At 45.4% G+C, this 72,089-nt stretch overlaps 1 pseudogene; it reads left to right on the forward strand.

Annotated features, from left to right (window-relative positions):
• The first annotated feature begins 13,199 nt into the window (after window positions 1-13,199).
• LOC112972888 lies at window positions 13,200-60,602 on the forward strand (annotated as a pseudogene).
• Window positions 60,603-72,089: the final 11,487 nt, after the last annotated feature.

Consider the following 72,089-nt stretch of genomic DNA (forward strand, 5'->3'; position numbering starts at 1 on the left):
AATAAGAGCTCTCAAATCAGTAGCTGTCTGTATACCTACATGTCTATACAACGTCTAATCACTGCATACTCTTATCGCCACAGTCCCCCAAGCTCAAGTAACCATACACGTGATTCCAGAACAGTATAAACGGGGGAAATGAAACAGCAGTCTCTAGAGCGTGGAAGGTATCACGGAACGGGATACACTTACGTATTCCAGGTTATACAGCGAGGCTTTTTGGTTTGAAAGGGTGGGACTCGCAGAACACTGAAACCCAGTATCCGATTTCACATCAGACCTGGGCTGCTCTGACAGCCAGAAATCCATGGCTTCCTCCAGCAAGGGCCACATGCCGCTGGCGTATGCACCAAACACTTGTTCTCCTAAAATTCAAGTCCAGTGCCTGATACCTGGCTTTCTGGTAGCACCGGGAGGGCACCCAAGGCTCTCCACAAGACCTGTGGGGACCTAAAACGGAGCTAGGAGGCGAATTCTGTAGAAGAGCCTCTCCGAATCACGCCTTGCCGGTGTGCGCACCAGGAAAGCTGGGCAGAGCCGGCCTTCGGCTGCTCCCGCGAGGAGCCTTGGCCAGCTGCTCGCGGCCCGCTGAGGCAAGGGAAATGCTCGCTACGAGCACGGTTTCACATCACTTCACCCTGCCAGCTGCACGGACGGTTCTCCTAAGAGCTCTTGCTTTAAATACGCTTCACATCGCTTCCCGTTTACCCAGCAGGAAGCTTTATCCACAGTGCACTGCAGAGACAGACGGGAAGGATTTAATGCATTAATCTGCTCCTGAGAGGGGATTAAAGCACAACAAGACATCTGTTTCAGACACTGATTCGTGCTGCTTGATTCAAGACATCCAGCTCAATCCCTTAAAGGTGTGTCTGGTAGACGTTCCCACTGATACCATAAATGTCAGAGGTGAATAACACTAGACCCTGGGGAAATTAACACTTTTATTTCTATTTATTTCAGCTGGTCATTTATCAGAGCAGCAAATGTCAYGTCTTGAAAACGAGGCTCATCTTCTACAAGTGATAAGAGACGCACTCAGATCAGCAGGAGAAGGTGTGAAATTGTGTCATTTAACTGTAAGAAAAATACCTAATCCAAAACAGGAAATGGAGAGGAAGAGCTATATATATAGTTTTAATGTGTATGATGCCCATTTTACAAATATTTCCTAGCCTGCAGTACTTGCAGCAATATTACTGATTTCTAGTAAAGTGTATTATCCACTAGACATTTTACAGTTATAAGACCTTAAATGGACTTTGTCTGACAGAGACTTATAGATGATAACACACACAACCTTCCTCAATGTCCATAGACTTGTACCTTGTAAATGCAATAGGCTAAGCTCAGTGTACGGTTCCTATTTACTCAGAAGTGTTTTCCCTCAAAGAATTGGCACAGGGGACCATTTGGAATAAATACAAACCATGCACAATAATATTAGGAAAACAAATAGCCCTATTTCTCTCTCTTGACATACAGTAACTTTCTATACAACTTAGATAGATTGCGAGGAGTGACAGATGATTGACAGCCCGGAAGAGCTGAGGAGCAGACTTGGATCCTTAAGCATAGGGTTTCATCATGTCACGTCCTGTCCTACAGAGCTGACTGGGCTCTTAAAGCCTCTGACAAACTTATACGTATCTTCTGACCCCGCAGCCCCAGAGTGGCAGGATCCACACGGGGAACTTGCAGCTCAGCCCTTCCTGACTCCTGCCTCTTCTGCAGGATCTCCCACCGAACCAGGCCACTACGTGGTTCGACAAAGCTCCGAGGCCAGGCAGCACCACAGAAACACGCATCTTCAGAGCAAGCACCACTTACTAAGGAGGGCGAGGAGCTCAGAGAGGACTAAGGAGATCCCTAGGACCGTTCCCCATTGGAGCTCCTAATCCTGACACCCCTTGAATCCCGTAACGAGGAGCACAGTTCTGGCAAGTGAGCACTCACAGGGTCTTTCCTAAACATGACGCAGACTTTCCCCATTTTGCCGCAGTGGGAAATCCAGCACGTCATTCAGAAGCCCAGGGCAAGTGTTTGCGAAGGGGGAACAGCCTCACATCAGATGTTTGCAACTAGTGCCACAACCTTGGCCACATCTCCAAGGTGCCTTTCATGCCAGGCAAAAGAGAACAACAACCATATTGCCTGTCTCTGTGATCAGCTGAAAATGCAATGGCAAAACAGCCTTCTAGGCTTGTAGGTACAACACACTAGTTACAGAGCTGTGGGAGACAAATCACCAGTCCTTACTAATTTCCTTTCCTAGCTCTAGTGTTACTCCTGAGAATATCTATATATCTAGCCCCATAATTTCAGGAAATACAATCACATGGAGCTACATGCAGTCACACTAGTGTGTTTCCAGAGACTCATCTCTACCGGGCCATCTCTAATACCCTGATGATTTCTGAGCCCCCGGGAAACTCAGTCCTACAGAAATCAGGTCAGGAGTTGCACACTTTCCAAGCAAGCCTTGCTGGAAAACCCGCAATGTGACACTGAGGCCAGCTGTGCAAGGGCAAGGTCCTACGATCCTGCAGCAAAGCGTAGCAAAGTGTCTAAGGAGAACAAGATAGAACCACTGGTGATATTTTAAAATAGAGAGAAAGGAGCTAGAGGGAAGACTCTTCAGCTTTTATATGGATTAGCTTGGGAATAAAACTCATACTTGATAACAACAAACAGCACATTTTCTAGTGTCTGCCTTCCTTTCCATTTTCTTTGCTTCGGTGTTTCTGACCTCTCAGGCCACTGTCGTCCTACCTTCTCACCCCCTTCAGGCAACAGAGTTCCTCAGACTCGCACAGCTCTGCCTGTACCCTGCTTTTCAGAAGAGTAATTTTTTTTCACTGCCTGTTTTTTGCCGAAGGAACAATGCGAAGCGGCTGAGCTTGTGCGGAGGGGTGCCCTGGGTGGGTGCTTGCTGAAGAAGGCTGAGGAACCTGCTCAGAGAAGAAGSATCTAATCCAGTTTCCAGAAGGGGCTGAGAATGAAAACTCCTGAGGCTACAAATTGCAATTCTCTCCCTCACGTCCCTCGAATTACAGTGGCTGGTCTGGCCCCCTCCTCCCCACCGGCATTGCTCTCACACCACGGCCTCCTCTAAGGGGCTGCACATCTCCCTTGTTCTCCTCACTCCAGACTTGCGAGAGAAAGCTCTGCTTCCCCCCGAGCAGCAGATACGATGAATACTGTTTCCGATCCCATTCTCAAAGAAAACCATGCGCCTTCAGCGTGCACTCAGTAAATGCTTTGGGAACCTGCTGTTGCYTTCCCAGCACTTGCAGCATCCCCTCCTGCTTGACAGCAGCCGATCGAGCCTTACTCTAACGATGGCATTAGTGTCACCACGCAGATAATATTGATGCGTGGCTAGGACAGACCATTGCTCAGCTGCTAACCTGCGCCGTGTTGACTTCGTACAACTACTTTTTACAACCTAGTGACTGCTGCTAAGTTTTGAAGCTCAGGTCAAGAATTATTTTGGGGTCCTGCTGTGTGCAGTTAAACTGCCCTAACAAGCCCTGCAYCTTGGCCACCTACACCCCTGAAGCTTCACTTAGGGCAGTGTCCCTGGCATGTGTGCATCCTCTGTAAGCAGACAGAGACAGCCCTGCCTACCTCTCCGGTGGGAGTTTTTGAGCCAGTCCCATCCACAGTCACTGCTTCCTAGAGCGCATAGCAACACCCTGCAGGGACCCAGTAAAAAAGGGTCTGGACATTCGACACTGAGGATGCCCGCAGACTAGGGAGCTGGGTGGCTTCGTGTGTAAGTGTCAGCATCAAACAGCCAAGAGGGAGACACTCCCTKTTTGCACTTTCCCAGTTCCAAATAAAATGATTTCTGTAAAGGTCTGTAATATTCTGAGTGCACAGGCTTCTTTGGCTTTTAGCACACTTAGAGAAGCCTTAATAGGCTTTCAAAGAAAGGGAGAAGAAAAATCCATTAAGCTTTTTCTTTGTTTTTCTGCAGCCTATTATCTACCCTGTTCTTTGATGCTCTATTCAGTGACCTGTCATAGAGCAACTAATGCAATAAACTACCTTAAATGACAATAATCTTCTGGCACTGCCTGATGCTGTGCTGCTCTGCTACTACCCCAGTGGGGCTGCCTGTGAATCCAATTTAGCAAGCTAATTAAGGTGGTGACTCTCATCCCTCCAACGAGGAAGTATTGATGCCTTCTGCATCCTGAAACAGATGCAACTGCCATTGTGAAGACCAGATTTGTGACTCAAAGGCAAGCAAATACTTTGTTACGTGGAGTCCTACTGGAGCAATGTGGGAGAGGACAGAAAGGGGGGGTCTCTCTGGGGACCTCATGGCATGAAGGCTGGTGGCAGATCTGAATTTTTCTTTTCGGAGCATGACTTTTCTACTACTGCGTAAAAAGACAGGCATATAAAAACCAAAACAAGAGAATCTGGGAGAAAGCAGGATTTAACGCTTTGTACATTTGAGACTAACATTCGTGAAATCTATGCATCACTGACAAATTTTGCAGGATACAATTTTTGCAACAGTGCATCTTAGGGATCTCTTGTGCCTCAAGGGCTCTGCTCTGGCCTTTGAGCAGTGCAGGGAAAGGCTCCCCCTGATGTGAACCCATCTACTTGGGCCAAAGATCACAGGAAAAGGTGAGTTCAGTTAGTCAAAGCACTTCACTGATTTCACATCAAGGTTTCTGCATGGGGAACATTTTGTTACTGTACTAGGTTCTCTTTCAGACAGATGATACTGGCTTAAAGATCTCAAGCAATGAACAATTTATTTTGCCTTTTCTTAGTCTTTTTGGTGTCTAAATACCCTCAGTGTTAAATTAACACCTTCCAGTTTGATTGATATCAGTTTTAATTTCCAGTCTCCCTTGCACATGCCCTTCCCAAATCCTTGCCCCTCCACAGCGTGTTATCTATAGGTTCTGCTGGCTCCATAAAGATGATAGCTCTGTGCTCACTAGATAAACTGCAAACTAGACAACCTCTGCATGTGTGTGTGTGTGTACATGCATGCACATATGCTCCTGGGGCAATAGGATGGCTGCGACAGGGCTTGGTGCAAGACATGGTTAGCTGGGGACCTTCAGGGCAGGAACAGATGCTTGYTCCTGCCCTCCCACATCTTCATCTGCCAGTACTGAAACCTCTCCACAGACACACGTGGTAGTAGCATCCACCACAGCAGCATCCTAGAACAGCACTACTGCAAGCAAAGCGTGTCCTGAGAGCCTAATTACATCTCCGCTGTCTATAAATGTTTTCAGTTACACTGCAAACCATTCTGGATAACTTGGGGGGAATTGGCTGCTAGTTAATATGGTTCCTAAAGATGTCATTACTATTTATGGCTACTGCTGCTTGTGTTTTAGTGAAAATCACTCTAATTCAATAACTATTCATTACTGGCTGCAAAAAGGTGACTAGACCAAAGCTCCTACACTCACAGTAGCCACCAGGTTGGGGACAAAGTTCTCTTGAGAGGATCAGCAAAACACATTTGGAGAAGGCCGATAGTTGATCCAACAACTGGAGGGGATCCCATGGGAAGCATTCTGGCGCTTACAGAGAACGGGTCATTCTAGGCACTCAGCACCTAACTAAAATCCCACCAAAAGTCTAGTAGAGCTGTCACTGAAGAGTGCTCCCTAATAGCAATCGCTAATATTTACCACAATCTATACCAAAATAAAGAGATGACACTAACCCATTGCAGGCCTAACTGCTGTTCAAACATACCAAGTCCCATTAAGACATTCTGGGGCTAACAGCCTTAAAAGTAGATAGTGATCTATAAAGAATAAAAAAAAGGTTCTTAAGAAGATCTATCTAAACAAAAAATCCAAATCCAAAATTCAAAATGAGAATAATAAGGACCAACCAGGAAAGCTAGTGCAAAGTCTGCTCATTTATAGCACATAGCAGCAATTATTCACACAGGAATTTTTCACACAATCATTAGGAAACTCATTAGCTGACGTTCTTTCTTTCAGGGAATACAGATGAGATATCATCAGGGACTGCTATTACAAAAGGACAGATAATATCCTTCAGAGATCATTCATACACATAACAAATGCTTAACTACAAGCGATTAGAGGGAGTGGCTTTTGGACGAACTTAGAGGGGCTGATCAACCAGCAAAAACATGTATTCATTACCATCTGTGACCATACTCAAAGGACGGAGGGCAGGAAATGCTGGATTTGGGCACAGTATTTGGAATTGCAGAGTCCTGGCATCCAGGACTGGGCAAATTCATGGTAAGAGGAGTTCATCATGACACATCACTGGTAGCCAACCACATGCAGTTCTCAGCAAGTGAAATACTGGCTGGTGCTATTATTACTGACCGCAGCACACACAGCAGCGATAATCTTCTAGGAGATACCTCAGCCCAACTTCCACCCGCTTGGTTGAACCTCACCAACATTTCCCAAGTAAGGAGGAACAGGGAGAGCCCCTCTGCCTTCCCCATTGTTCCCAACATTTGTCCCAAAGAACTGGGGTGCAATCTGCAAATCCACACTGCACCCAGCTAAGCAATGCCATGGAGACACCCAGAAAACAGTCAGACTGATAAACCTTTGGGGAAATTACATTAATTTCCAATAGCAGCAGGAAAGCTAGAGGATCAATTGCCACAGGTCTGGTTTTCAGCTGTAAAGATGAGCACCCAAATGCTGTCAAGAATCTGCATGCAGATTCCTAGGGAATTCTGAGAGACTTTTTAGGCACCTATTGCATCTTTTGCTTCTTGACTATCTGAAGAACACACCTGGGTCCTTCACAGTCATTATCATTCGGGAGGAGATCTCCACCGGTCTGAGGAGACTGTTCTGTTCTTCACTATCTGCACATTTCTCATGCAAATGAGTCCAATGTCCAATCAGACAGATTTATTAGGTAGGAAGCAGACTAGGCAATGTGCTCTTTGAGATAGATAGCCCAGGTTTATTTAAAGTCAAAACCAACCAGTTTTGCTTTTGCATAATTTCCCATTCCTTTCCCTGCAGCATTTAATCTTCTATGATTAATTACAGTGAGATTTTCTGAGATCACAATCGATGGGACAAGAGAGGGCCATGTACAAAATAATAATCGCTATTCACATAAGTCTCTTTTTTTTGTAAACTGTGACTCTCCAAACATTGGCAATCAGAGTTGATTTTCATTACCATATTTTCATTGGCTGTAATTAGTGCTATAGGGGGATTATTACCTCTCTTATTATTAACAAGAGAGAAAAGATAATTGCCACAATGTTCCTGTGTTTGGTGCCCTTGGGAATTACTGGGATTAAAACTGTCTCTCTTCGCCTTAGGCTCTGAAAGCCGTGAGCAGTGGAAGGGAAAGTGAAGATGACACTGGAATAAAAAGTACCACCAAGAACAGGTATCGGAGCTTCCCCAGTTAATACCTGGCCCAACGGCTGCTGCATCCAGGAGTTATTTCAGCCTGGAAGAGTGAACACTAGCGGGAAGTATAAACTGTGCCGTGGTGAAATGCGGTAGGAACTCGCTGAATCCCTTTCCTGCCCCTTTCCAGACACTGTATCACAATCTTTGTGTAGGAAATGCATCTGCAGATACTAGTTGGACTTTGATATTCAATATTCAACATAGCGGCATGACAACACAGTTGCCTGTGGTGACAACAACCCAACACCCTTATACATGATGCCTGCACAAAATGAAGCTGTTAATGCCTCATTTTCAGAAGCAGTGCATTCAGCTGCGCATTCATCGACAAAAATGTGAACTTCCTGCTTCAGTCTGCGGAATGCTACCCTTGAGTCAGTGCCAAAATCACATCCCTTTTCTGAGGCCCCTCAAAACTCCGTTACTTTTTTTCCCAAGAGATGAAATGTCTTGTGCTTCCTTAATCTGTCTGATTAGACACGAACACTGCCACAGGGAAATCACGTGTCTTAAAATCAGCATATGGTGCCCAGTATCCAAGCGTACGCTGATTAAGACATCTGCATGAGCCAGTTTGCTAAAATAAATACAAGTAAGCATCTCTCAACGTCATGAAGAAACATCCATATTTATAACCCTCAGTGGGACAAAACCCCTCAAAATGAGACAGTGACCCGGAAACCATTTCCACTCCTCCAAAGAGCCTTGCTGCAGCAGATGCTGCGCGCAGACCTGCCCCACTGCCCGCATCGCCCTCGAGCCTTCGAAACGGGGCCGGTCTGCACAGGCACAGGCGAGATGCTGGTGCAAGRTTTACTCTGTACCTAAGCTGCCACGACCCACAAACATCTTGAAGCTCAAGTCTCCTGAGTGCCACATRCCTGTACTTTATTTCTGGGCAGCCTCAGCACAGCCTGGATTCAGGCTACCTAAAAAATCCATTTGTCCTGTGATCACATTTTGATCAGACTAGGAAAGGCCCTGTGCCATCTTGTGGCCACTCTTAAAATATAGGTAAATGAACCAGGAAGGCAACGAGTGAAGTCGGGGGAAAGTGAAGACTACCTAACAACCCCAAAGTGCCATGACCATAGCCTTCCTTTCCCCCGTCTGGATGTGTCCGTGCCACTCTCCAACCTCCTCAGCTCCAGGAAAGTGAAGCAAAGCCAAAGCACGGGTATTCTGCCCAAAGCAGCCAGCGCCAGCCCCACCAGCCGAAAACGGACACTCTGTGGAGGGGATTCCTCTAACCATCACAACGCCCGTCAGAGACCCCCCGATATTCCCGTAAACGCCGCAGTATAAGATACTATGAGGAAATAGCTGATTCGCCCCTGTTCARCTGAACACAGCTGTACCTTCAGTCAGTGTGAGGAACCATGCAGACACCCTCATGTTCCTCGTTCAGGAGGAACAAATCCATCTCCAGTCCTGCCACCGATGCGTCACCACAGCCTAAAAATAGATCTTTTTAATAAAAAGGAAAAGAGAACTAAAGTGAAATCAAATGAACTTCTTCCTGAACTAACCTGAAAATGTGTCCTAAATTTACCCCCGATTTACCGTAGATGATGTACCTCAAACACCATACATGCAAGAAGGTTTGCGCCTTCCCCTTGCAGTGGCTGGATGGGCCCCAGGCAGAGCCAGCCCAGCCTGCGCCCTGCTCCTGGCTGTCCCCAGTGCTCCCGGCCAGCAAAGCCCTTCATAGGGCAGGAATGAAAGGTGGCATCTGGTCAAAGGCAGCGGGGTCATTGCATGGGAAGGGGTTTCCCACAGCCCACAGGGCGCTGGCCCAAACTGGTGACACAGAAGCATTGTGGGTTAGTTCCCAAGTAACCTGCCACAAAACCATTTAATCTTCACAATCAGGGAAACTGGCAAACATCACAATATCAAATTTGCAGCAGCTCAGCTCAAAAGCCTTCTGCAACGTAAATATGCATTATCAGGGCAGAAGCACGCTGCTGGTCACCCTGGAGCGGGGATATGAAGGCAAGCACCAGTAAGTCAGGCTGTTTTCAATGCTGCATTGCCCTCCATGCACACATGTGCTGGGTTGTCACCTTTTATTCCTGCTCTGCAAGTTGTTTTTTAGAAGGACCCATGCTTTGGTCAGAGCCCAGGAGAAGCCTGCTGTAGGTACAGGATGGGGTTAAACACCGCTGTCAAGAAATGAGCCTGCTACAGACAATTTTAGCAAAGCAACTTAAAACTGGGAAAGGCCAGAAAATTGAAATATTGGGCAGGCCCCTGCCTCGCCCCACGCAGCCTTGGAGGAGCCATGCCGCCCCACGCCATCCCGCCCTTGGTGGCCTGGGACCTCTTTGTGCCCCTGTGGATGGCCCCATAGGGACGTTATTCCTGCATGGTCTTCTGAAGAGCTGCTGCTGCCCCAGCGCTGAGAAATCCCTGTGTTTTACTGAACGTACCACTGTAAAAGTTAATGCAACCAGCTTTTTCAACCTGCAGCCCATCCTTCTTGCCTTGAGAGGTGAAACTCCTCTGTTAAGCGAGATGCAGAAGCTGTTTTTCAGAACAAATGGCATTTCCCTCTTGACTGTTCTTATTGCACTTTTTTTTAGTAGAATTTGCCCTTTCTGAAATATCCCCAAAGAGCTGTCATTGAGATAAAAACATTTAACATTGTTAATGCTTTTCTCTGACTTAGACACCCAAGTCCTGCTCTTCAAAGCAGCTTCAGCACCTTGCTATTTTCATCCCACTTAAAATCAATAAGACGTAGAATCCCAAGAGGCATAACTAATAGATTTCTAAATTGTGCTATTAAGACTAAGACAATGACGAGAACAGAATTTAGGAACCTTAGTCCCCCTGGATGTTCTGAAACTTGTATCCAAAGTGATTTAAAGAATAAAGCCCTCTTTTCCATAGTGAAGAGGTGCTTGTGGGTTTTCAAAAAGGCACCTAAATACACAGTGCACGCCAGAGTCAAATTGCTAAGGGCAGAATTGTGTCCCCTTCACAAGACCATGTATCGAGCATTTCAGCACCCGCGAGCTTCTGCCATGCATTCTGCCATGGAAAGCAGCTGTACCCATGCAGATGCCTACACAAGTATATCCCTTCTTGTACCTGCCAGGAAAACCAAATAGCCAGGGGCACAGACTGTGCCCCAAAATGAGAGCTACCAAGGATGCTCAACCATGTGGTCCTCCAGGTACTACACACTCAGCGCAGGTTTCCGTCTCTGCAAAGTGCAAAATGCTCSCATTTTGTTGCAAGCACCTTAATTCCTCTTTGCCAGGTGTAAATGATTTGATATCTCTCAGATCGGCTAGTGGTTCTCCTACTGCAGACTAGGGCTGAACTGTTTTGCACCTGGCAGTAGGAATATCCAAGTAGAAAAGAAATATTGCCCCAGACCCAAATTCCTCCTCCTCTTGGGCAAGGAACTAACCCAAAGCAGCCAAACTGGGACTTCTACTAGCAGTCTGGATTTGCTTTGAGAAAACTCTACTCTCCCCTCTTCTCTCTCTTCTACCCCTTTGGGTGATCTCTCGTAATTTCTCGATCTCTTTTTCTATCTTCCTGCCTTTCCTAAATCTCCCATTCACTTGCTTTCTTGTTCACTTATTGTTTAACACAGCAAAGGGACTTGGCACCTAATTTGTATGAAAGATGCTACTCAGCAGCATATTCATTTATTTGATCATCTGGAAAATCAGGTGAATTTGCACRGCTGCTGGTTAAAATAGTTTTTCCTTTGAAAAATGGATAGGAATTACCAAGAAATAAATGCAAAATCTCAATATATGTTTTTAATAGATCTACTTTCAGAATATAATTTCACATCAAACATATTCTCTTCAGGAAAGTGTTGGGTTTTGTTTTAGAAAGTAGTGAAAACTCCTACTCCACAGTATTCACACATAAAATTTTTTTCAAAGCACTTCAAATGAAGTGATCAGTTCAAAGCAGTTTTGCATTATTAAAATGATTATTTTATATATTTTTACTGGATGGTCAGAAACTCTTCAGACTAGGGGAAGAATCTTATTAGCTTTATTGTCACTGGAGGATGCAGTCTCTTTTCGTCTCTAAGCAAAGTTCTATTACTTTTTAGGAAACACATTAGTGCTGAATTTTACTTACATTCGTATATATTTATAATTATATTACAGTTTCCAAGCTGTTCATGCACATTTTCTAATGCTCTTGAGCATCCAACGATCAGGCTAYGTGTGAACGCTCCCTATCTCATTTCGTTTTTGCTTACAAAGCTCTTTGCCTACAGACTGCCGTGTGTGAGAAACCAGCCATGAGCACTTCGCCTTATCTACGCAGATAGCCATACGCAAATACTGGAATGAATCAGACATCACTTATGAAAATAGACAGAAACTTATTTCCTATAGGCCAAAAACCCCCAAACAAACAAACAAACAGTGATCATTGTTGAATTGTTATCTGAAGTAAGTTTGCAGGATTGTATCGCCCTATTTCCTTTAGCACAGCTGTTCCCAAGCATAAGCCTTTGCGAGGCTGGGTCCTTAGTGAACAGAGGCAAATATTATAGACAATATTATCTTTTCCTAATCAAGACTTAGCTTTGCCTACTTTGCCCTCTTCTGTTTGATGTAACAGCTAGRGTTTTACAAATGTGTGTAAGCAGGATAAGAAGAGATTTCTTTTTTCAGTTACAGCTGAGGATGAAACTCTTATATAAACTTATTTAGATAAAGAATACATATTCTTAGGAAGCTCAGCTAACTGCTACTGATACCCACCTCCTTACACTCATATTCTTCAAAAACGCTGAACAGAAGATGACATGCTTGACCCATGTTCATCTTTCAGCCAATAAACCATTAGCACCCCAGAGGGAAGTCAAAAGGCAGAAGGCTTTCCCAAAGTTCAGAATTTTGCATTTTTTAAAAACAACTTTAAAAATCATTACAAGCACAGAGATACTGAACTGTTTCCTCCCCACCATAAACAAAGTCCAGTAAAGAGGAAAAAAAAGAGAAATAAATAATCACYTTTCAGATCCTCCTTTTCATTACCAACTATTCCTAGACACTGAGCTGCAGGAAATTAGACAACTACTTTTTCTTTTGGAAACACAGAGAATACCCCCTTATAGGTAAAATAAAGTTATAYTCCTCCAGGATAGCACATTAGCACACGAGTCTACACTCTCCTTTCTGAGGGATGGACTATGGAGAGGACCCAGCTAGTCGTTTGGAGGGGCCCTGTAGATTTTAAGAGATTTTAATGGATAARAAAAGATTTATTCTGTGTCCATTAGGCAGTTTAAGCTTTACCCTTTCTGCTTAGTGCCAACAACTYCTTGAGCAACCAGCGCTCTTCACAACTTTACTCCGCTTCTCTCAAACGTTATTTTTTCAAAGCTGAGAAATACTTTATACGGTCAGCGCTATAGTCGGGTGCGTTTTCCATTTCACAGCCGGGCGCGTAGCTTTGTTGGTGCCTAAACCCCGCAGAGTTTTCATTCAGATTTCTGCCCGATTCGTGGGTTGGTGGCACCTCGCTGGGGAGCAGGACCCGCGGCGGGCAGGAGCTCACGCGAGGAGCCGTGCGTGCGTGCCCAGGGAAGCCCGGCGACCGTGTCCCTCCTTTGGGCCCGGCCGCCGTCCCGACCCACGTCCCGACCGGGGGTCTGCTCCGCGCTGGGCACCTCGGAGGAGCCAGCTCCGAACGGCCACAGGGTGGAGCGTCGGCGAAACAAATCCCTCCCGCGATTGCCTCCGCAGCGCTCGCTTTGCTTAAGTGGAAAGCGCTCGCCCTATGCGTTATTTCACGCATACGCACAGCGGAGGCTTTATCGCCCTGCACGCGCAGCCGGGGTTGCGCAGAAGCTCGTCTCCATGCGGCCGCGATGCCAAGCCGGGCAGCGGGAGCGGTGCACCCCGAGGCAGCGACCGTGCCCAGCGTCACCCCCAGGGCGCCCGCTGCGGGGGCGACCCCCGGCCTGGCCCCGATCAGAGCCTAGGTCCCGCYGGCCACCTGGCGACCGCCGTCCACCCGGGGCCATCGGCAGCCTGGGCTTCCTCAACAGCCTCCTGGTCCTGGTCCTCTTCTGCCGCAGCAAGGCGCTGCGCTCGCCCGTCAGCCTGCTGCTGAGGAACATCCCCCCGAGCGGCCAGACGGCGTGCGCCCTGGGCACCCCCTTCGGCTTTGCCATCGGCGCCCGCTGGCTCGTCGGCTGCGTCTGGCACGGCTTCGCCAACGCCCTCTTCGGTAGGGCCAAAAGCCACGAGAGCGCGCGTGCGCGGGTGCATGCGGGAGCACAGACGGCATGGCACGGCACGGCACAGCACGGCGCACGTGCGAGTGAGCGGGGCGGGCAGAAAGGCCTYGAGCGTGCCAAAGGTACTTCTTCGTTTATGTTTTTTAAACTTTCCCAGCCTCACCTGGTATGTTGCTTAGAGCTCATAACGCTCCAGGCAGAGTTAAATCCGGAGCCTCGTTCTGGTGGCAAAGCACACGTTTCCAGCCGCTGCCGCAGAGCTCTGCACGCCGCAAAGAGCCCAGGCCAAAGAGGCTGTCCAGAACGCCAACGCGTGCCATTTCTTTGTGGTCCCGCGACTGAGACCTGCGCCACGCGCCCTAGCTTTGCACCCCGGGTCGGCGGGGACAGCGCCGCCTGTCCCGACCGCGAGCCGGGGCAAAGGACGGGGCCGCAGGCAAGGGAGGAAGCAGGGGGCGAGGAAGGGGCCGGGGCTCCTGGCCGGGCAGAGCTCGTCCCCGCGTCGGGCAACCCCYGCCCACGCCGACGGCGCGGGGGGACGGGCTCCTCCGCCGGCCGCAGGGCCCGAGCGCTGCACCGCCCGGGCGCAGAGCTGCAGAAAGCAGCGCCGCCCGCGGGGAGGGGGCTCGGCCCAAACGGCCCCCGCAGCGGGACGCTGCCCGGCCCCCTCGGCCACGGAGGGTCGCCCCGCACGCCCGCTCCTCCCTCCGCCAAACGCGCAGCTACTGAAGGGCTCCAGCGCTCGCGTCGGCCGCCTTCCCCGCAGACCACGCAAGCAAGCGGTGCTGAAMGCCCAAAACTTTATTGGCTGCTTTCCCGGGCAGAGCTTTGCCCCAGAGCCCCTCAGAAAAAGCCCTCCCAGGCTTTGGGGGCACCAGCAGGGCCCCTTCCCCGGCACCCGTGGGGACACCCCCCGCCAGCACCACAGCCCCAAAGCCCCAGCCCACGCCAGCCACGCCAACGGAGCAAAAAGCAAAACCCGGGGGATGCTACAAACTGCTTTTTCCCCCCCAAACAGTTGCCAGCCCCCTGCCTTCYGTGGTCACGAAGGCACCCCTATTGCTACTGAAAGAATCGAGAAACTTTTCCGAGCTTCAGAGCAAGAGTAACTGGAAACTACGTGGTGGGAAACGCAGCGCACAGGGACTCGCGGTATGAAACCCTGCTCAGGCGGCTCCCGCGCCTTGCGCTCTGGYGAGTCTCTGAGCTGAGGCAGTTTTGCGTGTGTATAGCAGCCGTCAGCAGACGGTATAGAGAGAATATCTGGCTAAAGACGACTAGTGCAAAGTGAATATTTGAGAGCGAGACTGGCTCCTGTGCGCCCAGAGACCAGGCAGGCCCTCAGGGACTCTCATGCGGATTAGCAAAAAGGAAATTCAGGCTAAGAKTTGCCTTTCACCGACCAAGAGGAACAGGTTTCTGCTTGCTGAATACAGCTGTTACCTGGCGAGTGTCAGTGCCTAAGATACACGACTCTTATTCCTGCACTCAGAAGTAGAAGTGCTCATCAAGGGAGCAAAACTTGGTCTCCTAAAATAAATTTAGGACCTTTACAAGCTCGCAGCACAAACTACTAGTTTTCCAGTATAACGGATTTCTCCCTTCTCACCAACCCCTCCAATACATATTTATTCTTAAAGAAACACCTCATACCTGAATTTGGCAGAACCTGCATTTGTGTGTATTCTTTAACTATCAGGCTGTGTTTCAAAACAGTATTAAGTAAATCAGACAAGCTGCTTCTGAGATGTAGCTGAACAACATAGAAGCTATTTAATCTTCAAAGCTTCTTCCAAAGCTATTTGTTGTACCCATTTTAGGCACACCTTTGCCTAAAAGCTTCCAGCTGGTTTTGCTTGCATGGGCACAAGACCCTTCAGGCACGACCCTCCGAAGGAGGCAGGACGCGGCACTGCTGGGCGGTAGCACGGCAATTGGGGATGCTGGTACAGACACCGCAAGCTTGCGGAGCCGTGAGTACRCAGGCGCGTAGGGAGGGGAGGGCAGAGCTCCTCTACAGGGGGAATTGGGGAGCCGGTGCAGCTGCAGGCGAGGCGAACACGCTTGCAAAGCGGAGAAGGCAGTAAGCGGGACGCACCGCCAGCCGGCGCCTTTCCTTGTACCCGGCCCCGTCCTTGTCTGCAAGCTCTGCACACAGAGGGAAACTTGGGCCACGGTGGCACATGCGAGGGGCTGGGGGGACAACAGGTATGCAGACATACCCGTATGCCATCTTCATGCTTCTTCAGTGTTTCCTAAGCTAAAGAAAGGGAGGTTTAGTACAAAGCCCCTTTGAGCTAAGTAAGTTTTGCAGTATCTTGTATTTCCAAGCTTCTCAGTGTCAAAATTCTCTCCTCGCCTGTGTTAAAACTACAGACAGTGACACAAATCMGTGCAACTCTGCCCCAGCTAGCACTGCTAATGGTGAAGAACTTTGCTAACAGTCACCACTGTGTCCTTTGGAAGGGACCAGAACAACTCAGCAATCAACCTGGCATCGCAGGCAGATTGCAGACCTTCACTTTCGGAGATGTTCCCAAGGGGAACATCAGTTACACCCTTCCTAAAGATACAAAACTGGCATCTGCTGTTGCAGTTTAGATGTTTGCTGTAGCCTCTCTCAYTGAAAAAATTATACAGGGTAGCAAGCTGGACTTTGTGTAGGTAATAATCTTTTAAGACCATGGAAAGTTTAAATACAGGAGTACTGAGAGATGTCAACATTAACTAACAGCTCCAGATACACTGCTGTACCTGCCAGCATCACTTCTAAAATGCCTGGAGGGGTAGGGGGAAGAGGCCTAACATTAGCATTAAAAATGCTTGTTTCCCTCCATAACATTACTATATGCAGTGAGATCCAGCCAGCCATCAAAGCCTTAATTTGCTGTTAAGTTGTTCTTCAGTCCCATTTGTATCCACTGACAGCACCCCAACCACAAGAGACCAGTAAAGGTCTCCGCAAGGGCTAAAGAGTTCCCAGCACCTCCGTGTGCCTGCACTGAAGCACACTAGTACATTTGCTGGCACAGCAAGCTTCATGACACTGCTTTTTTCTRCATTTCTTTTTGTTACTGCACAGCAAGAAGTTTTTACAAAGAGCCTGGGTTGCTGTGCTTCCTCAAGGGGACTCTCAGACTTCTGCACTTTCCAGCTGGCAGAGCAGGACCTCTCGTTATCTACATCTCAAAAGAGGGACTGACTTATTCTCTAAAGAGAATTTTGATTTTGCTGGATATTAAGATGTCTTCATGCTTTAGGTAGGAAAAGCATCGGTGCAATAAGCTGCAATTCTTGTCTTTGGAATTGCAAGTTGGGTTTCACTTGAGCAAYGAGGCTATGGTGTTTCTTAGGCTCTTTCTATTTTTTTCTGGTCTAACACCTAAAGACATAGGCCTCGATTTTGACTCCAAGGTTTCATTCAGGTTGACAGGCATCCCACAGGCCATTGGCAAAGCTCTCCTGGCTCTATTAAGTGTTTTATTTAAGCAACTCCTTCTGTGATAYGCACCCTCTTCCCATTCTCACACCAGAAGTCCACAGAACAGTCCCTTCTCTAACAGCCAAAGTTTCATAAGTGAGTAACATTACTTGATTTTCCAGAAGTTCTACTTTAATAAGTAGCATTGCTTCATTCATGCTCTGGTATATAGTTCTGCATCTTCCTTCCTGGGTGAAGATAGCCTGTAGAGCTTGTCTAATCTCCCCATGGCTTTCAGGTCACTTTTCTTCCTGTACAGTTCATGTACATCCTTTTTCATTCAAGGTCCTGCATGGGCCTTTTGCACTTCCCAGGAGTTTGCCTTCYGCTTATAAGCCATTGCACCCAACTTCGAGAACAAAGCACAGCTACTGTGAAACTGGAAAGGAGGTGGTGTTTGCTGTTCAGCATTAGGGCAGACAGTCCTCAGTGGTCATCCTTTCAGCAGYATTAGTCAAGAGCATAACAGAGTTTTTGGAACGCCTTAGTTACCATACTACCAGGTTGAYGAGYGAGCGAAGAGTTAACAGGACTGAAGAAGTCTGCCGCCTGATATGTGCAAGGACTGATATGCTCAAGGCTGCAGAATAGAAGAGTTAACAGGACTAAAGAACTCTGCCGCCTGATAAGGCYGAGGAACCTGCATGGACCCACAGGGAGGGGAGAAGCGATACGGAGGTGTTGTGGTCTTGCCTCACTAGCAGGGTCCTTCCAAGCAGGCAGACAAATAGTCCTGTGATTGTGAAACTCAGAGGTCAGCAAAAGCAGCGTTTGCCCAGAGTCCCAGCCATATAAGAAGAGACTTGGAAGCTAAGAAAATTTGAGCAGGGATGGGAACATGACCTGATCATCCTCTCCAGCTGGACTGTGAGCATTTCCCCCCTCCCCTTTTCCTGGGACACSGGGTTAAGGCAACTCCTCRAGGTTGAGAGCCCTCTCACTAAGAGATTGAACAAGAAAGCTTTCAAGTAGGGATAAGCAGTGCTTCCAATTAATAGCGCAGTAATTGACGGGTTTGGGTTATCCTTTCTAAATTAGTAATTGCATTATTTTAATGGATGTTACTAACCCAAGAGCTTGCGTGAGGAAATAAACATTTTTTTTATTACGTTACTGTCTCAGTTGCTGCTGCTATYGAACCTTCATAGCGTGACACAGGTTTTGTGGGTTTGGTGTCGAGTCTCCAGGAGGAGCTTCCAGCTGTGTGAAAAACACTTGAGAATTGTCTGGAGACTGTAACAACTGGAGAGGGTGCCAGGAGGGGTAGCTTTTTCCTGCATCCTTCACTCTGCATTTCAACATCTTTCTGTACACCAGAAGTGATGGGCAAAGTTCTGTAAAGAGATCAGAGAATGGGCGTGCACATTTTATTGTTTCTAACCTCTTTCCTGGAGGAAAAAGAGATACTCGGGAGAAAACCCAAATCCCAGGAAGCAAACGGCCAATGTCATCATTTCAGCCAGTATCAGTGATGCTTAAAGAAGTCTGTGAAGCTTGGATATGTCCTGAAATTTGGGCAAATATGGCTATTAACCTTCAATCCTTAAGTCTTTTAGAAGGGCCAAACTCCAAACCCAATAAAGAAACCATTAGATTTGTTGGTTTTAAAAGACGACAGCTAAGCTTCTCTAGCAGTTTCTGGAAAGAGAATAAACTGATGGACAAAATGGTGCAGCCAAGGTGATACTTCACATTTTCAGAGATCAGCCATTTGCTTCTCTTTCCTGGAGACTGTTTGTTAGAAGAAGTCCAGTCAGGACTGTATGAATGCAGGTTACTGGAAGATGCCAAGAAGGGTTGCCACCATTTCCTAGAACAGTTTAGCAGAGCATCCACCCTCCAGCTGGAGAGGCCCCCATGCACATATTACCGCCAGGCCATTAGATAAGAGTTTACAGAAAAGGTTCTCACAATTTGGCTCCCCTGAGGTTGCTCTCCAGCTCAAAAACCACAGCAGCCTGTCTGCTCCCAAAACATTACACAGTCATCTTGAATACAGTTTCTCTTGCACTCCTCCCTATGGCCTTAAGTCCATTCTAGGTATCTTCTGTCCTGTTTTTTGTTTCTCACTGGCACAAGAACTTTTATTTTTTCTTCAAGCTGACCCCCATTTCTGTTCATGGGGGATCACAGTTTAGACAAGCTGATGTTGAATATCCTCAGAATTCATTGCCAGGATTCTCACAACTTTTCCTTAACTGTTCATAGGCCTTTTTACCTGCCTACCTTCAAATATATTGTTAYTATAACACAACAAAATAGTGTTTCTCCAGTTTGTTCTTATAAGCTATGCAAGTGCAGTTTAAGATRATAGGATCTTATCCCACATAGTAAGATGTTAGAGCACCCAGAGAGAGGACTGCATTGAAGTCTGGCAGGGAATCTGAACCAAAAAAGCCTTTCTTTGTAGATAAGAAGCTCTTGCAGTCATCAGGAGYAGGGTTAGCATTTGGGAAATCCTCATCTACGCAGGCACACACGTTCTCTGTTCATATCTATTCTCCAAAGGTTTTATCCTAGCTGCTTGAATTGTTTCTTTCTTTAGGCGCTTCCCAATTCTGTGTTGACCAATAGTTATTAGGAAGAACTGAAGTGAGAAAGTTGCATCTTTTCTTGTTTCTGTGCTTATTTTTCTTTCGTTTCTTGCAGTTCAGTCCTACAAACCATGCTATAAGTTGTGTCCCCAGAAGCTGAGGACAGTAGTGTATCTGTACACACAGAGGAAGCTAACCATTGCAGGAATAGCCCCAGGTGCCACAGCTGGCCATAGCATGGCATTTCAAGCCTGACTCCAGCATTCACAAATTTAGCATGAGGACAAGGTTTTATCTCCACTACCACTGTTTGAGATTGCACAAAGAGATRGACAAGAGTCAAAGTTTTCCATTCATTTGGGCAGCAACTCATAACGCTCATTTTGCTCAGGCAGATGTCACTAATGCAAGGGGCAAAGCAGTCCAGAGCCAGGCCCTGAGGGAGTTTCAGAACAAAGTTCAGTTGTCTTCCTCCTCAGCTCAGATATTGGTCCTAAAAAGCAGCTTGGCACAATATGTACCATGTGGTGCACATTACATACCTCTTCAGAGAATTACAAACCAACAACTAGCCATTCTTGTTTGTAATCAAATAGACAAGAACAGTGTTCTGAGCATATAAAATAAGGCATATTAGTGAAAGATCTGAAGTAAACAGCCAATTTTTTATTCCCAGAAATCCATAAAAAGCAGTCTTTTTTATGCATATATAACCAGAGAAAAACCTCCTTAGACTGGCATTCAATAAAACAAGAGAACATTTTTGTCTTGCTTTTGTACCTTGAGCTATTATGTTCAGYGCTTTTTATAATTCTGCATTTTACTTCACCTCTAAAACATGTCTACAGAGGTACTTGCTCTACATCCCAAGCTCTTACCCAACTCTTAAATCAGTGATACTTTCTAGCCAGGATTTTGCTGCAAGCCACACACACACTTGAAAATATATACACACATATATATACACACATAGATAGTACTTAGTTATTAAATCAGTGTTTATAATAGACTTGCTTTAGCTAGATAGATGTTTAAACACTCTCAGGGCTTCGGTGACTGAGGTCAGGCTCTCATTACCGCAGGTGGTTATCACTCTGAGGGGGACAAAGTCCAACCTGCAATCCTTGCCCAATAGGGTTCCCAMGGCTACTGCAATCAGTCTCATCTTTAGTTTGAAATATTGCTTTGGGAGAAAGATCAATGTTAATTTAGCCATTTCTGGTAATAAAAATGTATGTTTTAATACAGGCACTGTCTTGCTCATCTTCCTGGCTGTACTTTCTTATGAACGTTACTGCACCATGATGGGAACAACAGAAGTGGACACYACAAACTATAGGAAAATATGGATAGAAATTGTCCTGTCATGGACATACTCATTGTTCTGGACTGTACCACCCCTTTTTGGCAGGAATAGTTATGGGCCAGAAGGACCAGGAACAACGTGCTCAGTAAACTGGCATTCAAAGGATGCTAACAACGTCTCCTACATCATAYGTCTTTTCATCTTTTGCCTTGTAATCCCTTTTTTCATTACTGTTTATTTGTATGGGAAGCTGCTGTGTCTTATACGGTAGGCAAGTAGATTCTTAAACTACCTTTTTATTGTAACCCAAAAATCAAGCAGAAAACAATAACCATCACTTCCATCTTTATAAGTTCTCTGTTGTCAGATGTGTCACTGTCACAACTATCTGCTACTTGGAAAATGGGTCTCCTGTGACTGTTTTGGTGACAAGCTCTAGTCTATTAGAGCATTGAAAGTCCTGCTTCAGTGTGAACTGAAGTCCCTGTGACTGCTGCTTCACAGAAGAGGACGTTTGCCAGAGAGTAGGAGCTTCTACCTGAAGCATTTCATTATCATCTCTCCTCCCCCAGCCCCCAGCTTTTAAGCCTTAGTTTAAATTRAAGTTTCATGTATAGCACCTTTGGCTCACTTAAGAGGTGGGGAATAACTCTGCATAGAGGAGAGGAGGGAAATCATGTTGCCACTCGCATGCACTGCTGCATATCAGTAGTTAGCCATAGGCAGAACACGAGAGGCTTCTGATTTACAGATATGTTGTGGGAAGTTGTGGCCTCCATTGCAGGAGGTCTCTAGAGCACAYGTTAAACAGTCACGTGAGACATGGGGTGGGACTACGGAGTCTCATCACTGCCCCAGAACTGGCTTCAGCACAGCTCATGCAAACGCTACTTTGGAGAGCCACCAAACCAGCACATGGTGGAGGCTGGGCTGCAAAAGCTACATCAGAAGCTGGGTAGACACTTGGGCAAGTCCATGCAGTGTGCTACAACACTGCCGCCATACCRCTAGCAGTACCCAAGCTACCTGGGTTTAAATGTACATGGTACATCCACAGAGGCAGCATTCCCAAGACTCTGCTTCATTTGAAAGGTCCAGAATAAGAGACACTTCCTCAGAGCAAGGAGATCCTTAGATATCCTCAGCCAGTATTTCAGTATAGTGCCATGCCTGCCCATTGCAGCAAAATGAACACTTCAGTGGGAGAATGCAAGTCACAACAGAAGCTGTCTAGTGTTCAGACCAAGGGAGATTAACAGCGATTCCCTCTGCAGATGATTTTCTTCTTGCCATCCCTACCCTAATGAGAATTCCCAGGCAGTTTCTTCAGGCCTGTTGCCAAGGCTCATTGGAAGAAGCTAATGATCACAGCCACTCTGTTGAACAAAAAGTTTCAGGTGACTCTCAAACTGAATCAGGATGAAGCTGTGCCTGTCCATATGCTGSAGAGTGGAAGGCTCGTAATCAGAGCCTGACAGGGTTTCTGCAGTTTGAGACATACCTCATCCATGAGGAGTTGAGGCAGCTACTGCTTCAGGGGAACTTGACAATTATGTTTTCCAAGCCAGTGAATCTCCTCAGGAGATTCACATATTACATGTAGATAATTCTAGAGGTAAGATGCTTTCATGCTAGTCCTGAAGTATAGTCATTAGCTATCTGTTTCTAAGCAATATACTTTAAATGCCAAGACAAAGTCATACTGCAGAAGATAGATTGGAAGAAACTTAATTACACAGCCTGCTCTGCCAGGAAGTTCTGCACAGAAGCATCCCAGTGCAAGAGAGCAAGGATTCAGAATAAGTCTCAGACTCCAAAAAAGCAGTCAAATTGCTTAGCAGTTTCAAATATTATGTGGATGCTGAATTTCTACCACAGGATTGTAGAGCACCAGATATTAATGTGTCTATGTACTTAGGGTTTCCATAGAGAGCGCTAGTCTGCTGTGGCTATGGATTCCCAATGGACCAGCTCCCTGCAAAGCACACGCCTGGCCCTGCCAGACACTTTGTGCTAGTGCTCTGCTCCTTCCTTGCCCAGTCATCTCCGCTTTCACCTCCATTTTTCAGGTGGAAGATACAGGCCTTTTTCTGTGATAACAATACCTAACAGAATGCTATTTCCATAGCATATGTATTTTTCCTCAATTGCACATTTTAACTGCCTCCACATACATGTGGATCACTTTGCATTTATTAGCCCCCACATACGATAGATATTACATCAAATTCTAGTGCGCACATTCAAGTTTTTGCCATCATGAGAGTAAACAGGACAAAGTTACAGAGACTTCCTCTAGTGCTAGGAAGCTGACAAAATGCAGTTGGAGCATCCTCACCAAAAGCACAGCAGTGGTATCTAAGAGTTAGAAAATGTTCAGAGATTCTCTCTGCCATCAGGTAAGGAGACCACTAAGTGTGGAGACAGACACACAGGAGACTCRTCTTGTTGATTTGTCTCCATGATCATGTAATTCTGAAACTACTTTGGCAGATGAGGGCAAGAAACTAAAATGTTGTCAYACCACCCTTGGTGGGGAAGGTGACTGCCTGCTCCCACCCCACAACTAGCTCCTTGTCCCAGCTTGTCCTGGCATTTCTGCTAGAAGCAGGCTTGCATCCCATTTGCTGTCACGCTTTGGGCAGACTGTTTTTCCCCCCCCCAAGCTGACTGGAGCATAACCACCCTGCTCACTGAYGCATTGTACTATTCAAACCATTAAACTGCCATTTTTTTTTAAATCCTTTCCAACACCTCTTACAGCAGTTCCATTCCTAGCTTGAAAATAACCAAGCTAGCAATGGGTTATTCTCTCCTCAGTTGCACAAGGAGAAGCAACTGTTGTTAGTACTCTAATATCACCATGACCTGAAGCCTCAGTGGCCACAGAAGCAGCAAAAAAAGTCCTTTTGAACTCCGTTTCTAGTTACTTTCTCAACTGAAGGGAAGAAAAACACTGTTGGTAACAGAAGCACTTTTGTCTTACCAAAATGTACTATATAAGTATTTGATAAGTCTTGCAAAACAAGTACTTTGAACAACTATTGATTGGATGAGGAAACCTTAGATCTTTGGATTGTTTGCAACACTTATCTTGTGTTTTCACATGTGTTAGCAAAGGCTCATTAGCTTCACTCATAAACCATATTATTGTTCTTATTCATGACAGCTGGGTGGTGTCTTTCAGCTGACATTTCACCATGAGCAGTGTAAAAMTTTGTTTCTTGTAAAGTGCAGTGAGCACCACAACTGTTTGTTTGCAAGAATCAGTAAAAAGAAATAAACCACTCTTCTACTTATCTAGGAAAGGGCAGTTTCTTAGCATTTTAGGTGGCGTATGCTGACTTGAAGGAATGAAAGTCACAGTCACTTCCACAAACCAGGCAAGGATGCAAGTCCAAATACTAAGAAAAACTGCAWGCCCTTAGATTCCAGTCTACATCTGCTTTGCATCTCTTCACTTGTCCAGGAGATCTCAGATACAAGTACCAAGATGTACAACTATTAGATACAACCACCTGTAATTATCAAGAAATGGATTACATACAGTATTTCTGGCTGCCATTTTCAGATGGATTATAGTGCTTCTAGAAAAATTCTAGATTTAGCTTTTTGCTTGACAGATCAAGTTCACTTGTGTGAAGTTCATTAAGAACTGCAGGATATTTTGGTTATAGACGTGCTGCATTAAAGTGAACAATTACTGTTTGAGGTCAGACACAGGTCTCCATCTTAGAAMAGCAAAGTTGGGTTGGGGAAATGAGACGGCCACCAGCAACTCCCTCCAGGAGAGCAATACATCTGGCAGTCGTTCCTTGAGGAGTCCAACTAGAGCAAGGCAGAGAAGCACGTAGAAACGAAGGAGTCTCTTCCCCAAGGTGGGTTGTTTTTTTTCAGAGAAAGGAGTGCAGGGGAAAAATAGGGAGAGAGATGAACAGAAGTTTTCATTCATTTTTGCTTTCAAAACTGCCACCTGCATGAACAAGGTTTCTACCTAGCACCATCTACCTAGCAGCAGTTTGCCACCACGCTCCAAGAACCGCACTGCGACCAAGACACTTCCCAGGACATCTTCCAGCCAAGTTCTTCACCAAACCAAGGCGGACACGAGCAGTTGCACTGCTTTGTGGGTCCTTCAGAGGTCCGACTGCTGCATGAACTAGGGGAAAATGAATAAGATGAGGGTATCTGAAATAAGGAACAGATGGCCACCCTTCAGGAAAGCTCAAGTGAGAGATCATCCTTGTAATGAAAGGATGCTTTGAAGAAAGGGAGGAGAATTCAGGTCATATTGGGAATGCCAAGGGRAGAATACACTATTCAGGTGGACATTCAAGTCCTTTAGGACTGAAAATACTAACTTCCAACAGCAATAAAACACCTTTAAAACAGCTCCCCCCCCCCAAGCTCCTTTTTCAGTAGTGCTATGCAGATGCTAAAGCCCTAGGGATTCAAGCYGTCAGGCGCAGACACTTTAGCCCTGAAGCTTCCTGAGATTTTCGTTCAAGTCTCCCTAGCCAAGTTATTATAGTCTTAAAGCAGTCCAGAAATAATGAGCAATATTTCTACACCATCACGTACCATAAACAGAAAGTTTCTGGGCACCATAGTTACAGCAACAGCTACATTTTACCGGGGTCCATACAAAGCCACGATGTAGCCTCTGGGAAAAAAAATCTCATAACTGATCATTCTGTACCATGATAGTCTTCCATTTTTGTGGAAAAACCTGCATATTTCAGGGGGATGGACTTCTTTCAGTGAAGTACTGGAAACACCTGCTTACGTACAACAGCTGTTGTTCTACTCAAGTTTGAGAACTAGGTCACATTTGAACTGGTCACRTTTGTTCCCTCTGCAGTGCTTTCCTAGGATCCTGCCAGAAACTGTTCCTAGTTCTCTTCCCATCGACAAAGCGAGCATCTTACAGGCTTTTTCTTAATCTAGATTTTGATCACTGATATGATATTTCTGGAAAACCACTCGCCAACTGAAAGTKATTTTTACAGCTGTCAAACTTTAAAGTAAGCAAGCAAGCTTTATTATATTCTAGGTTTTTTTTTTTTTTTTTAAAGGATGAAGATTTTCTTTAAGTAACTACAGCCAGAATACCTGTCCATAGAGATGGAAGAAATCTAGTGAAATACTGCCACTGTACCAGTAAGAATTTCAGAAGTTTCAGATATACATCAAAACCCCCAACCCCAGCATTTGCATTTAAGTCATCCCTAACCAGTCAGGGAAAAATAAGATAACAAAATAATTTGCTTAGTTGAGTGGCCTTTGAATAAAGGCCACAAGTAAAAAGACTGATGGGAAATGCTTTAGCACAGTTGCTTAAGAGAAGGGATGGTCTGTGGGGAGAAGGCTGATGGTGCATCGTCCATGGCTTAGGAGTGGGATGAGCAGCTCATTACTGAAAGCCTTGAAGTGCTRCAGAGCAGCGTCAGGAGCTTGGCAGCAGCCCCGGGGTGCTCAGCTCCTTAAGCAGAGAGAAGGGAGCTGGGAGGACGGAGAAGAGGGACACACAGAGGTACGGGCAGAGACCAGCAAGTCTCCCAGRGTAGTGGGTGGCAGGAACAGGCTGCTCGTTTTGCAACGAGCAAATAACCCTTGAATAGCCTTCAAAGTGCTCTAATGACCTGAAACTATGCTAATCTAATCTGGAAGGTATACGTAAGCTATCATCTCCATTTGTCCCAAGACACATCCCAAAATATACAAGTGTCTGCTACTCTGTCCGTGGCGCTAGATGTTTGGCAGAGTGCAGAGAAGGGTTCAGGCAACATCCTCTGCAGGTGGCACTGCTCAATACCATCGTAGCTCATTAGGGCAAGGACCAGAGGGGTGGCTGGAAGCTACCCAGAAGGTGCTGCACACATCCTTCCCCAGCAGGCTGGGGGGAGACACCGCCACTTGTTCAGGAGCAAAGGGAAGGGCTGTGCCTCCTGCCATCAGAGTATTTTTGTGACGCAGAGGTTAGGGATTTCAGAGATAAAAATAGCAATGACAAAAAACCACGCACAACCACACCACACTCCATTCTCAGATCCCAGAAAAGGCTTGGCAAGAGGTGGGAAAGGGAGAAATAGCAGCAGTAGCCAAAGCTAGAGCAGGACTGATTCCCGTGGGAAGGGATTGCATGCAGCCACCTCCCTGGCCCCTGACCCACACTCGACTGCAGCTCCAGGAAAACTGCACMCCTCATCCGAGACCCATCTTTTCAAAAGCACTTTCATCTTGCTGCCCCAGGCAGGGGCACTTCTTCACGGTCTGGATTTTGTACTGGTTATTTCTCACAGCTACGAGGCAACTGCGACATTCATGGCAGGGAGCTATGTAAGGAGAGGGCACAGACCCCCTCTTCCCCCCCCAAACCAAACCCCAGTAAGTACTGGCCACAGCCAGGAGTTGGGGACTTTTTTCCACACAAAGGAACACCATTAGCCAGGGAGGTGATCAGCTGTTCTTGAGGCAAAGATACAGCCCTTGCAACAGAAGTCACTTGTCATTAGACGAGCACTCCGGTACAGCCTGCTGCAGCAAGACGAACAGTCATCCTGCACCCTACAGATGAAAACCCACRCTAGCAATGGTGAACCCTCAAACCCTCTCCAACAAGGGTGGGGTGTGCAGAAATGAGGGCAACAGCTTCCACTTCCCTCCTCCCTGGGAGGGAAAGGGCATTACCTATACCCAACCAGAAACGGTTATAGCAGGAGCTTATTTATATCTTTGAACCACTGTGCTCTGCTTGAAGCAATAGCTGTGGAGGATGTTTGTGTATGTATACAAACATCTACATGTTCCTTGTCCCTCCACGGGGGACCAAGCACCTTGCTGCTTGCGACCAGCCACCCAGACCACGCTGGGGGCAGCGCTGCGTCCGCTGCAGCAACACTGCACTGCGCAGGCAAACAGCTCTGCTTCTTCTGCTGGGGAAGGAGCGTGTGGAGGGAAAAATTGAAGGAAAAAAAAACCCAAAAAACCCAGCTTACAGATGCATTTTACAACAGCTTTCTATTGCCAGTGAACAACCCTTCAAAAAGCCATATACAATCTGTTATTAACAGCAAGGTCACAGCTGAACAGACCAAGCAGCTTGAAAGCATGTCTCTTCCCTCAGGCACGGTCTTCATTATCAGAAGCCTTGATGATACAGCAAAGATCACCTAAACAGTGCGACCTGCTAAAAGGACGCTACTCTAACCTGATGTTAGAGACTCGGAGCAGGAGGGGGGGAATCTGGATGGAGGAAGAGCAGCAGTGGAGAACACCATCCGATAGCAAACACCACGTACATTGCTAATGCAGACGATCCAGTCCCAGAATTTTGCTGCCCAACTAATTGCTTCAGTTTATTAGTGTTTCCACAGATCACTGGCATTTTAAGACCCCAGGTACCAATGAGCCTCTAACATAACACGCAAGCAGAGGAAGTTCAAGCTTCAGGAGACAGCTTTAGCAACCAGAAGACAGCCACTAAACCCACCCCAGGGGCAAGGCTCACAGGACGCGTCCCTTCATAGGGCAGGAAAGGAAGYGAGACCTGGGAGCCCGAGCACCCACCCCTTCATGAGAGGCTTCACCCTGCCGCCCCAGCAGACTCGCTCTGGGGCAGCCTGGGGCAAGGCTCCAGGCCCCCAGTTCACATAGAACACCACATGTGTTAGAGCATTGTTAATTAACTAGAGAGCAACGTTAAGGAAGAGATTCGCAGCAGCTCAGCACGGCCTGGCGTCCAAGCGGCTCCCCTAACACGCACGGTCACTGGTGCCCAGAAGCTAATACAGCATTTTTTCTACTGTGTTTTTTCTGCTTTCCAAAGCAAAAATAAGAAAAAGCAGTGCTTTTTTTTTGGGGGGGGGAGGGGGTTGTGTGTGTGTGGCTAGATTTTTCAGAGTCACTCAGGTTTGAACCAAGTCACCTGCAGAGAGAGCAGAAAATGAGATCTGCAGTGCCAGCACTTCCAGCTACTTCCTCATGTCACCTCCTTCCCATCCTGCCTTCACTTCCGCTTTGGCAGGGCACGGGAGGAGTCTACTTTTTGGCTGTTATCTCTCCTTATCATATGCAGCCATAACCACACACCCCCCAAACCAAGCAAAACCACAAGCCTTGATGTCGAGGCTACCGGGGAAGAAGGTGCTCTAAGCAGYAGTGCAAAGCTGCAGAGAGGCTACAGGGAGGCTCCCCGTAAGTCATCKCTATCGCATGGCCACAGCCAAAGGTGTCCCTCTTCATTCCAGCTGGGGAACAGACACCATCTCTTTCCCGTCCAAGCCCTTCCAGGTGCAGCCATCAGCTCCGCACATCCTCTGCCTTTGATGTCCGACAGAGAAAGAGCAGAGGCCGAGCTGGGATTTGGGCAGCCTGCTCCTGCCCCTCAGCACGCACCTCCCCRGAGCGGCTCCCTTCCCACCTCCGCAGCTCGGCAGCTTTCGCTAGGCGGRGAAAGCGGCCTGTGAGAACAGGGCCGTTCCCTAGGCCAGCTCCCCTTCGAGCAGCGGCACCTCGCATGCAGCGTGACGCGCAGGCCTCTGCGGCCAGGGCGGAGGGCGCGGAGGCACGGAGCCAGCCCTCCCAGCCACCAGCCCTTCCCTCGGACGGCGGGACAGGGAGCCCCGAGGGTCACGCGCAGGGTGCCGCAGCTCCTTACACGCACGGCTTCGTGCGGCACGACCCACCCCCTCGGTCCCCGCAGCAATCGGGACGACGCTGCGGCCTACGCTTCAGGCAGCGACCACGACCACGACCACCGTTCCTCAGCTCGGCACACAGCTGAGGAGCTGGAGGTCCCACCCGGGACCCCAGCCCTGCTCCAGGGTCCTACAGCTGGGGCAGCCCCTCTCCGAGGCGCAGACTGGGCACAGCACGCCAAGGAAAACGCTTCACCACCGTGACGGGCTCCGCAGAGCAGGGGCAGAGRAGAAGCTCACCGGTGCAGCAGCTCCGCACGCCAGCCTTGTCGCCGCCTGCCAGGAGCTTCCCAYGGCTCTCAGCCTCCGGCTCTGCACTGAGAGCATCCCCGCGCGAGACCACGCGTGCGCTCAGCAGCGCTCGCACATCGGAGCAAGAGCGGGGAAGGGCTCGGGCCCCCCAGCCTCAGAGGAGGGCAGTTAGCAGACTGAGGAGTCTGAGCTTCCTCCTGCTGCTCCAGAAGCTCCCAATTACCCCYAATTAGCACTGGGAGGGACTTTTCTAGGGCCTCACTTAAAGCGACGGCAGGCCTAYGGGGACGTGAGCAGCAGCTGCGGACTGAGAGCCCCTGAGGTCAGGGAAGGGCATGGGAGCTGCGATTCCCAAGCAAGGTCCAGCACCTCTCCTCCAAAAGCATGACAGCCAAGGTTGCAAAAAGGTGCTAAAAGGAAGAGTCCTACATGAGCCTTCTGCTGGCAGGATCCAGGCCAGGCAACAAGCAGTTTAGCAAATGCAAACTGGAATCCAACCCAATGGCATGACAGCTTAGCCCTTAAACACAAAACAATGCTGATCCATAAGTGATCATGAGCTATTAATTTATCCCATGGCTAAGGGATATTTGCTTTTAATCTTGCTGATCCGCCCAGTGCAGAGATAACAAGGCCGTGTTACTGAGTCATGTATTCAGGCTAGGATGATTARACACAGCAGAAAGCTGTTATCTCGTTCACATCAACCTACCTACACTGTGACCCCACAACTATTCCCCAAGAATGTCATCATCAGGTAAGMAGCACAGCAACACTGAACACGTGAAGAAATCTTTAGAAGACTCTAGGAGAYGCTACTCTCAGCATCTTGGGTCTAACAATAAGGTTTTTTCATGCTCTGTGTTGCTGTTAGAGCATAAGGTAACACGGGCARATAGTCTCCTGCAATCTGAAGAGAGCAACAGTTCCTCTCYTTTGTTCCCTTTTGGACATCTTCTCATGAATTCCTTGAAAAATGTGCATCAGCTGTAMTACTGATGGGAAGGGCATTTTCAATAATCAAGAGCTAACTCCTCACCACATCTTTGCTCTCTGAGGAAGCATGACTTCTCGCTGAGTGCACAGCTGGTGACGCTGCTGATAAGCCCCAGAAGAAGAACATAGGGATCACCTAGATCCGTAACAGAGTGCAGCATCCATCTCGCAGGGGCATCTGCTTATGTCCTCCTATCTGGCCAAGCTAATTCTAGTGCCTGTAAGATATCTGCCCACTGTCTAATGGCATTTCTAAATGCTCTTTAAGGCAGGCCAGATGGGAGGAATTCAGCTTTGGTTAGCAGGAGACTTATTGCCATTTGCTACATGCTAACATGAAGCATGACCCTGAGCTTCAGAGTCTGGAATTCATCTGGAAGAGGCATTACTTTGCAGGAACTAACTCTTTTTTGAGCATCATGGCTTGCTTTGCTCAAGACACACACTTGATCTTTCAAGTGGAGGAAACTCCTTCAGTAAAAGTATTTCTATAAAAAATATACAGTWGTCATCCTGAGGCAGCAATTAAAAAAAAGCTAATTAATAAAAAGTTAATCAGGTCCTAGCTTGAGGAGAAGTCTCTTACTGTACAACAATAATGGTAAATAAGTAAGTGGTTACTGAACTTTAAGATCTTGATTGATCTCTTACCATCAGTACTCTCAGATGCTGCAGAGTTTTACAGCGTGCAGCATGCCGACCTCTATGTTACGCAGTGATCTCTGGTCTATATCAGMATTACCTACTAGAAAAGCACAGTCAGAACTGGGGATAAAAAARCTTTAAAAACATTTGAGGCCCGTCTCTTCAGCTAGGGAGCTAGCAGTCACTACAGGCAGCCAGCGGGGCTGGGGCAGGGGAAGTCGTCCCCGGGCTGAGCAGCAGACCCTTAGGCCATTGCAGAGGCTCAGTTTTCTATAAAAAAGGAGCAAGAAGGGCGCGTTTATTTAAAAGCGGGATTCCTCCGACACCCGTTCTCCCTACACCACCGCAGCTGTTCCCAGTGCTGCCTCCGTCCCCGCGCCAGGCGCTGCGGCCGGCCCCGCAGCCCCAACCTGGGGGCAGTGTGGGGAGGGCAATGCTGTCCCCGGGGCATCGCTGTCGCGCGCTGCCCAGGGCCAGCCCCCAGCTCCCGTCAGCCGGATGTGGTCAGCGAGTCTCCGAAAGATAAGAGGGAATTGGACTAAATTGCTCTATGAACAACATTTACAGACTTAAACATTTAACTTAAATTTGTTATTGCTCCRGGCAGAATTAAATCAAACAAGTGGAAATGTTTGAATGAATCCCCTGCAGCCTTTTCCATCCCGTTGCAAATGTCTCCTGTTCCCCGTAATACACAGATCAGTTATCTCTGATAACCCTTTCGTTGCTACTGTTTGTGAAGTGTCCCGCTGCCCACGGGGATGCGGCGCGTGCAGCAGCCCCGACCAGACCTTCCCAGGAGCCCAGGTGGCACGAGCAGTTTTTCCATCCTTTGAAGTTACAGAAATAGTTTAGATGTGCTACTTGTTGCAAACCATTCACAGCAGCCGTGACACACAAAGTCAGAGGCTTTTGTTTCGCTGACCTTGTCCAGCGATGGCGGTTTTTCCTCCCTTCGTTTCCCATGGTCACGTTCACAGGGAGGAGTGCACCTCCTCTTTGCACATGTGTTTTACTGGCCAAACGCTGCCTTGGCTGCAAGAGCCTTCRTTGCTTCTAACTTTAGGCCCGGGAGAGCTGTGTTGCTTCAGGAGAGTTTTTGACRCTCTCATCAGTACGAGCATTGGTCCGTCAACATTTAAGTCAGCAACATGAGTCGCAGAAGCTCTAAAAGCAACCCTCTTTGGAAWCCTAGTGTTTTCATTAGTAATGGGACCCCTTTAGTGATATCRACTAAAATCTTTTGATTAAGATGAAAATCGCTTTGTGTCGCAGCAGCAGGGAGGGAGCATCGTTGTTGTGATGGAGGGAGAAGTGAGAGCACAGCAGAGGGCTCATGTCTGCAAACAGCACRACRTGAAACCAGTTTTAGGCAGGCACCCATCTAAGGCTGGTCGCCTGGCTGAATTTACTTCTGTTTATAGCCAAGAACRATATCTCCTCTTATGAGACAGCACRCAGAAACATGCCTCCYCRACCCCACTTGYAGGAAGTGCCATTTTAACCGTGCAGCAGAGCTAGTCTGAGGGGAAAAAAGGGACTGCAAAAGCAGTAGGGAGGAGGCAGAGAAAATCAAGCTTCAAATTATAGTTTTGCAAAGGCGCGAGAGTGGTGTAACACAAGGGGTGTGTGAACTGGAGGTCCAGGGAGGGTTTCAACCATGCAGAAGCTCTGGAAGAGAGAACAGACTGCATCTCCCATGCCCCAGAGCCAGCCCATCTCACTCCCGCCTGGCACTGCCGGGGCTGGCAGCAGCCCGTGGCTGTCGGAGGATTGTTGAGATGCTGCTTGGGAATTTGGGTGGCTGTTGGGGTGTTGGTGCTGTGGTGATCACTGTGGCATGGAAGAGCGACTGGGCACAGAGGCTATCGCAGCCCCCGCTGACCTCAGCTACATGCAGAAAGGACAACGCCTGCCCTGCCTGSGCCATCTGCTCCTGGGAGAGACATCGCTCTCACGGTGGCTGGGTCCCCATAGAGTGACGGGACAGAGAGGAAAATGAGTGACGATGGTGGGGCAGTGGGAGGAACAGCCCAGCTCCTGGAGCTGAGGTCAGGAGCGGTCAGCAGAGAAGTTCACTGTGGCTCAGAGAGGGTGTTGTACTCACCGTACGTCCTGGACACTTCTCAGGGCTTCGCTCAGGACCCCCAAGGTTTCCCCCACACCCTGACCGAAAGCATGGCAAGCGTACTGGGACWTTACTGACAATACAAAAATTATTCTCAGAACTGGAGGAGCCATTTTTCCATAGTCTGCGTAAAGTACGCACATGTTATGTGTTATACACATGTGTACATGACCCTCCAGGATGTGACTTCTGAAGACCCAGCATAGAGAACAGTCTCATCTGAGGTTCAGCCTTTACACATATGACCTGCCAAACATGCATCTCTTCCTGGAGCTGAGGTTCCTCTTCCTCATGCCAGTCTCACCTCTCCCACACTCCRATGTTGAATCCTTTCAGTCTGTAATGCTCTTGATCCAAATCCAGCAATGRTATTAGCCAGTGAAGTCACCCTCAAACCATTTAATATCTCCTAGGTKTCAGGTCAGGAGGTGGTGATCACAGTGCAGACGTGAAGCCCCATGAGGGAGGAACACATCCAGCATCTTCAAAAATGTAGGTGAGAGATAGAGTATGCCCGTGCAAGAGGAAGTAGGGAGGGAAGGATGAAGAAGACAAAAACATGGTATTGCCTCATACTGTAGAGCAGGAAAACCCCCCCAAGCAAACGAGATACAGAGAGAACCACTGAGCTGATGGGAAACTTTTGGCAAGGTARCCTGGGCATAGGTCTTTCCACCAAGAGGAAAAAGTCAAAACTGGCTGGTGCTGCYGGACATGTTGGGACCACTCAGACACAGAGGGCTGGGCGCAGCAGAGCTTGTYTGGAAAGCCCAAAGAGGTAGGATGGGAGGCAAAGACCTACAGAGGTGGTGTTCTTCCATCAGAGGTGAGCCCCAAAGCCTCTCTCCTGCTCCAAATTTAGGCAATATGCACATTGCCGGCAAGKCTTCTACTGGAAAGTTACCTCCCTTTCAGGTTCCCCTGTGGCAGGCTTCTCACTGGGCTTGCCACCACCCTTCTAGCTCGATTAAACCTTCCACCYAACATGGGCGTTTTCAGCCCTCCACCATGCACACCCACCACCCACGGCCCAGACAAGGGCCGTCCCTCCTCTTCCCTCGGCTTGCCTGGCAGCACAGCTATGCTTGCCACTGCTTGGGCCAGGGTGCAGGGATTTGTATGGCCTGSGCCATTTTATAAAGCCTGGGAATATGCAAACCRARCCAAATCTTTGTGTCATAGGGAGTYGAGCAAAACTTGGYRAGGGAAGGTAACTTAACCAGCAAGCAATGGAATAACCAAGCATAAGTCTGATTCAAGCTTTCCTTGTATTTTAAGACTGTTAGCAAGCTGATCTAGTAATACTGGCTTCAGAGAGCAGCCTTTATTCTCACTGGCATGATCTTATGAAATAAGGCCAAGAAGAAAGTTGTGCTTACCAAAGAGCAACAGTTTCAACTTCTTGAAAGAAGCAGCTTATACCATACCATCATACAGCCGTGGATTTCAAACTGTAAATTTGTGGATTTCACTCAGGGAACAGTGGATTGGCTGCTCTCTGCTCATGCATCATATGCATTGCATCCACCAGATGGGGGAAAATCATGTGCATTTTTGATGCATTGTTTTGCTCTAAAGCAATGAATCTGTGAGCACAGAAGGAGCTTCATGATTTCTTCCAGCTGTTATTAGACAGCTAGTATGAAAATCTTCAAGTGCTCCTGTATTAAACAGCAGGTGCTTCTCCTCATATGCAAAAGATGTATTAATCTAACATAAATAAGTTTAATTAGGAATGATCACCCATCACCCGTTCCAGAAATTCTTAGTTTTTTTACCCCTCTTTTTCAAAGGCTTCAAGTAGGATGGTAACAGCACATCTTGCAGCAAGCAAGGCAAAGTAATTTTAGGGATTTCCTTCTTTTCTTTTCTCCTTCTCATGCTCTTTCTTTTCTCCTTCTCATCAAAAAAAAGTTGAAGAGGTTCACAAGTGAGGATGCTGCTCCTCAGACTCTCCCCAGCTCTTCCCACGTGCTGTCTTTGGAGACAAAGCCCCATGAGTGGGAACACCATCAGATTTCATGAGCCAGGCTTTTAAAAGGCCTCCATGGAGCTTGCTCTGCCTTAGTGACACACGCAAACCCACTTGTTTGCAGGTGGAAACGGATGAGTGCTGGATGCAATCTTCTGCAACCCCACAAGTGAGGCTTGCTGTAGGAGTTTCCAGTGTTGTACCCGACCATGAGAGCATCCCATCCCAGTGTGGGTTTCAAACTAGTCCTTAATATTGTTGTTTACTTGTCCTGTACTTACAACTGAGGGCATCACACAGTGAGAACTTCAGGAAAAAGGTACARAAGCAGCAAAATCCTTGGCGCGCGTGAGAGGGAAAAAAAAAACCCGAAAAACAATCTGAATGAAACAAACTTCACATGCAAGCTAAACATTAAAAACAACTGAATGATAAACATTTGTGCTTTTAGAAGATTCAAAATTACAGGCAATATCCTGCATGCCTTTTAGCATGTTTCCAACTCCTATTGTGAATAGCTGCCCATAATTGAGGTCATCTGTACTGCTGATAGAAGTAAAATTGTACTTCAGGGTGCRGGAGATCAGGGCGTTTGATTTCAGCCAGCCATGAAAAATTATATTCTTTCGCTTGACWTTTGTACTTTCATGCTCTGGTTTCTGGCATGATTGCCATCAGAGGAGATACCCAGGGATGCTCAAAAACTTGTAAATTAATCCTCATCTTGTATTCTTTGGTACTGTTTGCAAGCAGAYGACAAATCATAATGTCTTGTTTCAAGCTTACAGTTTCCCTAAACCTGATGAAAATTGTCACCACTAAGAGAGGACCCATTATTGCCTCAAAGTCTCATTTCAGTTTGGCAGATGATGTCCTGAGGGAAAGTGTTAAGTCTGAGTCATTCCAAACGAGTATCAAAGGAGCTTGAACATATTAGATTGCACTACTGACAATAATTCTTTGCTAGCTAGTGAATATTGAAAACAAACATTWGAAAATGAGTGGTATTTAGGTATCCGAACATACTGTGCTTTCCTCTTGATTATGCTCTTTCTGGGAAGCGTTTCTGTTTACATACTAATTCCCTACCTCCCCTGGGAATTGAGGCACGGTGCTCCAGACACAAGCAAAGGTCCCTGGGGGAAGCCTGGTATGCTGCAATAGGCACAATTAAGTTGTGCAGTTGTGAACATTCGGTTGTGAGGATTTAGCTATACTTTATCAGCTCCTGCACACCGGCTTCACCACAGCTCCTGCGCAGGACGACAAGTCCTGCTAGTTGTACCTCACATGGTTGGTCTCATTTCCCTGACAGAGCCTCTAGCAGAAATCAGCTGACTGGGGTTTGTTGTAAAATTCAAGGATGCTTTATAATTGCCTTTGTTTAGTTAGCAGAGTCTTGAGGACGTGTTATTTCCCCTATAACTGGAATATGTAGCTATAGATGATCTCATCCAATTACATGCCACATCAGGGAAGTTGTAATCCTTCAGATCTGGTTGAATTAGAAGTTCAATAACAAAAACGATAGAAGYGAAATGTGCATCCTGCACATATTTACTAACATTAATTCATTRATTCTTGATTGGCCAGGGAGATGACCCTGTCCTGAAGCACTGCCTTGCTGCGGTAGTAAAGTAACAGCATTAACCTGCTGCTGCAGTTCAAGACCTCAAGATCTTATGGAACCAGCAGAGCCTACGGAAGAAAAAATTGGGCCTCGTGCTATTTCTGTCACCTTCCTTTATTTCAGCTTCTTAGTGATGCTATCTGTGCTTGGGCTTTCTTCTAGTACAAATACTTCAGAGTCAGTTTCAGGTTCACTGTGGACTCTGGGATGTCCTGGAGAAGCRAGACATCTTTTTGACCATTCCTGTGTGTTTCACCAGCCTGTCAAACCCAAGGCATGGGTGTAATATGACACCAAGCACGCACCTCCTTAGGTAAACTGTCTCATCCAGTGTGGTCTGTACCCTAAATCCACTGTAGTAAATAATCCACTGTAGTGAATAGTCTGCTGCTGCTGCTCTCATTACAGAGCTGAAGCAGCTTCTTGAGGCAGTTGGACATTAGATGTTACAAAGCARTATTTTTCTTTTTACAGCCAAATTGAGAAGTTCAGTTAATAGGAGAAAAGACAAACAGAGTTTTCCCATTAATGAACATGTGTAAGAGAAGAGCTATTAATTATGGTGGCTGCCCTGTGCTCCTTGTCTGCTACCTTGTCTGCTCACTAGAACAGACACTCAGGCAGTGCTCTACCCCTTGCGTTCACAAAACCTGCAGGAGACAACCACTCTGCTACCAAGTTTTGAAATCATTGTAGTCAGCTCGGGAGACCTTAAAAATGCTTGCCTGAGATAGATAAATGATATGCTGAACACAGGGGTGAGAAAGTCATCATCTAGCCTCTTTGATAGTTTGGCAGATTCTTCTTACGTGAATGGTCAAATTGCAAATGTAATTTATTCCAGCTTTTATGTAACTGTATTACAATTGTTTTAAATTCTTGTTTCTTTTTCCTTAATTCACTGACAGGCTACTCTTCTGTCATCTCCTTGACAAATTAATCTCRAGTCCTGCGTCCAAATTACTGACTGTGGTTCACCCTGGTAAATTAGTGCTTGGGCATATTATTCCGTGTCTTTCAGCACAGACTTCTGCACTGGGTTGAGTTACATCAGCATAAAACTAGCAGAAGTGCCATGACACAAAGCTCCAGGTTCGAGGGAGGTTTCACGGCTCTTCAGTCTCAGACTCCACATCTGATCAGCCCCAGGACTTGCAGTTCCCCTTCTTGTCCCACCCTGCAGGAGCACCCTTTCTCCTAGGGACAAAAGGAGAAGGAGCAAAACCAAGGCCCTTACAGAGGCCAGGTCTTGCGGCAGGGTCACAGGCTGATCTGTTCTCCAGCAAGGAGACATGTTCCCTGCACAAGCATTGAATACCAGCAGCCCAAGGAAAACTCTGTGTGTGCCCAAGTCTGGGGCATACATGCTAACCCATGTGCCAGCCAGCTGGCATGGTGAAGGCAAGAGTGCAGAGCTCGGCCTCGAGCAAGGCCTCCTTTTCCTAGCACCTCACAGGCAGGCCGGCTACGTGCATCAAAGGCATGTCAGGAATAATGCCAAGGAAATAACCACATCTGGGTTAACAACATCTGTCCAGGCTTGCATGGTACTCACCACTGCTCTGGGGTGCTCTGAGCCCCCTCCCTCCAGGGATAATCACACAGAAGTCAGGAAAAGCTGGGATCTCAGCATGGTTTCCATTAGAYCTCTCCCCTCTTGGTCTCTCAAGTGTTAAGGAAAGGAAAAAAATGCAGGAAGTCATTTGATATGTCACATATTAACTTCATTATGTTGATTAGTGAGTCCAACAGTTTTGAGCGTTGGGCAATAGCTTCCTAGAGCTTGTGCATGGGAAATCTGGAAACACAACACTGTTTTCCAATACTTCCTTTTCACTGGCAGTAAAGGGGAAACTGTAATTACACTTGTCCTCAAGCACTTGTCTAAATAATTATTAATGTTACTCCAGTACTTACCCAGAACAAATTTARCCTGAACTGGCGAAGTGTGACAAACCATTCCCAAAGGCAGGAAGCATTAAGACTTAAGTACTGAAACACATTAGAGGACAAAAAAGAGAAATCAGCCTTAAGACAGTTGAACACATAAGAGCCTGCAGTAAGAGTTCAACCTAGATGATCAAAGACAGCATTCACCTTTAAAAACAAAAGCCTCCCCCCACCCCCACCCACCCACAAAATAATGAACTCCTTGGTTTTCTTTGCTTCTTTTAACTTCAATTCCAGTGAAAATGAAATGGTGGGATGCTTTTATATTTTCCTACTCGAATAGTAGCAAGACCTCTGCTCATTAGCAGTTGCACAAACTTGTCTGGCTGAAGGCTACCCAAAGCGCTCCCTTTTGGGGCCAGAGAAACACTCCCATTAGCAGCTATAACCTTGGGCAGCAGGAAGATCTTCTGTCTATGCGAATATACAAAATACATGTAAAATCAGAGCCACGGGCCCCATGGTGGCTCTGAAGCAGGGGGCAACACTTGCAACTCCAGTGACCCCGCTTCCACGCGTGAATCGGCTTTGAAGGCAGGGCACAGTGATGGTCCCTGGCTTCTGCAAAGAGCTGGAGGGTGCGTGTTTTGTCTTCTACTATTGTATTTTGTGCACAATACACAGTTATCAAACAACAGACTACTGAGATTTTTTCCAGCAGTAGTCACTTACCTGATTAATACACTAAGGATTTTTCTGGCTGAAAACAAAGCAAATGGGATCTTTTCCTTTTCTCTCTAGCTCAACTGGTTTTTGGCATTTGCTTCAAAAATTCAGAAGCGAAGCATTCAGGCACTTACAGTTATGCAAGATGAGTGTAACACAGTTCCCTTTCAGCCTACAGGACAGCAGAGAGCACCCGTTCTCCGCAGGCAGAGCTGCTTTCATTATGAGTGCTTTCCTCCTTCTAAGAGTCCAGTTATTGGCCAGTGCCAGAAACCACTTTTTCCTCCCTTCATTGGCTCTTTTGCRTTACAGTACTCTGAGGCCAAGCAAAGTTCCCTTTCCTTGCTGTGCTGCCTCTCACACAGGCACAGCAATTGCTCCAGAGCAAGATTTACTGTTRAGGGTTTTTGTAGAATTACAGATGACTCCTGTGCATCCTAATCCCTGCTCCTATCGTTGTTCTTGGTTTCACCCACAACCAGTGAAGCCAGAAGGAAAGTGTGCCCTGGGACAGAGAAAGGAGAAACCTGCCCCTGTGATTAAGCCCTTTTAGCACATGGCAAAAATGAACGAGGAGACTCAATGAATGAGCAAATCCCATCTATTTCTTTATATAGAAGAATCTCTCACAGCAGTCCTTGAAGCACTGGTCAAATTTCCCCTAAATCAGCAAACCAAATTCAAGACTATCTTCCATTAGCAGTTGCCTTTAGGGAACACCCTCTCACCCATCAATACTATCTCCCGCGTTAGCATAACCGGTCTTTTAGGCTTGGCAAAGGAAAGGATTACAAAAAAATGCAATGAACATTAGAAGAAAGAGCATGCTTCTGCTCCAGGAGCCATCTCTTCCTCCTCCTTTGATACACCCATTACAGCCAGAGTCCCCAGAAACACCAGGGCTGAAGCACTTATGCTAGGAAGAGAAGCTAGTAGCAAGGGTCACCCATTAAAGATCTCACATTTAGAGACACAGTTTCCCTTTTGGAAAACAAAACAAAACAACCAGCTGAAGGGAGCTGGACTCCACAGATCTTTTCTTTGGGGAAACCTGCAGGTTTAATCACCTCTCTAGATACACAGAGACAACAATCAGCTCATTCTTCCCTTAGAGAAGAGGTTTATTATTGCAAATACTCCCACTTAGAGGAGCCCAAGAGTCATCTTTGAGACATCCTACACTTGCAAAGGTCCCACTTGGGTCTTTGCACAGCAGTGTAGAGCTTGTCAACCAATATTATGCAGAAATACTTGGATGTTGTCACGCTCACTAACACTAATTAATTAATTTGCTTTCCACAATGTACCCATTTTGGAGCACAGTTAATAGCTGGAAGACCAGTGCAGGGTCTCTCATTTGCCTGGGGAGGGAAGGCACTAGGAAACCCTTCCTCATGGCCAGCAGCAGCCAGAAGGTCAAGGCTTTGCTGTGTGCCAGGAGTGCCCCACTGCCCATGCCCACCTGGCGTCGGTTCCTTTGGACACCTCAGGATAAAGCACTCTGCACAACTTTGGGTGAACATGTCCTAGGGGCTCTATTTTGCCAGTGTTTGATTTTACATCTAGAAATCACATAATGAGCACGTGCCAGAAACTAGCTTGTTATGAGCCCTTTCATAGCTGGAAAGTTTGCCGTGTTCATGTGCCACTGCTTAGCTCTGCAGAGTGGCACKAGAGTGATTTCTGATGACAGCTGGGTCTTGGACATATTTAACTCGGGCCAGGCACAGCTATCCTGGCACACGGCAGTGCTTCATGCCACAGGCTGTTCCCGTGGGTTCCCAGAACATCCGAGAGTCACAGTGAACCCCAGCAACAGGTCCAAGTTCCCGTCTCACAACAACACCCACGCTTAGGCAAGAGCATGCTCTAAGTCCTTGTGCAGATGTTATTTGAGAACTTAAAACTTTAGAAATGTAAGATGAAAACTGAGGTTGGAATTTTTAGAAGAACCTGAAAGAACCAGTTCCTCAGACTGGCTGACTACACATTTAAATACTCCAGTCTAAATGAGAATAATGTGCTATAATCACAGTCATTGCCAATTAAAGTATATAACAAACAAGCAGGAGGAGGGGAATCAAACCAGTGCAAACATAAGTAATGCTGAAGTATTTTAATATTCAGTCTCACTGACAAATGTGTTATGCAGATTAATAACTCCAAAGGACACGGTTCCTTTGAACAGTTAATATTTTCTCCTTTGTACAGTTAAGCACCCCAAAGCATAAAAGCACACCTGCTGTTTTACAGAAAATTAAATAGGAGAAGGAAGAGGCAACACTTAGAATCCAGAAACCTCACACAATGCTGCATCGCACATGTACTTGTTACTAGATCTTTGGGAAATATCAACCATAATGAATTATTTTAACATTTTGATATTTTAAATTGATCAGAATCCCCTTTTGGTTATTACAAGACCTCTATTTACTATTATGAAACCCTTTATTTTTCTAAAGACTAATTTTAATTTTCATCTTAAATCACATGGCCTATCCTTATGAGGGCTGAGGCGAGGGGAGAGGTGAGTGCAAGAGCATGTTGTAAACAGCTTCGAGGGTATAAACAACTTCATGGATGTTGTAACGAACTTCAACTTCTAGCTGGAGAGCGCTCTCCCCCACACAGCACAAGGCCCCACCAGGTTTCCTATTACTCATCTGGCACCTTCTGAGACCTCTCAGAGCTGAGAAAAATTACTGCAGCAGAGGTGAAAGACATAACCACGGAAGTTAGAAATGTTTCCTCTCTTCACCTTTGCCTCCCTAAGCTTCAGCAGAKATCTGCATTAATATTGGAAACCGTTGCTTCCCGAAAGCAGTCAGTACAGCAGGGCCAGGCTCCTATTGGCCCTGCGAATTTAGGGACCCCGCAGTGGTCAAGAGTTTCCTGCTCTGTTGTGAAAGAGCTGGTGACTGACCACCTTCTTTTACTACAGCCTGCTCTAAATGCATTTTGGCCAAATTTCCATACTGTGTGTGTTATCAGTACGCTTACCACGGGTGATTTTCCACCGTCATCTTCTATTGGAARAAAGATGGTTTGTAGAGTCAAATCTTCACGTGTTCCTTAGAACCAGCCAGTGCTGAGGGCACTACAGGAGGTTCAGGTCTCACCTGGATCCACTCAGAGGCAGTTGTTAGTTTCCCCTCTGAATGAGCAGGCAAACTTGGGATGGGCTGGAATAAACCCAACTCATTAAGGTATACGAACACATGCTACACTTAAAGTTATCTAAAGTTTCTGGTTTGTTTGTTTTTTAAACAAAAACTCCTTGCACATCTGCACATCACAAATGCTCATAACATTTGTCATCTGGTCCCCTTCCTCCCATAGAACAGTTGAGTGATTTGGAAGTCACTAAAGCATTTCAAAAGCAACAAGATGCTCAAGTCAGCAAGAACTGTGCCCTTTGAGAACTGAGAGAGCGACAGATACTGCAGCACAATTCCACAGCAGAAAAAGGGAAACAATAAACTTTATAGCTGAAAATGGCTGGATAAAGATAGAAAATCACTTATGTGGACTATTATCAAGCTTAAACAACAAAAATCTATTAATCTGTTTTAAGATTTCTTTGTATTTTCACATGCACTTAGAAGAGAGGGTACAATCTTTTAGAAGAGATGGTAGATGGGTCATTCATCAACAGTCTCTTCTGAATCTCTACTTGGGCAAGAAGTGAATAAATGGACACTTTATATAATGGAATATAAATCTTCAGAATGGAGAACAGATTACCTCATCAGTGGAATTCCAAATACAAAGTTCAGTTCCCTTCAGGCTACAACTCTTATAAGAAATGGATGGAATTCTGATTGCAGCTGATTAGTAGTTTGAGAACAAAAGCAAATTTCTTACAGATGTTTTATTTCTTCCTGCACATAAGGTGTTCCACTATGCATAAAATTGCACTTAGTCAAAGGTAAGAAACCAACCGCCAAGAATTTTGTGATCATGGAAGAAGTGTGCAACTACTTTTGTTGGAGTGTTTATAGCCCTTTCTGTCCCGGGACCGTGCTTGCTTCTTGCCAGTATCTTGAGAAAGGTTTTCTAATCTTGAGAATATTTGCATGTTTTGCTCCTGAAATTAATACAGAACTATTTTAAATCAGTTTCCATTTCTGCTAGCTCAGTTTTGCTCTGACTGCAGCAAAAAACAGAAGAGCCTCCCAATTTCACTGAATGCAGAGAGAGTGAGCAAACTCTATTTATGCCTTTGCAAAAATGTGGTGTACAAGTTGGTGCATCTTCTATGACTTTTGCAGAACTGATAAAGCTTGGTGTGACCTGGAAAGTTCTTCTATTTCATAACTTCTACAAGTATTCACACCCACCCACTGTGGGATACTCAAAAATATCATAATTCAGAGGGGGTTAGTAACTGCAATAATGTAAATAGAAAAGACCTGGCCCCAACAAGCCTGACCAGCTAGGAACTTGGTTAGCTAGCATCAAGCAAGAGGCAGTAGAAGAGATTTGCCTTTGACACAGAAGAAGGAATTTGGGCTTCTGTTATCAGTAAAATGAGGCTGCCAAGCCTCATGATATGTTAATTTACTAAATTTAGACCAGGCAAGCAACACTAAGAAATCTAAGAGGCAGAAGTTTCTAAATGGCAAACTAGCACCATCACTGCTTTTCACCTCAAGTTGCCAACTGTCGTTTTAAGTCCTGTCCCACATTTTGTCCTTCACCATCTCTTCTTCTGTTGTACTTGAAATCCAGCCCACTGGGTTCAAAGGTGTAACACTGGTATAAAATTTATTTTGTGGAGTATGAGACAAGGCCTGCTAGGAGCAAAGCACTCATGCCACAGATGAGAATTAAAACTGAACTATAACATAAAGTTGGCAACTTCTTTTTCTCACTCTTATTTTTATTGCAAAGCTTTGAATGCATGGGAATTTAAAAAATCCTAAGCTCTAAGTTAATTATCATAGGAAAATGTTTTGTTTATGAATGCAGGTAATATGTTTCCAGGTCTTACAGTTGCAGTGATAAGCTTTTAAGCATGATACAAAGACTCACATGTTAGGAGGGATAGAAAAACTTCCCTAAAAATAAAATCTAAGTTGACCTTGCAACATTTCTCAATGGTAGGATCAGCAATTTATTTATTTTTTTTGATAAACATCAGTATTTCCTCTCCCAGCAAAAGGGTTTTTATTATTAGGAGAGACCATGAGCTACTGTTAAACTGACCACCCTGTCATTGTCCACTGGTTAGCAGCTTCAAGGAAGCTCTCATTAAGCCACAAAATTGTGCCTCAGGCCAAGAGCTACCTTCATTCTTAGCAGACCAATTTCTCACACCAGCACCTTGCAGCTCAGTTTTCCCTGCTCTGAAAAAACAATACTATAGCGACTGTTATTTTACTAGCAACTACCTACTCTATGAAAGTGGGTATTGTGGAACCTACGAGCTCTTCACAACTACATTATCAGTCTCTGCAGTCATTTATCCTCAGATCACCTCCTAAGGGGAAAGCAGGTCTGCTGGTCTCTCCACAAATCTATGACTCAATGCTCTTAAGTTCAGAAACCATTGAAGATAATGAAATAAAAAGGTACCTTTGGCTTCCTAGGTCCGCTTGTTGCACCTTCAGATAATAGGCAACACTGACCACAGCAAGGAACTTATTTTCCTTCATGCCTTTCTGAGACTACTGTCTACGCTGGACCAAGCTTTCATACCAGAACCACATCTCTGTCCAGATGCCTYCATTTGGGCTCTATTGCCATTTCACATGGGCCAGAAGATCTTCCCCAGATGAAAAGGCAGTGGTCTGCCCATCCCATCAAGAATGACTGATCATTTCTGTTCAAGAGAAAGTAGGAGAAAATTAGTGTTGCAAGACATACTGCCTTCTGTAAATTGTTAAATGTGAATAAGAACTGTAAATTTTATTAGGCGAGTGGGACACAGTGACAGTGTGGTAACAGTAGGTGAAGCCTTTTAGATCAAAATCCGTTCTCCTTTATTCAATTTATGTAGATCAATCACATTTAAATAGCAGCACTCTTCTGCTTTAAAAAGTGGCTTACTGAATTTGTTCTCTCATCTTTCCTGGACTCATCATGGAATGAGAACTCACAAAACTGACAAACAGAAACGTGACTAATAGAGGGGAAAAAAACCACCCAGATCTCATCAGTAATTTATGAAAAAGTGGTTTCCCCAGTCTGCTTCTCTAACCACTGGTCTTCTGTAAGCTCAACTTTCCCCTTGTCTACTCGTATTTACACACCATATCCATCACCTGGGTATCCCACAGCATATCCCATCTGTTTTGTCCCCTCACAGTAACAGGGCTAGCTCTCTAAAATGGTCTCTAAAATCTCCTATTCCCATAACACATACCAYTGTTGCTCTCGAAATAGTATCTCCCCGGTGCAGTCGGGCCCTCTGCCCCTGCACGGCCAGCAGCGGGCGGTGGGTGAAGGCCAGGGTGGAAGAGYTGTCTGTGTGCCAGCCCCGAGCCGCTCGCCTGGGAGCAGGGTGAGGCGCCCACCCACCACAGTGCACAGCTTGCTTCGGCCCAGAAGGCTTTTTTGCATTCAGTTCAAAATTGACAAGTAAAAAAAATACTAATGTACTGCAGATCAAAAGTATTTGAAAAAAGGTCATGGAAACCATACTTCTTTCATGAGGTCTTCTCTAGGAAAAATAAGGAAAGGAAGCTGAGGACTTACTTATTGCCTCAGTATTGAGTGATGCCTCAAAACAAACTTGACTGCTTCATCACTCAGGCTTGCAAACACTTACTCATGAACGTACATCGAGCCGCTCCTGCGGAGGYGGCTTCCAAGGATCTCCAGTGGAAGCAGATGTTGCACGCAGATTTCATAACAGACTTTATGGAGTGCTAGGTCATTCCAACAAGATTTATGACCTTCTTTYAGTATTCTTATGATGTAAGCCACTGGTTTACAGGGATCCTTARGAGTTCTGCCTGAGTAACTTGGACATAAATAGGATCTTGAAGGTATGCCAGGTTTTCCTGTAGTGTAAGCTGGCATAGCTCCATGCAATTTGAAAGAGCTTTTCTGATTTACAACAGCTGACTATCAGAGCCATGGTATTTACTATGCTTTACAAGGAATATAACTGCAGGGAAAATTGCTCCAGACTGTGTTTCTACAGTACCTGCTGCTGGCCATCTGTGCTGTATTCAAGAGATATTAGGCCCCAGTCTCATCTCACATGTACCCACTGCTGACTTCTGTGCRTTACTGCTGGTCTGGACTCGCTGGGGCCGGAAAAGAATGAAGTTCACTGTATGGACCATTTATAAATGAAATGCTTCAGCCAGCTGCCTTGCCAGCACTCTGTAGGAGCAAGTCTCAGGGCTCCTAACTACCCTTTGGCACTTGCACATTCACACAGCCCTTTCATCAGGCAGCTTACAGATCCAGACAGGTGCCTTAGTTGCCCATGCTTAATTAAATACCCTGAGGGTCCAGCTCTGCAAGAAACCATGCTCGTTATCCCTCCATAAAAATACACTTATCCTCAGTAAAGTATTGCCATTATATATTTTCAGAATAGAGGACAATATAAGAAGGCAGAAAATATTAGTCACATTATTTGTAATGGTATTTATAAAACCATAAAGTTCACTAAACCAGCTGTCRCCAACATCACACCAGGTCAAAATCATTTAGGTTTTACTCGGTGGTGCTGCTGAGGGCATAGGCAAAGAGGGAGCAACCTGAAATGCTATTCAAGCRTGTATCTGAGCCTACAGAGGTAACAGCAAATCACTTTTCAGGAATAACCGTCTTCCTCRGCTGGAGGCACAAGGTCTTCCCCAGCACGGCCTTACCTCAGAGGAAAAACCAGGAGGTCCAGTCCAGTCACAGGACATACTGGAAAAGAACTGGGGAGGGCAGAGGRTGCAGCGTGAGAGAGAAGTGGAGATGATTCAAACTCTTATCCTGATTTCCAAAATATTTGCTGGTAACGTTGTGTTGGAGGAACAAAATTCCAGATTAGCTCCCCGAGGTGGAAAAGCGAATGCCACCCTCCTGTGCGGTGGGCATTTTTTGAGAGGTTCCAATGACCCTACGAAACGGACTGCGGTTTGTGTTGGCAGATTCTGAGCGGGTTTTTTGGAGCATTTTGCTCCTCTGGTGATTAAACAYGTGGAGACCACAGAGCGCTGAAGCCTGGAAATGCTGCCAAAAACTGGACACCTGAGGAGAGAGAGAGAGGATAATAGCWGCAGCATTGCCTCATTTTTATACAAGTTACACGCTTGTTTATATTTCCAAAGCCAGCGCTTCCTGTAATCTGTCTGGAGAAGTCTCTGGGAAGAAGCAAACCGACAGCAAAATCRGCAGCAAACCCCTCACGCTCAGCAAACTGCGAGTCCTGAGGGAGCAGGCAAAGGAGGGGTTTGTCTGGGCCAGAGGAGAGCGAAAGAATCAAAAGCCCAGTCTGGGAATAAAGCAAGCTTAATTGTCGGTCTGCTGTTAAAAGGAGATGTGAGAAAGATGCATAATAACAGTAAAGCCAATTAGCTTTCTTTTCTACCTGCAGCAGGGAGAAAACTCATCAACCAGTTTTTGACATGCAACTTCCATCTAGCAAAGGCTGCACAGGAACAAGCCTGTTACTTTCTCATACTAGCAAATCACAGTGACAAAAAGCACCACGGGCTCCTTAGGCAGCTGTGCGCTTGCTATCTGGGTTAGCGTAGGGATGAGCATAGGGATGAGTTAACAGCTCCACGTCTGCCACAAGCTGGAACTTCTTCCTTATTTTTAATATGAGTGCCTGTAATATGTGGATCCCTGGAAAACGAGAGCAAATGCATTTGGGCTTGGTACGTTTGATGCCTCTCAGCAGCTGAGCACAGCAGCTTGCCTCCGTGCAAGCCAGAGGATACTCGGCACAGGCAGACTATGAAGGCTCTGACCCTCACTCACAGCGGGAGTCTCCACATCCTACCTACCTACAGGCTGATGTGAACGCAAGTGCTCCTGTTTTCGCCTTTTTTCTCTGTCCTGTGATGTAAAGGGACCTTGTGTAAACAGCAAYGTCTCACCTGGAGACACAGGGTGAGCATTAGCATGCGAGAGCATGGAGCTCGAGCTCCTCTGCAGACCCGCAGCAGACACCGGTGAGGTGAGCGAGTAAGGCATACGGCCTGGCAAAGARACTTTGGTAGAGGCCAGCCATCCTTTACTTGCTCCGCTTTCCTTCCCCAGGTTCACTTAAATCCTACAGGTGCAATTCGCAGAGTAAGGAAAAAGCCAAGGCAAGCAACGTTCCCTCAGCGGTATGTTAGATGGCCCCAGGAGTTAGGCTCTCGACAGCCATTTCATAACTGGCATAAAACCATTGTGAAGGAAAGGTCAAAAGCAGCCTGAGTAAAATCATCATAAAGAATATTAGTAACTTTCAGCAGTCTGGATCAGCAAGCTCTCCATGTGGGGTTAGGATGTATAACCCAATTAACACAGTCAGGATGCTAATACTGCGACCTGCATCTGTAGAGAAACACCCTGGCCTGATAGAAAGTAACACATTTTTATAATGCCAAGAAAGGTGATTTTCTGTTTTATAAAAATTTCCGTGTTTATAATAGGTGCATAAGTTCTTGGTCCAGGAAAAAAAGGTAGAGAGGTGATCACGTGTCTGGGCAGAGATGAGAACGGAAGCAACCCAAGTGGTTTCCCATATCAGTAAAACATTTCTTAAGAGCTTCCTGACATGTTCCACTCACCTGCCTTCCCTTCATGCCGCTTCTCCAAGGTCGGACGGGGAACGTGATATGATGTAAAGACTCTCTTACAGCCTTCCTTTAATCACACTGTTGTCTTACTGGTTGAAGCTTTCTGCCRGATCCTTTTCTTCTTTTTGCTCACCCTTTGCTGCGCGAGCCTGTGTCGGCAGAGGTGGGCTGTTTTTGTGCCGAGAGGCTGCAGGGCCTCTGAGCCCCCTCTGGCCACTTGGCAGGTTCCCTTGACACCCTGCCTGGTGTGGAGCGTGCGCCTGATGCCATTTTAGGCACCTCACAGCTCTTTTCAAGCAATGCACAGACATGTTCATGTGCATTCCCACGGATCTGCCGACRGGCTAGGAGCATCAAACGAGATGAACGTATGGCATAGTAACGCTTCGAAGTCAAGAGTTTCCCCTGAAGCATCTGATGTATCTACTGCAAAACCATTATCAGTTCTTAAAACCAGGGCATAAGCCAATGTGCACAGACCACAGGGAAGTCTCTTATTGACTTCAGAGGGAATTGTATTGACCTTTAATGCAMAGGCAACACAATTTAATTACAACTTTATTAAATTATAGTCTGGTTCTCTAGTATTTATTCAAGTAGCTGCAAGCTATTAATTCACCAGGGCTGAGTATAACTGGGTATATTTGATTTCATATCCCTCAGGTACATTTTCTRGATGAACAGAATTAAGACAGTGATGTTTGAAGGCGGTTCGGTTGCTGCCACAGCCAAGGGGCTGCCTGCGCTGCCTGTTGTAGAGAAGCGCCGCAGCTTTGCTCATGTAAACAGCAGGTCTGAGCTGGTGTGCTTAGGGCACTGTATATCCAGCTTGGCTGAGCTTTTTCTCTGTCTTTCTTTTTTTCAAACTTTTCGCCAGGGTCATCATCCTAATCTCATTAGGGTATTTGCCAGTCCTCCAAGCGCTAAGTGTTGTAGTGGTTTCAAAACAAACAAGGGAAAATACCGTCAGCCTAGTCACTCACTTGGCTGAGATTCTCGGCTCAACCTGGGCTTTAGCTATGAATTTCAATGGGAGCTTTGTGGCTAAATCTCCCAGGCAAACACGGGCACACTCCACTGCGCTCCCCGCTTCAGTACCGCACAATTACCATATCCCTTATTGAAAATACAGATTTTACTTTCATAGTAATGCAATGACTATGGTAYTTCTGCACAGGACATGTAAACACTATCAGCCAGGGATTAGCTGTGTACTCAGTAACCACTATTTAAACATGTTCTTACTGCTTGTTGCATTTGTCTCTCTTCCATGTCCTTCTGCCCGTGACGTCCACTGCCACTTCACACGAACACTGTATTTGTAAGCACTTCAGCCCAAATCATTCCCCCTGCTTCGGAGGATGGACATGTATGTTCCCAATTACAGACAATGCAAAAAAACCACGCAAATTAAACTCTTCCGTGGGCTGAATCACCATCTGGAAGTGCCTCTCGGGATTAGAAAAACCTAAAGGAATTAAGCTACAAAATTACGCACCGCAGCACAGGGACTGTCCTCCTCCTATGCTCACCTGGCACAGTCACCTCCACTGTGGACCCTCAGCTCTCAGACAAACGGGCCRGCTTACGTGCAGGATGCACAACAACATTTCCAGTCCTTCAGCCTTCTCTCTGCTCACAGAAATTGTCATGGGGTGTGACTTCAGCTTGCTACTAAACCATCTCCTCATTACTCAGCACTGGTTCCCAGCATGATCTCTTCTTCTCCTAGACACTCACTTGGCAGGGACTCACCAGGCACCAACAGAGGCAGGAGAAACGTGGTCAGGACCTTAACTGGGTACGGCTCATGTTTGAAGAGATTCCCAAACATTCCTGAGCTTATTATTTTTATTTCCAGATAAAAATTAACACCAGTGAGATGCACATGAAAAAGTCACTGTAAGAATAACCAACAGCTAGAGCAGATACAATCACAGCCTCCAGCGGCACTGGAGATAAAACCTCCACTCCTGCTAACTCAGCACAAAGCTCTGAAGTTGGTATTACAGCAAGACAGGAATACCGGTAACACGGATTCGTCGGCTCAGTGTTCTGGTTTTGGCCACAGGTTGTGCCTAAAAAGAGACAAACAAGAGCACATCTGACTGCATGTGCAACATATGGAATGAGTGATAGAGATGCATCATAAAAAGGGCACTTTCAGGAGAAACTTATTCAACTTCCAGCAAAGAAAACATAAAGATAACAAAAGCCTCTTTTCTGGGGCTCTTTTGTATGTCAAACCCTGCAGAAATGGCAAGGTTTTTTTTTACTTCCTGCACAGCAGATTCAGATTTAGATTTCTAACAAACAAACAAAMAAAGTAGATTACACTGCATATCTGCTCAGTGGATTGTCAGTGTAACCCCGCGCTAAACTGCTGCAGCAGCACCACTACGACTGCTTCTACAGCAGAAAGACTCTAGATTGACTTTCAAATCTCTACGGGCCCTGCAACGAGAAAGAAGCCAACTGGACCAGGCTTGTATTCTTATTTACCTTGGAAGTTAGCAAGACCAAATTAACATTTAAGGGCATAGTGCCAGGTCTCAGCATCATGCAGGTCTTTTCTTTTGCTGATCTACAGCATTTGATCCGATGACCTAAGCCTCGGGGATGGCTCAGGAAATCAGTGCTGTATCCAAGTCCACATAAGCTGATGATTTGTCAGCAGCATTTCATGGTTGCTGAGTTTGGACAGGTTTGCAAAAGTTTTCCGTATTTACCTTGAATACTAACATCTCTCCATCAGGCATCAGGTTTCCTTGACTGGAGCCTCATAACTGAGAACAAAAATGTTCCACAGAAAATTGTAAAAATGGGAGGATATTCAAACTTGCCAGCTTTTTAGGGTGAAAATAACCATTTCCTGCTGCTGGCAATGGGATTAAAGTCTTAGCTTGCTTGCCAGTGAAGCCAGCCCCTGGAACGCAGTTTGAAAACTGCAAGCTCCTTTTGGGAAGAGAGAAAATACTTAGAAGATAAATTTGGTTTAAGAACAAGATAGTTATTACACAWTATCAGTTTGCCTGACAAGGGTGCTTTGAGCTGACAGAACAGGTACCATCAGAAATACTCTACTAACTTTATGTCRGCGTTTAGTAGAGTGACAAAAAGGAGCTGTTTTTTCCCTGTTTAGCTTTGTACCACATTGCATCAGGATGTTCAGAAAGAGATGTGGGGTCAAATCGCAACCACTGTGTGATTCGTGGTCTGTCAGAGCCTGCTGAGTGATAGATACCTCCAGATTCCTCAGTTTCCCACATGTGGTCTCAGACCAGGCTGGTTTTCATCTGGAAAACATCCAGAAAACTGTCTGAAAAGACAAAAAAAATCATCTCTTCTGCCCTTACCTGAAGCAAGAGGAAAGGGTCGTACAGGTTTCCTTCTCTCAAACCTGTACAGGCATTATTCTGAGTTTCGTTGACTTGAAAGTAGGAAAAGGAGCTGTGGTTTCAGTCCGGAGGAGAGGAGACTCCCAGGAAGGCACACGGACACAGCAGGGCCGGGGTTCTGCGGGCGGATTGAGGACCTTGGCAGGCAGCTGCCAGCGCCTCTTCTCGAGAGCCTGGAGATCCAGCCCCCAGGACACAAAATGCCGTTCTTTCCCCTTTGTGTCTCCGCACGAGTGCGCCCCAATCCTTAGCCAAAWCCAACTGCTTCTGCCTCATCACATAGCCTGAGCACCTTCTAAAATTTTGTACTGGGTTGTGGTGGATTTTTAAAAAATCTGAACAGAGGGAAGATACCATGAAAAATCCATATCAACGGCACAAAATACAATATAAAAAGATAAACATGTGAACTTTCTCTAAAACATGGCTGCATATAAATCTGAGTTACTGATGCCTGTGGGTGTATTTGAGTGAAATGTTTTCCACTACTAATGGAAATATTTTGATTAACAAATTTATTTGCCTTRTGGCAAATACTACTTTGTTTCTTAAACACAGGCAAGTGTCATAAAAGATTTAATTTGAACATAAACAAAGTTTTTATAAAGTACTTTGTACTATGTTCCCACAGCACACAGTTACGGATATGTTCTACTTTCAGAATAGTTTCTATTGGTTTTTAATTAGTCTCAAGGTGACTTCCAGCATGCAAATACATCCTGCTGTATTCCCCGTAAAACTTTTTGCAATGATTTCTAGTGCTTGCTGCGGCACTTTGCAGCAGAGGGATTACACAACAACCTGTACAAGGTCCATTTTTCAAAATATATTCATAAGAAATCAGGAGAGAAGGTGAGGTATAAGGCATCAAGTGTTTATATATGGTACAATTTACTTAGGAATATAACATGAGCCCCAGTCAAGAGARAGAGGCATATGCACATCAGTTGAATTCAATGGCAGCAGCTCTCCACACACTGAAAACTCCCTTTTTTCCACGTTTCCTTCTCCTTTTAGACTTTGAAAAGTTAATACAAGATGTTTAAAGAACAAATGTCTTAGCTAAATCCAAATTAACTCTCTAAAGGGTTACATGTTTCCGCCCAAATGCCTGTTGATTTTAATAGCACAGAAACTGGCTGAAATGCTGCGTYGAACAGCTCCTGCCGCAGGTGCTGGCTCAGCGGCAATTGCCCTTCCTCCTCGTCTCAACAAAATTCGGAATCGCCATTGCACAGARAAGTCACGCATTTCGACCCCTGCTCCACATCAGCAACGCTCAAATACTGAAATGCTGGAAAGAACAAAATTTCCTAAAAAATGTCAGTTCAGAGATGACAAAACGTCTGAGCAAAACCTGGCATTTTTTTTATTCCCGAATTATAAATTGCAACACTTGCAACCCTTTCCTGCTCTGGCTAGGAGCTCAGTTTCTGGTATTTGCTGCTTCCTCTGGGCTTAGGCCCCTGGCCTGAGTATATCCTGAGAATATTACTTTTCAAAGCCTTTTAAGAATGCACTTTGAACAAAGATATACACTTACTTCATTTAACTCTTGAAGATTAAGAAATTTAAGGTACAATATGACATTTTTTTATTTTCATTATTTGAACTTTTCTTGTTCTGTCACCATTTCAGAACATCAAATGCATGGCATTTTTCTATTTTATTTTTGCGCAAACTAAAAATGATCTTTTAAACTGTGATTTACTTCTCTTTCCTCTGCTCTCCGATTCCCCCCTCCCCCACTTCCCCTTTAAGCTATGATTTAGCCTCCTTCCTCTGTCTGGGATCATCTTCTACAAATATTTGTGAGCAATCAGACCTTTCCTCTTGTACCTATGAACAAGTTCAGAAGTTCAGGGGTGCACTGGCAATAAGAGCGAAGGGAAGCTAGCTGTCTCCAGGGGACAGGTTGTGGAAGTGTTCACTTAYCCAAAACACAGATTAGCAGTCAGACAAAGTCTCTTTATAGAGAAAATTACCCTTTAATGTCTATGCTGCGGCTGCTGTGTCAGGACTGTAACTCAAAGCCAGAGCAGTCAGGGAGCTGTGCGCGTCCTTTCTGGATTGCAGCTCCTCTGTCTCAAGCAGCTTGGAGACGCAGCTCTCCCAGACTCGGTCCTACAGGATGGCTGGGTGGGGAGGAAAGCACTTTTTGGGTGCTCGCGCTTGGCTGCTAGYGGCCAGCAGGCAAAGGAGTTCACACGCAGCAAAGAGGATTTGGCAGAAGAGGCAAACTCGTCCAAGCCCTTCTTGGCTTATTTGTCCAGGTGCTGAAGGAGAAAGGTGCTGGATGAGCTCCCGGAGTCAATGAACTCCTAAACTTTATCACTTGTTTTATTTGGTCTTTTTTGCCAGGAAAGAGTGAGGCAACTCTGCCAAGAATCCAGATTTCCACGTCAAATGCAGCTAGTCAAGGGACTGCACTGTGACTTTTCTCTCAGTTTAACGCTAGCAGGAGCTCTGGAGAACGTGACTGTCAGCCTTCCCGACTGCCAAGTTTTGCAAATCACTTACCATACCCTGATTAATAAATACAATAAGGAGACCTGGCACTGAAGTACTCTACGTTGTAAAAATTAGCACTTATAAATTACAGTGTGACCTTGTAACTGTGGTAAATCAAGTTAATGAGTACTAYGCATCCTAAAAGTAACATCCATCATAGTCATTAGTCATTCAAGTCAAAATGAAGTTTTACACTGCTGCTAAAATAAATTTAATCTAATTCCAGTTTCAGAAACCAGCTGCATGTCATAAAATTAGATTTATAAGAGTGCATGAGGAAAAACAGATCAGTTTCCTACCTCGCTTAGTTGAAGTAGTTTATACATGTTCATATAAACATTGYCACAGTACTTAATTTCTCAGTCAAGTTCTTTTTCTTGGAAAGAAAGTTATTAGCAAAGCAATCAATGACTTTCTGGAAAGAATGAAGTCAGACTGAGGGGGGGTGTAAATTCACATCATAGTGTGAACTGCCACAGTGCAGCCGAGCGTGGTGGCAGGGCTAATGGCAGGGTCCGTCCTGCAGAAAGGAGCGGGATCTGTATGGCTCTTATCTCYGCAGTTCCTATTGTCAGCACAAGTTGCATAGGTAAATCACATGCATCGTTATACAAAATTAAGTAGCTAAATACAATAATTCAACTGAGTAGATGGCAGAAAAGGAAGAAATGCATCAGAAAAGTAAGTCCAAGAGGGACTTGATGGTTTCCTTCCCACTCCCTATCCCTCCAGGCTCTCCTGAATGTCATATAACCTTGTCCAAAGCAACAGCTGTGCGCAAATCTGCTTGGTCTCATAGGSAAGAGAAAGCAATGAGGACAAGAATATTTTGCAGTGCATAGGGCACAGATTGAAAGGATGTGTTACGAAGGCTTTTGGTGTTACACCAGACAGCTGTCAATAAAACAGAGCGGTTCAGTGAACCGGTGACTTTTTGAATGGATTCAGGGCAGGAAGGCCTCTCAATCCGTTGTTCTTCCTGTTCTTGCCTACCTGCTGTCTTGCCCTGGTGCCTTCTGGGTACGGAGAATTTCTTCCATGCCAAGACAAACACTGATGTGGCTGGATGCATCACTAAGGACGGGGTTGAGAGATAACCAGTCCTGGGAGCACTGGCTCTGACTATCCTCCAGGACCAGTCAGAAGACAGCAGGTTCCCCCTTCTCTGTACAGTAAGATGCTCACACCACATGCTTTGTARTTTAGAGGAAGCTGGCGAAGGCTCTTCTGGATGAACGGCACTATTGCCAACTCTAATCCAGTGGAGCTACTTGTTTGTACAAATCTGCCTAGATAGGGCTTGAATCCCTTCCCATATTGCGCAGGTGAACTGCCATCTTCCTCCCTGCCTTGAGTGCAGTCATCTCAGCAGCTCCCATGAATCATCTTCTGCTCCCAGTATGAGCAGTGATAATGATGTGTTCATGCCTCTTTCCCATCCAGGTGAGTGGCATCACTAAAGGGATGGGCTGRACCAGGGAGCAGCGCATCCTGATCATGGTGGTGGTGATGGTAATTTGCTTTCTTCTTTGCTGGCTGCCATATGGATTGKGGCACTCATAGCTATATTTGGAAAACCTGGTCTCATCACTCCCTCAGCCAGCATCATCCCATCCATCCTTGCCAAAAGCAGCACAGTCTACGACCCAGTCATCTACATATTTCTGAACAAACAGGTAAGTAAAATGTTCTYCTTGCATTTACTCAGCTTCAATGTATGCAGGAAATAAAAGAGGGGAAATAAAGCATTTATCAGTAACATCACTGAAAAAACAGATAAGATGGAAACACAGAAAAGGGATATGTGGAGCAACTTCTTTAAATTAAAAAGCCTCGACTTTTAGGAACTGGACAATCAATTTCCCACATATCCAATAAGCAAGTAATGGATCCTTTTGTTCCATTACGTAACTTGATGAGCAAGGAGTTAATGAGGAAGAGGAAAGATCAATGTTCTGGCAAGCAAGAGGGCACCTGATAGTGTCTGAAGTTCATTCAGTTACATGAAGTTTTGTTAGGGTACGAGCCTTTTCTACTCTGCACGATGCCTGTGACACAGTATATTGCCCACAGCAGCTCTTYCTCCTTCCAACCACAGCCTGCTCTTCCCCAATTCCTTCCCTTTCTAAGCCCCCTCAAATCCTTCAGTCACTCTTCTGTCTCAGTCTGCCCCTCCTACAGCTAGTGGGAGTCACGATCAGTGACGGTGTGCCTAAAAGCACTCTGCAAGTGCCTATTTTGGTCCTATGCTGGAGATGGGGAGGGCATGTCACGAARAGGAGTCAGCAGACAGTGGCCACAGAAATTTGTGAGCAAGTGATGACAAGGTGGCTGACGGAGGATTCGAATAGACACTTCAAGCATCAGGGACCATGATGACCTTCCTGTATCAGAGAGAGCTTCAGGTCATCTCAGAGGCATTGTACGATACCTGCTTCCTGAAGAATATTCCAGAGTCACGTTTCTTTCCCTCCCTTATCTTTWTCGCGATAAGACATTGTGATTTGACCAGGATCAAAATAAAACTGCTGCTCGCAGCAGCAGCACCACTTCTCGGACAGTATGACAGCAGGTATCCTGCCTCCCCTCCGACTAGCGTTGCACTGAGGAAGAAATGAGCTACTTCTCAATGCAGGGCACGAAGCGGCTAAGCAGCTGTGACGTGAAATCGCACCTTTTATGCAGYGTGCCCAACTGAGAATAATCTGGAACATCATCTGCCTCCTGCCCTGTTAGTAAACCCAGCCACACAGTCTGGTGGGAGCAGTTTGAGAGAGTTTTCAATTATGAAGGAAAACCCCCAGGGCCAGCCTGTCTGAGGCTGCTCCAGGAAAGTCTCTGGAGCGATGGCTGTTTGCACCAGCTGACAACGTGCTGCTTGTGCCATSTCATCTCTGCAGCGCTTTCAGTAACACGTGACCTCTGCTGCTCTGAGAGAACTGGTCGGGACTGCACAGGCACAGGAGAGTAGGAATCGCAGCAGACTACRCAGAGAATAGAGGACGGTGGCCATAACTTTGTGCAAAATATAAGCCATCTGGAAGGTATATAATAATGTTTGGAGTAGAAATAAGGTTGTACAGAGAGGGACCTCTCAGACTTCTGCTTCCCAGCAGAGTGCGAAGCACATGCTGGCACAGAGATCAAGGGGTGTCTTCCTCTCCCATCCTCAAATTTTTAGGCATGAACAAAGTTCAAAGTCAAGTCCTCCCTCTCTTTTCTATGCCTCAAATAACCCTTCCCTAAAGAGAAGCCAGACTCCATCCTTCCACACTGAGGAGTTCATTTTTTATTTCCACTAGTGCCAAAGTAACCAGCCATAGCTGTGTCACCTCCCCAGACATTTAACATTTCCCTGCCTAATTCGCAGTCCTCTTGACAGAACCACCCAGGTATCACTGATGGCCTTTTAGCAGGAACTCTGCTGAACTGCTGTGATGAAGTTTGGTGGGACTCTGCAGTTTCCCAATTTCATGATCATTTCCTATATGAAACATRCTAAAATACATATACGAAATATTATATGAATTATTTGAAATATAAGCCAGTATCATGGACAAACTGAAGAATGGAGCCAGCGCGAAGCATGCCTGTTCTCAGCTGTGATCTATGCCCAGCTCTCAGAGGCACTGTTTCTTCCAGAAGTGATTACTCTAGCACTGCCCTGTCCCTCTCAGACCCTTCCCAGACATCACCTGAGGGAGCCCACATTTCATGGCATGCATTTCACCATCCTGTAAGCAGAGGAAGAGCAAAGGAAGGCTCTTTTTCCCGCATCTGACTCTGAGGGTACCTCAGGTAAACCCAGGTCTCCTGCCTGGATAGGCTCAAGGAGTGTGTCTGTCTCAGTAAGAGCCGACTCTAGAGCAGCTGCCAGCACAGCTGGCTTCATGTCCTGCTTCTCCCTTTCGATTGCCTCTACCACGCGGAAAGCCAAGGGATAGGCGGTGGGAGGGCACCAGGCAGGTGGCTTCAGGCTATACCTGGTGCCCAAGGCTATACCTGGAGGCTTGCATCCTGCAGAGCACAGCCAGAGGGCTGGACTCAGGTCTGCCCTCTCCAGGTGGTAAACGCACAACAGAGACCTCATATCTTTGATATTGTAAACAGTATGTCAGTAACTCTCTTTGTGATTCTCCATATCTTTCTAGCAAGTCATGAAGTTCTGGCTCTACCCAGCTCCATCTCAGCATGGCACCCCCTTTCTTTGTACTCTTTCAATATAATGTATCAGCAACTAAAAAAAMCCCCATGAAGTCTTGAAAGAAAGAAATAGATTGATCTGAGAGAACATGTATGTTTTACTAACGAACCCAACTAGTCTCATTTACTAAAGCAGATTCAGTTAACTAGCAATAGAGAACCAAGATATAGGTAACTTAAGTTGTTGGAAAGGACACTCAGCAACTTTCACCTTAAGGAAACTCCATTCAAAATATACAACAGCCCAATGACTGCTGATTGCTGGTCCCTGGAGACTTTGCAAGCTTTTTCTAGCCCAGTTTAGGTGAAATTTACAGCAAAGCCCATACCGCCAGAATTTAGTATCAAATTTTACTACCAGTCAGTCAAGCCAAGATCACAACATTTGACTGTCAGGATTATTCATAATTTTGAAGGCATGATTTGTACCCGCCACAAACCTACCWCCCAATTCCTTCTAAAAGTCACTACTCCCTTTGCAAAGACCCCAGGAGCTAAGCTTCATCTGGTGTCTAAACACCTCATCTCTCCAGTGGGGGAACAGTCCTAACCACGACAGCTCGTACGGCTGACCTACTCTTTTCTTCTGCCTGACACATTTGCTAACACTGTGACACAGAAGACGGTAATCATTGGCTTATTCAGGATGAAGGGTAGCGTGAGAGATGACCACTGCCAGTACAGGGCTCACAGACAAGATTCCTGCACTGCCCGGAACCAGCCATTCACATAAGAAATTCTGTTGCTCAGGCAATGATCAGAAGTGGATCAGCTAAGATTTTTACACCCTGCAGTACAGTTTTACAAATGCTTTGTTAATTAAAAAGGTTCATTAGGTTGTGAAAAATATTTTCATATATTCTACCACCAAATACTGATTTCCACCATAAAATAATTTTCTCTCACAGACGTAACCCTCCACGGTGCTAACCAGCATGCACAGTCACCGAGACTGCCGTTATGATTTTCCATTATATTGGTAGATGGATGAACGCGTCAAGTGTCGTTTGCCTCTGTTTGTCCACGGCAGACAACATGTCCTGCAAAGCTGCACAAGTTGTTGTTTTCAGCAGCAACAGCATCCTTGTCTTGCTTCTATAGATTTGTCCCAAGGAGATGCGTCCCCAGACACCCTCAGCTCCTGTAGATATGGAAATGCCCRCCAGCAAACTCAAATTCTGGCTTTCTGACCAAAGTAAAGCAATTGTAAAAGGTTAAAGTGATGTAGACACTGCAACTTGTGAGGTGGGCTGAAATGGTGTATTAGGTGTTTCCATATATGAGAAAAAGCCTTTTATTTTTTGATCTTTCAAAAGCTTGTCTCCAAGAGCAAGAACAGTCTAATTTGTGACCCCTTACCCTCTCTTTCTAGCTCACAGCAATCTCTGCAGCATTTCACACAATCAGCAAAGACATTAAAAAAAGGCCTTCCTCTAGCTAATATGCCGACAGGTGAGGAGATAAAGATCTTAAAGACAGCAGAACCAGTCACAGGTAACATAAATATCTTAACTGGTACATTAGCAACACTAGCATTCATTTAACATTCGCAGAAACATCACTGTTTCCAGGCAAAACCTCCCGGCTCTCCACGGTGCGCAGAGCAGACAGCCTACGGGCAGCCTTACAGGCTGGAGCAGCTGCAGGTCACACACAAAGCACTGCATCAATGAGCACTGGCATTGCAAATTCACACTCTCAAGGTTAGGACTTGCCAGATTTAAACGGGCTGTGCCTCAAAGCACAACAGGGCAGGAGCATCAGCAAGCAGGCGTGAAAACCTGGGCAGGCATTTGCTCTGATATGTTTTGATTAATTATGCGTCAGCATAGGAGAGACTGCACGGTCAGGTAGGTAGGCACAAAATTATGCATCTTGCCCCCGCATGCAAAGTAACTGGTGTGTGCAAGGACCTGCCGTTTGCAGGTATACGCTGTGGGCAGCTTTGTGGGCCCCTGTAGAGAGAAAGGGTACCGTCGGGACTCGCAGGACCTTTGGGGTGGCACCCAAAAGGAGAAGCCCAGCTGCCCCTGAGCTGCCAGGTTTTCAAGGCAGAGAAAGGAAGACGCAGCCACATGCTGGCCATGGGTCGCTCCTGGAGTCCATACTTGGTAACGACAAGTTTATTAATCTGAATAAACTAAATTTGTCACAAAGAAAGCTCAGGGCAAAGCTCAGAGCTTGGCTCTGTTGACAAGGGTCCTTTTGGCCTTAACAGCCTATGAACTCTTGTGAATGAGCAGGCCCACTGACTCCAGCCACAGCACTCATGGGACCAGGGATTTGCAGAAAATAGGGTGTAAAGCAGACCCCAGTCTGCCTTTGAACATCCAGGTGAACAAAAGGAATTACTTAAAAGGAACCTTCTTTTAAATTAACATAAAAACTTTAAGGTGTAAACTATAGTTATTCATAAAAATGTACAGTAAGATTTCAGAGCCAACCAGAAACCACAAGGGGCAACTGTAAGATTTCTTTTCTTATCAGAAGGATGATAATAAGTTTCCAGTTAAAGTTTTTGCACCTCGCTTTTTTGACTAGTTAAAATATTCTATGGTTATTTGTCATCCCTGAAAAAAATAAAGCATAACTGATCTGCAGTGATAAACAAAAAAAAAAGAAAAATCTTCTTCATGGACATTAGATTTTCCGTGCTGTTTCTATAATGCAGTTCAGTTTCACTCTCAACATGCCTCGGTAAAAAGAATGACTCYATCACAGAGAAAAGCGTGATGTTCAGGATATGTGAAAAGTTCAGAGGAAAATGGCATATAATCTGCAAAGACAACCTCATCATGTATTGATTCTTTCTCTCTGAAAAGTATCTCAAAAAATTGCCATGTGCATAACAAATGACCTCTTTCATTTGCCAAAAAGGGTGAATTTCAGCAGGCAGGACAACACATTCCGAACATTAYGCTTTTCTCCATGGCCCATGGTGTGCCCCTGGCACCAGCTCCCGGGGTGACGTTAGCCCTGTTTCTGGGGCAGATGTGGCACCCGGGCACTGCTGCTGGCCAGCCCACAGAGCAAAGATTTCATCCTGCCCAKGCCTTGCCAAGGGGCTTGTGGCACGGCTGCCACAATTACCAAATGGGAATGGAAACCCCAATCTTTAGCTAGCTCCAGAAGGTGTTAGCCTTCTCCTGGAAAGCTTTTGGTACTTCTGCCTTGCTGAAAGGTGCCCCTAAATAACACCTTTTCCTGCTGAAGATTGAAATCATGCCAGAGGGATATAGTTTTTAAGACAGAATACAAGAGAAAAAAGGTTTGCAACACCACGCAGTTGTTAATTCAGYGTAAAAATATCCACTTTTGTTTTTATCCTAATTTTCTCCCTTTAGAAACTGCAGGTACAAATACACAGATACCAGTAGCAGGACTATTTTTCCCCAAGAAAATGGAATTTAATTGCCCTGTATGTCATTWTCAGTCTTCAATTCCTCCCAGCCCATTAAATGGAAATAGTGAGTTGAGGCAAGTTGAAGACTAAAAATGCTGTGCAGATCCAAGGAAAGGTTCCAACTTCTCCAGACTGCCTGCTTTGGAGGAAGCCCTAGCCTTCACGCAATGCTCACGAGTAGCACGTGCGGTAAGCAGGACAAGAGGCAAGCAGTGATTTGTTTCTGTTCAGCTGATCTGAAACCCACTTGCTGATAAAAGTTTGCATTTCATGAAACACACATGATGGCACATCTCTGAACACTGATAATATATCAGAGGCCTCAAAAGTCTGGTAGCCTTTGCTTTGCTAAAGTTTGAAAGGAGAGAAGGGGCTTCCACTCACGCCGCACCATGCACTTGAGCTAAACAGTTGCAAAAGAGCTTCAGAAGACAGCAGTGTGCTCTACAATCCTCAGCTCTATCCCAGGACTTCTTTATTAACTCAAACAGGATACTTTCATGAAAGCCACTGAAACTCTTGAAACACAAACTCTTCCTTCATCTCATCATGTGCAAACCTAGCAAAAAGGCAGAGACAAACTGCTAGTGTGAGAACAAAGGTAGATAACACATCTTATCTCACGGGAAGGTAGATAACACACCTCAGCTAAGAGGAACCTCACGGGGTTGCGTGTGTTTCAGCATGCAGGTGGTGGGCATGCATGTGGTGAAACACAGGCCCTGGCCAGCGAAAGGGCTAATGTTCTCAGCCAGAAGGTAAGACTAGGCACAGCAAGTGATCATTTATTTCACATTAAACCTGGAATTAACTGGAATAAAGTCCTGGTTCTTCTCATGCTGACAATAAAATGTCCTCTGAGCAGGATAGGCTGTTTCTGAGCCTATCTGGACCTACCTTGATGCCTGCTGCTATGAATTTCTTTATAGTTGGCTTGAAAGAATTTCCCACACCTTTTTCAGACTTCTGGGGGATTTCTTTGCCTTGGGGTAAGCTTTCATTCTAGGTGTGCTCACATGCAGGCCCTGGGTTTCTGGGGGTGCCTCCTGGAAGAGTTTCATGTCAGCATAAACTGTGATCTCTATTTAGACCTCTTCTCTTTTAAATACAGTCATCATTTGACTAATTACGAGTAACCTTCTAAACAAGAGGGCAAACCTACCRCTGTTATGATTTGACATCTGAATCTTTTACGTTGTATTAGCCAAGTTGATTTCTCAGAATTTCCAGACCAAACATTTTCTGAGATTATAAAATTCTTCTTATAAAAAATGACATTATTACAAAGAGAAAGAGTTTGAGGATAGTAGATTAAAACTGCTGAGACTAGAGATGGGAATCGTTAATGTCACACTGAGTGTTGTCCAGTAGGATGCAGCAAATCTCTATGACCACACGAGAACTGATTCACTGCACTATGGAGGGTCTGTCTTAGAAATAGTTTTCATCTCTCACACATCAAACTCCTGAGGGAGTTAATAATTCTGTACTGCAATGACAGCTGCCAAGACTAAAGGGAGGTTGATCTAAATTTCCTCCATTACCAGCCACTCAAATCCTTCAGCCTGCCCCAGGAGCACGCATAAGGGACCCACAAAGGTTTCCATGGGCTTAAGCCTCCAATTTCTGTTCCCTGGGCTAAGGCAGCAAGCCATTTCCATAGTGTAAAGAGATAAATGGTCTCCGTTATCAGTATCTTGAGGATAGAGAAATAATAGAGAGTCTTTGCTTTTGGGGGAGGTTGGAGTTGCTTTGCACTTTTCCATGATTTCCCTCTAGCCGCTCTGTTGGCCAGATTTCTACTTCCAAAGAGTTCCCAGGCACTTTGAATGCCGCTAACCTTCATCCCACTAAGATGGAGATGTCTAGTGTTCCTAATACTATTACTGATTAAATGGAATTTCTATACTTTCATTATATTGCAATGTTAGATAGGTAATTACTAGTCATCATTGCCAAAATGTGTATATAAAGAACCAGATTTATTGAAAATCAATCTGTTCATTACCTAATAAAACAAGACACTTCAGTCACTAAAATGCCACTGACCTGAAGAACATCTCTAACAYCCTTTATGGATCTCATTTGTAATTTAACTCTAAACTTAGGTTTAAGAAACTGCCTTCAAACATCTCAGAAGCAATCACAGGGACATAGGATCGGAGGCTGGCAGGTACCTCAAAAGAGACTCCATGACTTCCAAAAGTCTTACCACTCTAAAAATTGAAGGTTTTCCTAGTATCTATCTGGCATGATTTCAGCACAGGCAAAGCAGGTTTCTTTTTGTCCTTTTATCAAGGAACATGGAGAACAATTTATCATCTTATTTGTAGCAAGCTTTTTTTACTGGAGCACTGACCATCCTCCCTCCTCCTTCTTAGTTTTCTCTTGTCTAGACTAAAAAAAATCCACTGCTTTCAGCCTYTCCTCAGGGATTATATTTACTGGAGCTCTTATTCTTCCTTCCTTTACCTAAATCTCTCTCTACTGGGTCTGAATCCCATTTAAAGCAGAGATCCCAGCTCAGGCACAGTAGTCTTGTGTAGATATGACCAATATGAGGGAGAGCAGATGTAACTTTCCACATCTTTCACGTGAAACACCCATCATTCTGGATTGTGTTAAGATTTTGCATTTTCATGTTTACTTACATTCAGTAGGAAACCCACTATCACATCCGAATACTCTTCTGCAAAACTGCTCTGGAGCCAGTCAATTCATATTTAGTATTTATGCACTTGATTTTCCCTTTCCAAGTGTAGCATTTTGCACTGTCTTTACTTTATTTCCTCTTATTCACRTGTGCATTTTATTTTATTTATTGAGGCCCCCATTTTACAGCGAGGTACTGATAATTATTCTTTTCATCTAATTTTTCAACCAGTCACCCACCTGCCAGGTCACGATCTCCTTTAGACTACCACTCTCCGACACCTAATGAGACTGTCAAGAGGTAGTGGCAGAACTCTTAATAAATTTATGATAAATCACATTTACTGACTTCCCCTTATCTGACAGGATCCCACTAAGGAGGAAATGAGATCGATTTGGCAGAATTTGCTGGTAGCTTCCTGTCACTATATTATCCTTATACATTAATTATCATTTTAGTATCGCTGCAGGAATGAACATTAGCCTGACTGTTCTACCACTCTCCAGGCTTCCCATTTTCAGTTTCCTGCAGTAGGGACCTTCTAAGGGGGTCCCTCTACAGCCCCTGCAGGTTACCCAAGGTGATCACTRAATGGTTAGAGATGCATCAGTTTGCTCCTCATATGCTCTGAATGCAATCACCAGGCCCTCCTGACCCGAATGCACCTATCTTAACGAAACAGGCAGCATTTTCTTTCCCATTTGAACCTACGCTCCCTCCCTTTTTAATGCACCTTATCACAATTAAACACATTGTAAAAATAATAGCAAAGACTGAAACATTCTTCCAAATATTCCATGGCTGTTTTCCTTTCCTCTTAAAGTACTAAACTACCAATCTTTGTCTTTCTCTCACTTCAAATGGATTTACCTCTTCTTGCTGTTTCCTATGCTCCTAGCCAGCTCTGATGCATTTCTGGAGCTTAACTTTTGATGTCATTCCCACTCCTTTGTGGTATTCCCTAAAACTTATCCTCGGCAATATGCCCCTGCTTCCATTTTTGTATGGCTGCCTTTGATTTTCAGATCCATAAAGAGCTCGTGAGACAACCGCACTGATCTCCTGTCTTGCTTCCAATCTTTCTCACTCACCAGATGAGGTAGCTATGAAAGAGGCAAGCTCTCCTGGCTCTCCTGGCTCTCCTGAGTTCATTTACCCCTGAGACGGCCTGGTTTTTTTGAAATTTCTATTCCTTTGCCTCCCACTCCTTCCTTTTCCTAGACGAATGAATGATATTTGCACTCCTGGATTTTCAACTGACTCTTTTCTAATTATCTTTCCAACAAAGGCATCGTTACGCCAAAACATGAAGTTGRCCCAAACAGAAGAATTTGACCTGTGTTTCCTCAGATACTGCTTCTTCTACAGGCTTTGCCCTTGGGACGCATCTGCTAAACTATCCTAAAGCAAAAAGAGTTGCAGCCGGGTCTTTCCCTGCACCTCTCAGTACATCTTGCCTTCCCGAGCATCACGCAGACAAGCCTGGCACGTGTCGGCAGGGATGCTAAACATCCACTTCAGTGCAAAGTATCTGAAGCAGATTTCTACCAGGTACCACATATTCCCATAACTGTATCACAAGCTATTTTTAATTGACTGACACCTGTAGTTTCTTCCTTTTTACATTGTTCTCATCTGTTTGCAAAGCATTCAAATATATATGCACACATTGAATTCTGTTTTAAATACTTATCCTCTATATTTTACCTGGAATTCAGCATCCTTCTGTTAACCCAAACAGCAAATGACAGAGAATTTGGGAAGTGATTTTAAAAAGAATTGTATGTTCAGTGCTTGAAAATTTCCTGAAGAAGCAGTTTGTAAATATCTAAAACGAATACCTGGGAGGAAAAAAAAAAAACACCTTAAAACTTAGCTGGTAGCTGTGGGCCCTTGGATTATTCTCTAGGAACACTCCGAAAACTTTGCCAAACCAAACCATTAAGAAAAAAAAAAAAGATGTTTATAGGACAGTGTAGTTGATTTTAGGTAAGCATTTTAGATGGTTTCAGCTATAAAAAAAATAATTACTGGCATGCTTAACTGATGTATAATACACCACACAGCACACAGTACATAATGTACAGCCACTAGGACCTTTTACTGACATGATTCTGTTGGGAGTTTTCCCTCACTCAAAAATAACAACAGGCAGGCCCCTGGGGGAAGAAAAACCAAACAAAAGCACTATAGAAGTATGAACTTCAGGCAGTGTTGAGACTTCTGAATAAACAGAACATTTTTTTGTACTTCAGGACAAGCTGGCTGCAAACCATTTTTCACAGGCTTAAAAAAAAAGCCCTATAAAGGTCAAAATCCCCCAGATAATTCCCGAGAGCAAAGACTTGTTTTGCTCATTAAAACTTCTTCTGCTCACTTCTATACAAAGGAGTTTAACGGATGGGCAAAAAACGCAAGCATGGAAAAAAGAAATCATAAAGACCAAGCAAGAAAGTCAAAGTTTCCTTTACGTAACTAGGGTCTGTCTCACCCTTGCTTGTCAGAGGTATCGGCCGGGGGACATCGGGGGGAGGGTCCGAGCCGTCCCCAGCTAACAGGGCTACTAATTGGCACTCAAGCCATGCACGGCAACTGACGGGAAGCTGAGACCACGGGCAGCGTCTGGCAGCAGCAAAGGCGGGCGAGGACGTCGACACCAGCTTTGTCTGGACGCAGCTCGGAGCTCGGATCTGGTCTTGCCAGAGGCTCAGCTGGGGCACCTGCCTTATGCCCCGTTCTTCCTTTTTCCTTCTCTCGGTTTCTGACAATTTCTTTAATCAAGGAAGGAAAACTATTATTCAGACCTTAAAAATGCCAAGCATCACAGGGAATGATGGATCTAGTACCTTTGTCTTTGGAATCTTATCACTTGTCCAGAGAAAATATAGCTCATATATACATACACAAACGTACATATATATATATCTCCATCGAGCCCAGTTTTATCTGTATTACCAACACACCAGCATTAGGGGTTATATAGTAAAGAGGTGATTTCGCCTGAATTAGTTGATATGATCTCCTTTGCAATAAAAATATAAAACTCTAGAGAGGCATCATTATAACAGTGTTAACCAGTTTAAAGCTAGCATAGTAGTTAGTCATGATTTTAACTGAGAGTATGTTCTCCAGTTTCTAGCTCCCACACAGCACCAAAAACTACTGGCTCAGACCAGGGCTATTTAATATCTGATAATGCGCAAAACTGAAATTGAAACATCCTATCTTATGAAGTGTCTCATCTATTACAAAAATCAAAGGGAGATTTTCTTTTTGCTTTTTTTGTTTCTTTTGGGTTTTTTTGAAATGTTTCACTTCCAACAACTGACACATCAGAGGGTTCATAATCCAAATGTCAAGTTAACAAAGGTCAGACACGCTCCATCTCCAAATCAAATCATATTCACAATCTAATCTTCTGGTTGCCTATGCCTTTGCTTCTTTGAACCCAAACTCTCCTCTTACTGATTTTAGAGATCTGCTAAAACTAAACAAGCAGGCACCAAGCCCAAGTCTTTCACAGGCAAAATTGAGAACACATCTCCCTTTTCTTAAAGTTCTCTCACAATGCAATCAGTATCGCTGTCCAAACTACAAGGAATCATTCAAAGGAGGACCTCTTGAGGACCAGAGTATTGGAAAAAAGATCCAAAGACTTGATATTTTATAAAGTGCATATTAAACTGGCACAGCAGCAGTGAATGTCACAATATCCAGAATACTCATTATTTTTGAATTTGTGAAAAACATGTGAAGAAAGCAGTGTGTGAAGAAAGCAATGTATGAAGAAAGCAGAAAATTACATTTGAGTTTAAAAATTGCACAAGCTTTTGATATAATAAAGATGAAAGTTAATGACAAAAACTGTCATTCTCCAAGGTCATCACAGTGTACAAAAGGGACATAGACTACGTCCTGGAAAAATCCCATATGTGTCTTCTTCCACACTTACAATACTGAAATATAGATATACTAGTAAAGATGCTTTCCAAGTTTTTCTCTATATAAGACCCACAGTAGTTTAGTGCAAAGCTTTTAGGAAGTTACACTAACTCCTTTTGGTCCTTCATTGGCAGACCAGGATGCATACAGAAGTTGTCTTCGCTCTTCACTTTACTACTATATGATCAGTTTTCAATCTGGGGTCTCTAAAGTTAGGCACCTGAATCCTGCATTTGTGCACACAGTTGGGCATTTGGATATCCCAATCTATTTTCAAGGTATTATTTTAAGTATCTAAATATGGATACATAGAGATTAATGAGCTTAGCCAAGATTTTCAAAGCTGGTGACCTATGAATCCAAACTTAGAGCTGTTACCTAATTTCTATCAGCTAAGTACTACTGATTCTCACACTAATATTTAGAGAAATACCCATGCAAAAGCTTTGGTACAGTCATCCCTGGCCGAACAGTTCAGGTCCATCTTTTCATTCTCACATGCCACATACAACCTCCTCAAAGCCCAAAGTACATTGACCATTTAGAAAAAGACGTAAGATCCAATTACTGATCACTGAAGTCAGCAGACTTCAACCTGGAAATAAAGGGCAATTTCTGACAGAGGAGCAATCAGCCATCGAAATGGACTGCCAAGGGATACAGTACACTCGGTCATCTGAAAACTAGGGCAGGAGTATGAAACATTTAATTCAGGGCTTTAATTACTAACTTTCTTTATAGACTCAGGTGAYGCCTAGTCCACAAATCCATTTGACAGAATTTGTTTCCAGCCCTCAAGTGCACRGAGAGGCTCCTTGAGGCACTGCAGGAAGAAAAACATTCTCAAACTTAACAATGCTTTGGTGACTGTCAAGAAAACCCCCAAGACATAGAGACCGCACCTACTATTTCAGATTTACTCCCTCTGTATTTCCACTCTGCCCAGTCACAAGTGGAACTGTACTGCTCACAGATGCTTTCAATAAGCAGTTTTCCCCCTCTCTTTGTGAGCTGGTGTCATGACATTTGCCCGAGTCCGAGGTGTGTGCACCGAGCCCCCCTCCTCCCCTAGCTTGACTGTGCCTCAAGCTCGTGCCCAGGGAGGGCTCCTCAGTGTGCTGCAAGACTCTTCATGCTTATTCTGCTGTTTCTTCCAAGTTCTCCCACCTCTGTTCAGCTGCCTCTTCTCATAAAACTCATCTAGAAAAGGAAATGATATTGCTAGTTCTGTGGTGGACCTGGATCCCAAAATCAGTCCAAAAGTGAGCCAGGTGCAGAGAGGAGGGATGGACAGAGAGGAATAAGGTGAGCTTTATTCCTTAGCAAGCTTGCCAAAATAATTCTGCCTCTCACAGGAAGCAAAACATAAAAAAATGCACGAGATGATAAAACAAGTTAGCTCATAGTTCAGGCAGATACCTGGTGTTCCCTCTGCCTTTCTCCCTCTACCTTTCTCTCCTCCCCATGTCCCTGCTTTCACACAGCCTTTTCTTTCCACCTGACATGTTTTCTGTATCCCTAAATTTAGGCTTCAGAATTGTGGTCACAAGTGGAACTCCTAGGAACTAGTGTATTTTGCCTGTGGGGCATTCAAAACTCAGGTGTTCATTTTAATGTAAATTTTACAAGTTTGACCTTTCTGGCTGCTGGGTCACTAATTGGTCACTTACCGTACAGAAGTTTTCTCTCTCTTTTGAGAATGTTTTTTTTCCTGACCCTTGAGTAAAGGTCATCAGCCTCTGCTATATCAGCTAGCTACACTGGCAAGCATAGTTCAAACTATGTCCAAATATGTCTGAATTAATCTGGAACCAGCCCAATTTTCAGGAAGAGACACACTTACAGGGAAAATACGTCTGTGAGTAATAATCCTACACCTGAAAAGATATAGTCTGTACAGTGATGCTTAGGCCTGCATCAGACTCGCTTCCTTGCTGTTACACCCAGGTTGAGGTGCGTATCTCCAGCAGCGTCCCTTGCTGCCTCAATCTGTTTGGTAGTTGGTACCCACATGGAAACTTGTATGAGCCACGTACTGAGAAAGCAGAATGGGAAGGAACAAACATGGCTCGCAGGATCATTAGTGTGAGGGCCCCTTCTTACACACCCATTTCTCTCATCTAAAATAGGGGTACAGAGACATAGCTGTTTTATGGACCAACAACTCCCACCAGAAGCGTGTGGCCAAAACAGCACTGACTCAGTCGTAGACCAGCGCTTGTCGACAAACCTCCATTTGGTCACCAGTGATGGAAAGGAGTAAATAGCAGCGCAAGATAGTTTTTACATTACAAACAGGAAAAATTAGAGAG

Source organism: Apteryx rowi, unplaced genomic scaffold (genome assembly GCF_003343035.1).
Source record: "Apteryx rowi isolate R43461 unplaced genomic scaffold, aptRow1 scaffold_51, whole genome shotgun sequence".
Classification (NCBI taxonomy): Eukaryota; Metazoa; Chordata; class Aves; order Apterygiformes; family Apterygidae; genus Apteryx; species Apteryx rowi.